The sequence below is a fragment of the Leiobunum rupestre genome, chromosome 9 (genome assembly GCF_980474605.1).
Source record: "Leiobunum rupestre chromosome 9, qqLeiRupe1.1.hap1, whole genome shotgun sequence".
Lineage (NCBI taxonomy): Eukaryota > Metazoa > Arthropoda > Arachnida > Opiliones > Sclerosomatidae > Leiobunum > Leiobunum rupestre.
Window position 1 is genome coordinate 26120096 of NC_143392.1, and position 72089 is coordinate 26192184.

Below are 72089 nucleotides of genomic sequence, written 5' to 3' on the forward strand. Positions count from 1 at the left end.
TACTAAAGGCTCAAGCTCGAGCTCTATCGTAATCGTGAGTTGAGCTCGGGCTCAAGTATTATGTTGGGCTCAAGGTTGAGCTCTAAGAATGTTAAGTTTTAATACGGGCTCGAGTAACTTTATTTTAACAGGGGCTCAAGCTCGGGCTCACTAGTTCCACAATACCTCAGTTCGGGCTCGTTTTTAACGTGAAAACTTATCGGTCTCGTCTCAAGCTCACAATATTTATTTAAAAATACCTGAGCTTGGTCTCAAATTGAGTCCTTTGACCTATGAGATGTTCGTAAATTTAACTAATATTGCTTTTTGCCTATTTCATCCACATTTGGGATTTTCAAACACAAGAATTATCAAAAATCGGGTTCCTTCTAAGTCTGGCCCTAAGAACAACATAATTCTACGATAGTTAAAGAGCTTACGAAATGTATTACAAAATTTTAGAAAACCTTAATTTCGCTATGCTATACCTGCAAGGTTAGTTAATTTCCTCAAAGCTAAAAAATATGTAATAAATTAATATATCGTAATATATTTGTACGAAATATCGACAGCTACACTAAAATTTCGTCAGCTAGGCGCGAAATGTATTCGACAGGTGTTTTATTTAACGTGTATACTGCTTCGCGTCACTTTTATATTCAACATTGAAGTTCCTGTCCTAATAATTCCAGTTTGTTGCACGCGTTTGATTAAGAATATTTCCTCTTTGACGGTTTTCGAAGGGAATTCATATTTTACACAATTTGGTAGTTTGGTAAGGAAAGTTATCGAAATGATTCTCACCGGATAAAGAATACATCATAATTTCGGTAGTGACCATGAAACGAACGGCGTAAATTCACTTCAAAAGCGACCATGAAGACGAACGCCAGCAGAATAATCCGCTTCCCAAACTCTCCGACGTACGATTTCATATTTCCGTTTGAGGAGAATTTCGACGCCTTGAAAAACAAAGAATGGTTGAGCCAAAATAGGAACCTCTGCTGGTACATCGGCGCCTTTTACCTGAGCGCCGTTTTTGCCGGCAAGGCGTACATGAGGAACCGTCCACCACTGAGAGTTCGCAAATTCCTAATCATTTGGAACGTCGTCCTGTCCGTGTTCAGTTTGATCGGCGCCTACAGAGTGGTCCCGGAACTGGTCCACGTCCTGAAGGAATACGGTCTTCATCATTCGGTTTGTACGAGATTTGACTACGCCAACAAGATCAGTGGTTTCTGGGCAGTAGCCTTTGTCACGTCCAAAATTCCCGAATTGGCGGACACTGCCTTCATTGTCGTCCGCAAGCAGAAACTCGTGGTTCTTCATTGGTTCCACCACGTCGTCACGCTGTGCATCTGCTGGCATGTTTCACCCGACTATCCCTCCATGGCCAGATGGATGATGAGCGTCAACTATTCCATACACGCGGTGATGTACGCCTATTACGCCCTCCGCGCCCTGGGCATCCAAATTCCGCGCAGCATCGCCTTTGTCATCACGACGGCCCAAATATCGCAAATGGTGCTTGGACTCGTTGCTAGTGCTTACGCGGCCGTCGTTCTGATAAATGGCGGGCAGTGTCAAATGAACCCGGAAAGTGTCGTGGCCATTTTGTTCGGGTACGGCACGTTCTTCGTGTTCTTCGTTAATTTCTTTGTCCATAGTTATGTTTTTGACAAAAGATCTACGACCTTGAAAATTGAACGAAAGAAACATTCTTAACCTGTTGTTCCGTAAATAAGTCTCTTGGCTAAATATTTTACTGGGAAGGCAATCTCCCCCTAGCGAGGAGCAGTCAAACTCTCAGTAAGATGCGAAAGCGAGCGAACGCAAAACTCGATGAATTCCACCGTAGAGTTTGTGTTGCGAGTAGCTCTCAGTAAAATTTAAGCGTGTGAAGAATAAGTGTATTTATTATGGGAAAATATTATAGACTGAACGAAAATATTATCGACTTGGGGTATGATTGTATGTAGATTACTTTTGTTGATGTTTAAAGTCGGTTAAAATTTAGTATATACTGCCTAAACTTGTATTATTGGCGTACAAGTACCATAAATAACCTAATAGAAATAATTATGACATATTCTAGTGTTCTTATGATAATTTTCTAACCAACTTGGACCCTGTGTTGAAATTAACCATGATTTTGCAATAGCTATGAATATCAATTCGCTGAATATATTTGCTAGATGTCATACTTGGTGTTATTATGTTACTTATGAAGTACTAACAGGCCTTGAAATAAAAAAATAATGAACGTTACTATCTTTTTAAGCTATGGTAAACATTTTTCTCTAATAAATTTGTTTATTTTAATGTGCAATTTCTGTTAATAAATACTAAAAGTATCATTATAGTTCCCTTAAAGATGTTAGCTAAAGCCTTGTGAACTATTTATTTTATCCGATAGTAGATGGCTCCTCTGTAGAAGGTATTCGTCATCCCAAAGGGAACATTAAAAAAATCGTGTCGTGATACCGGAGCGCCATCTTTTGCTACAATTGGGAAGCTTGAACTTTCGGTTCTCTCATTTAAATTCAAACTTATTTTCGGAACGCATTATGCCTTACCACAATAATTAATTAATGCACGTCGTTCCCCTTAAGGAGCCTTTTCTGAAGGGTTTGGCTCTCTACCTACCTAGGTAGGGTGGCGGCTAGAGGTGTTATAAGCCTCCACTTTCTATCCCACAGCTGTGGGCGAAGTGAAAGCTGGTCGCCCCATTGCTAAGCCTTTTGGCGAGGTGAGTGGCTTGCGTCGAGGGTGCGACCGTCAGTAGTAGGGTTCTGCTATCCACTGCGGTTTTGCCAAATGTCCGGCTTGTTGATGCTGGTGTAGAGCAGAATGATGAGATCACCGGTGCAGCAGGCTGCCATGATTGCGCTTGGAACACCGGTATACAAATATCTGACAACATCCCTCTAAGCTAAAAATTCTTATATCATTGTGCGCATGTGCGTAGGTAACACGTGGTGCGATTCTGTTAGCAAGCCCCTCGGCCCTCCTGTTGGCAGTAATAAGCAACAGCCTACTTCTTTGCGTCTAGTCTGTTTTTTGAAATAGAAAATTGTAATATCGTTAAAAACTAAGATGGCGTAGCTTACGTTACTTTTAAACATGGCCGCTCCTTGTTATAACTTCGTACACTCGCAGGCGCTTTTATGCCTATTTTACCGATAAAGGGATGGAAATTAACCTCTGCACGCTTGCTAAAGAAATTTTTCCCAAGCGCATTTAATTTGGATGCTGGTGTTTTCCCTAAACGAAATTTCTATTTGGTGATTTGAACCATAAGTAACATACTTATAATAAGTTTGACAAATTTTCTGACCGAACATTTGTACTTGGGCATATTCAGTCACTAGGAGGCTCTGGGTGGAACTAAGCCTTGCCTGAAAATCAGTTCGGTCGTCAATGTCGAAGATGTTAATTTAAAGTCTTCCTATTTGACCTTGACTCTTTTGAGGCAATTTCGGACTTTCACTTAAGCGAGGCGAATTTCTTCAAATAAATTCTGAAGATGTCTTCGAACGGTGCTTGTGTTAAAAACCGGAAGGTTCACTCAGATATCTGTCCAAGCGGAAAGTCCATTCTTTGTTAACTGCAATGTACCAAAACAGATTGACATGCCTAAACATGTAAGGAAACGTTAACTATCATAATCAAATCAAATAACTTTTTCTGGTAATTAGTACGACGCCTAAATGAACAAACAAAATTATACATTTACCACGATATATTATTCAATATTTGGGAAAAAGTTTTTATTCGTAATTAGGGTTAGAAAAATTCATGATTTTCTATTAAAATGTCATACTTATTTCTATTTTGTTAGAAGGAAAGATAATAGCAAAATCAGGCTATTCCTTGGAAAATGACTGGTACCATTAAACCTGATCTCACAAATTCCCAAAATTTCAAAAATAGCCATCATCATTAAAATATATTAAAAATAACCAAGACATTAACGAACGTTACTAATATTACTTGGAAGCACTATTCACTTTTGGTAGTTTGCTTTAGTACCAATTGATAACGAAAGAAGTAATTAAATATGGTTACTTAATTAAAATTAATAGCTCTACGCCTTTAGAAAGGTTTTTAAGTTAAGATATTATTATTTTGGGCAACGTTTAACTACTAATCTATAATGAAAATTACCCGAAGTTGGTTTTTAAAGTAGATAATTCAAAATTATATTTTGACCAATACTAATTCGATTTGCAACAGGTTTGTATTAATCGTTTTCATTTTTAGAAATTGAATAAAAATTCGTTCAATAAGCTATGCAAATTCGCAGTCTAGAGGCAGTTTCTACCCCTCAAATGGCTACGATTTTAGGGTCGAAATGTTTGAGGGGAAATAGGGTCTGCCGACCTTTAAAGGTTGACTCTCTTCCGACTAAAAATGTACCCTAAAACGACGTTGGACCACAGTCGGCCCGATTTCAAATTGTGACTCTATACCGACTATAAAAGTGATGGTTAACTGACTCCGAAACTTCGTTGGGCCAACTGCAAAAAATTACGTATTTTCGACTCGAAACTGACTATAATTATAATTAAATATCATATAATACACGAATTACAAATAAAAAAGATCAATGAGTTTTCAACAGAGGGCTGTTTTATTTCTAGTACACGTATCATATACATACAAATATATATTTCCTACGATTACATGAAAAAATAAATTGATAGAAACAATAATATCTTTAAATATTTTAGATAAATTAAAACTTGATACCTTTTCGTTTGGTGCTTATTCCGAGGGGCTGATCACTCTGCGTAATCGGTAAACAGAGCCGTATCTGTACTAATGGGATTACGCGTAATCTTTGAAGTCCCTGCCTTTGGCAGTGCTAATCTAAGCGTAATCCGGCGTACAGACTTTCTAAGAGTGGTTAGCCCCTAGGCTTATTCACTATTTGAATTTCGTTAATCTTTTTAAATTAATAATAAACATTGTAAGGTCTTTTTCAAGTCAGCAAGTGGTCCAAAATGTTAGGTCACCATATCTAGAGCTCGGCGTTTGGATAAAAATTAACCACTTATTTTATTTTTATCCATAACCTACAATTATCCGAAAATATAAATTATTTTTTGCATGTTAAATCGTTGTTTATCCATGGATAATATCCATATCTAACCATACCGACTTTAAAAGGGATCAAAAAAGTAACTATCTCCAAAACTTTCAAGATTTTTATAGTCAGCATTTGAACCACGACACAAAAGCGACTTACTTACAAAGGAGACTACCCGAGGTGGCTATCACCGATTTTGTTGAAACTCGGGGGTTAGGTAGACCTTATGGTACTATGAAAATTGCCAAAGGGAAAAGATGCAATGGGCTTTAGTTTTCCCATGGCAACCGAAAATCGGTGATAACCACCTCGGTTAGACTTCTGTTAGTGCACCACCAAACCGCGGATGTGTACACCACATTACGGCTTAATATTTACCGTCATTATTACTCCTACTAGTTATGTAAACTGAAGAATTTAAGGTGCTCAGGGATTTTTACATATTTACATTTCCCTGATGTAATAGTTAAAGAAAAATCACTTTATGTTGTATGTCACTCGCACTATTTTTCTTTGCGCAAGATGCCATCAATTTTAGGGATAACCTCAGCAACAAACCACCAAGCAACGCCCAAAATGTCTCGGGACGTAGGCATTTCCGTGCAGAGACATTTCGGACCGCGGGGCAAATTATTTAATCGTGACGCTTCTACCTGAAATATAAATATATTATTTTCTCAAAAATAAAACATTTTACCCTCGCAATTTTTCGTTTCCTTCTATATTTTGTATGGAGAATTTGAAAAAAAATAAAAAAAATAAAAAAAATAATAAAAATAGCTATTTTCAGGGTCAAGGGTCAAATAATTAAACTCGTTTTTTCTCTTGGTAACAATATTTACTGTTTTAATCTGTATTTTTCATCGTAATTGTCTCTCCGTTGTCTTTAAAAAAAGATATCATACACATTTTTACGATAAGTAGAAACTGAGAAAATTATACGAACGTATTAGAGGTCAAGGTCATTTTCATAAAATCGCCTATCCCGTATCTCCGTAACTACTCGTCGCGAAAATTTCAGATCGTGGTTCCACGACAAAATTAACCCTAAATACAAGTTTTCATCGAAATCGGATTAAATATGGTGCTCCAGGTGGGAAAATCTTTCGTGGAATTACCCTGATGACATGTATAATACATTAATGTTAGATACCTATGTACATACATCACCCCAATTTCCACATAGGCAAAAGCTCGTGCGTGGTGGGGGAAAAACATTAGAACAATAATCATTGTGACCTTTGTGTGCTACAATTTGATTTCAAAGCCATTAAGTAAGCAATAAGTTAAGTATAATTAGGAAGAATTAAAAAGAAACAAATTAAGAGAACAGTTAATTAAAACCTAGAAAATCGTACAAGTTTTTGTATCCATAATCAGCTAGCCATATAGACATTCTTTTTTTTATACAAATGAATATTGTTACAAGATTTAATATTTTTATTTAATATATTATAAAGTTTGGATCCAAGATAAAGTGGATTTTTTTAGCCAAATGGTTTTGTTTTTTTATCTAGTATGAAATGACCATCTGAAGCCGAACGGGTGTTGTAAACATTATGGTTCAAAAGGTTATCGCGTTTTACAAAAGTGGACATTAAGATGGTTTTTGTATACAATTGTTTTATTCTGTGTTCGAAGGCACTCCTACGTAAACATATTCTTATGATTTTTCGTTGGGCAATTTCCAAAGGCTCTATAATTGACTTAAAAGTACCACCCCTAGCAATTATGCCACAGCTTAATATAGATTGTGCCACAGCGTAATATACAGTTTTTGTCCATGTTAAAGAAAGGAAGCCTCGAATTTCATAAAATTTGAAGATACACGATCGTAATTTTTTTATAATGTTATTAATGTGGTAATCCCACTTTAAGTTTTGGTCAATAGTTAACCCTAAGTATTCAATTTTTGTGACTTCTTCTAATTCGAGGTATTTATCGGTACAGATATGAGTATCAGGGTGGTTATGTATTTTTAAATTGAGGTTATTCCGATTTATTTAAAAAACGTTGGTAAAAAGAATATCATTTTAACTTATTTAATTATGTTTTTTACGCAACCAAGCATTTATTTGAATAAAAGTGGTATTTATTTAAATAATTGTTTGTTTTATTTAAATAATAGGCTTATTCACTTTCGATTATTTAAACATTTTACAATTTTTATTCAACTATTGGTTATTTAAATAAATATTATTTAAATATCGCCGAGCTTATTTTATTCATGGATAAAAATTAATCGAATGCCGAACACTAGTCTTTCTACAGCTAAACAAATATACTTCGTTTTATCTCCATTCAAAGTAAGCAGACAAATGTTTACAGCCATAAATACTCTATTTAGCGAGTTTTGAGCACTTTCATAGGCTTCAGCCCAAGTATCAGCATTACATAGGATAAGAGTATCAACCGCAAATGATATTAAACGACCATCTATTTGAATGTTTCATATTCCATTCACGTAGACTAAAAATAGAATGGGACCTAAGCAGGGTTGGCAAAAGACCGGCAAAAACCTGTTTTTGCCGGGACATGTGGGAAAAACTGGTAATAACCGGAAAAAATGAAAAAAACCGGAAAAAAGTCGAAACAACTCTTTTCGTGCTAAATTAATCATTGATATATCTATTAAGTGACTAATTTGGTCATTGCAAATAGGATAGATGAAAAAAAGGCCAGAAGAAGAGTAAATAGAATAGAAGAATATATTGCTTTTATTATTTATTTTTTATTGAATTTTGGCACTAGAGGTGGAAAAACCATGGAAATACGATTTTCCCCACGGTTTTTAACAGGAAAACAATAGGTGGAAAAATCTAGTCCTTAAGTGGAATACCATAACTTAAAAGGCGAGGGTAAGTATTATTTACTTTAACTACCATAAACGATCACGCAGATAACTTTTAAACCAATCTAATGCCAAGCCTCGAATACCATATTTTTCAAGTTTTTTTAATAATATAGGGTGAGAAACGTGTCGAAAGTTTTTTTTAAATCTATAAAAATACTAATTGCTTTTTTATTTTTATCTAGGTAATTATATAGGTAATTTGTAACTTCAAGTAACGAGTCGTTGGTATTTAATTTTTGATGAAAGCCATATTGATTTTTCGATAATAAGTTATTATCTTCAAGGAATGTAGTTAACCGAGTTTTTATAAATTTTTCAAATATCTTCGAGATATTACTTATTAGTGAAATTGGTCTGTAGTTTCCTACAATATCTTTTTTCCCTGCTTTAAAAACAAGAATTATAATAGAGTGTTTCAATATATCCGGGAAAATACCGTTAACAATAGATATATTCAAAATGTGGGATAAAGGAATTGATGTATGGTTTTTGAGTAGTTTTATAGATTTTATACTGATGTTGTCCAGGCCATTGGAATTAGTATTTTTTAAGTTTGAGATTATTATTTCAATGTCTTTGGGAGTACTTGGTGAAATGAATAGACTACCGGAGTTTTTATTAGAATTAATTGCGTACCCATTCTCACTATAATTACGATTATTACCTTGGTTTATCATGTGCAAGTGTTGGGCCTACTGAAGAACAATATTCATTAAAGAGGTTAGCTACAGTTTTAGGATTATCTACTAAGTGACGGCCATTTTTAATATTACCAATTGATTGTCTTTTTCTTTTTTTCAGGTTCTGGGTAGCTTGGTTTATAGTTCTCCAAATTAGTTTTGGGTCTTTATCTTTATATTGGATTTTATTTTTAAAATAATTAAATTTGACTGTTTTAATCAAAGAATTAATTTTATTTCGATGATTTCTATAATTTTTTTTTAAGAGAAGGTTATAAGGTTCAATTTTTATTTTTGTTGGCCATTTTATCTCTTTTTTTTACCCCAATGTAATCCAAGGTTTTAATTTCTCTTTGTTATGTGATATTTTTATTTTTATTTCTGTGTGGATAAATCGCTATAGTTTGTAAGCTTATCTTTAAAAAGGTCAACAGAAGTACCAGAGGTTATATATTCCCTTTAAACCGATCAATGTGAGCCTGTGCAGTGACGGATATCACGGTGTGCTACTTACTAGTCTAAACGTGTAAAAAAGGTTTTACGAATTTCTCTATTTTTTTTTACGTTCGGGTTTCACCCCCAAAACGGCCCCAAGTGCGCCCCCACCCCTAGCTACGCAACTGAGCCTGTGATAGTTCATGTTTCGAGTGAGGTGAGCAGTATAGGGAGAAGGTTTAATAATAACCGTAATATAACTAAACAATGTAAGCCTCTGTTTTGGCCAATCAAGTAAATGAGGTGGCTTTTTCAATCCGTTGAATGAAAAGCGATAAGGCGTGTTTGGTAATGGGCGTAGATGAATTGGCGCTCAACCAGTGAACAAATCTGTGGCGCCGAGCCAGAGAAAATGAGATAGCGCCTATTATAGAGAACTTACCGCTATTAACTACGACCGGAGCGATTGGACTTATCAGGCAATGGGAAATTCTCTCTCCGTTCCGTGGCCTGATAAATTCGCGTCCGCCAGAGAGGGGATGGTGTCCCCGGGGATCTGGTCCGCAGGCCGCGGCACGTCTCGAGGTTTAGCCTCGAAACACGGTCAATCGATAATCTTTTTCGCGGTAAAACCTCTAGCTACCACCGAAGCGACTTCTAACGTTGGGAATTTGTTAGGTAATGCGCCGAAAACTCGATACCGTCGAACGAGAACGCCATATAAAAGGCTCATTTGTCAACGCGCCGACACTGGCACGTGCCTAAATTAGGGCTTCGAAATTCCGATAGGGAATGCTTTCGGGACGAGATCGAAAACGTCTACGTGTACCTTTCGAAAGCGATCGACTGATGCTACTGTACAGCGATAAATAACTCGTACAATTCAACGCGTCACTATGTCTAATTTACGGACGTTTTGATCTCAATTGGAAATTTGTCACTATCTCAATTAGGTCCAGAACGGATTCCCGCGAGGTTGTATCTGGCACTGCGGCTTATGGTTCCCGTATTAAGTTATTATACCTACGCTTTTTAGTACAGGCAATCTAGGGTTTGACCCGGAACAAAATGCCATAGTTTTGAAACTCGGGTATTTTATAGAATTCGGAGCGCTATTTCACGTGGTGCAATCCCCCCCAATTATCCACTTCAGGAAAATCCGCCAAAAATGGATAAAAACGTCATAATTAATGAAGATATCATCCGATTTTTATGTGTCACACCTTTAACGATTCGTTATTACGTTACCGAAAACGTGTTATCTAAGACTTTTGCCTAATTAATTACGATTAGAAATATAATTTATTAAAACAAATAAGTATACAAGTTCGTGAAAAAAAACTATTTATACAATTTTCTGTTGAACGTGAACGTACCTTTTTGCATATTTCGTCATAATAAGTGGCGGCGCCAGCAATAGGCACAGGTAGGCACGTGACTACCAGCCCTACCCTACCTGTGAATTTGAAAGGGCCTCCAAAACGCTATGAATAGGGGCCTCCGAAAACTATGTTTAGGGACCTCGAAAAACCAAGATGCATAGGGACTTCCAAAACTATTATTGGCGCCTTCGAAATTTAAAATAAAGTTATCGTAATAAATACAAAATTTGTTGTTTAAACTCCAACTATTTCGCCTAATCTCGTAAAGGGGCCTCAACATTCGGTCCCACCCAGGAATAATTAATGGTGCCGGCACTGGTAATAGTTCATTTACTATTAAATCATTAAATTTTAACTACACTGATATTAAGATAAGTTGAGAACTGAACAATTTAAGGGGCAAAGTAGAAAAAAACCCAGGGAGCAACCTATTTAGTTCGAAGTTGAACCTTTTAAATTGGGGTTCAAATATGCCACTAAAAACGAATACAATTAAATACAATAATACACAAGGCACCACCTTTGGCCTAAGTCATCAAGCGACCTTTGAAGCCTTTAATTCAGGTGGCCGGGTTACAATGCGTAGGAGGGTGGTGGCAAGCCATGCATGCCACGGGAGCCAACAGCTCCCTACACTCACTATTACCGTTAACCTCAACCATTTAAAGTTCACGTAACCACCCAAAGTATGAACACCTCTAAACCTCTTTCTGTGCGATCAACCACCTTCAAAAATACCAATACCGAGCTTCTATAGGTTCCTTTATCCACCTTTATTAAGTTCGATACTGATCTTCCGTTTATGTTCAGCCCTGCTTGGTTGGTATTATCTAAGCCGTCACTCAGAAAGTTGATTGTTTTTATATAGCTAAGGTAGACTACGTGAAGCGAGTATATTTCAAAATGTATCAAATGAAAAACTGAACTATTTACGTAATCAATGATAGTTTATTAATCATCTATAACGATAAGTCTTAAAGTTTGTCCTTTTATTTATTTGTATGTCATGTTCCTAAAAACTCGAGAACAGTTAGCTCTAGAGCTTTGAAATTTTAACTCAATATTCAGGGCCTGATTTCCAACTAAACGCGCCTAATTCCAAATACCTGACATGGTTATTAATCAAATTCAATTTTATTTTGCGCCCGTCCCGACCTTTAAACTTATGGAACGGGTTAGTGTGCAATTCGTAGAAGGGGAGTTAGTGTGAAAGAAAGGGACTTCGAAGAAAGGGAGGTTTGGTTGAGATTTTTAGGTAGTTCAGGACGTGTAGCGTTTTTGCTACAGCGTTTACCTTTCTTACGTACAAATCAGATCTAATTCGTAAAACTAAGACCCCGGGCGAAGCCGGGTACTAAAGCTAGTTTACTATAGTATTACCAAGAACCCATAGACGTACTAATCTATATTTTTTAGGAGGCGGGGCTATAGTCTTCTACCACTATTGTTACTCGGCGTTTCTCGATAGCCCGTTTTCTCGTGAGGCTTTTACTGAGTTCGCGCCGGAAGTCGGAAAAATCGGGCTCCATAGCAGGGTGAGAAATAAGGAATTTCAATAGATAACCCAAAATTATATTACTCACCTTTAGTTTTCTTTCGTTTAGAATTTTTTTTTAGAGCTACAGGCATGATCCATTATTGTTTTAAAACAATATAACGCAAAAATATCTGGCATCTTGAAAACCGCAAGTCAAAAACCACGGCGCAATTTTCACCAAAGCTTTTTAACTAGATGTCGGTAGCCCTGCCAGCAGCGGCTCTATGGAGGCAGGTTTTTCCGACTTCCGCCGGGAACTCAGTAAGAGCCTGCATTACGTGCAAGGAGCTTGATTTCCAAGCTAGGGTACGTAGTTATATTATCTTCGGTAACATATACCGATGGTTCTGTGGTGGAACGCTCACCTGTCATGCAGGAGGGCTGGGGTTCGAATCCCGCCCTATACTATCGCAAATAGATAATAAGACGTATACCGTAAACATTTGGTGGAAGCCCTGCAATTTGGACGTTCACTCTAAAAAAAAAGCATTCAATTTCCTTTCAAAATGGAATAACACTATTCAATTTTGAATGCCGCTTCAAATAGGCATTCAAATTTAACCGCTACCATTCAATTTTAAAAAAGCTTTCAAATTGACGTTCTAATTTTACTAATTCCTTTCAATTTTGAATAAACATTCACCTTGGCGTTCAAATTTAATAAAAACCTTTCAAGTTCAATTCAACAGTCATCCTGGCGTTAAATTTTGACTACAAGTTCTACATCCATTCAATTTAACAGCAGTTTACACAAAAGCATTGGCGTCGCTAGGGTGTTTTAGGCGGCGCTTGAGCCACCTGTCAAATTTCTGAAGCGCCACCTAAAATTTCCTAGTAGCGCCACCTAAAACTCCCAATTTTTCCAATTCACTTGTCGAAAAGTTTCTTCGAACTTAAAAATGGGCATCAAAAATTTTTTTTTTCATAGTCGGCCTCAATATTTCAACTTTAAAAACCTTTTTGGGAGCGCCCCCCTCCCCCATATCACTCACTATAGGACGCCCCTGACCAGTGCTAATGGCTTAAGCGCCACCAGTTTTGAAATCCTGGTGACGCCACAAAAGATCGTTGGTCGAGTGAGCTCTCGGCTGCTGTGTCGTCTGCTATATATAAAAAGTGACGACGCTTACGCGAGCTAAATAGTGTATCCAAGCGACTTTGTGAGCAGCCGAAGTTTAGCAGACGACGGTTTGCTCAACCTTAACGAACACGCATAAGCCTCTGCGTTCAAAAATCTTTCACGATGCTTTTGACGTCTAAGCATCCAAATGGCAAGGTTTCCAACAAATGTTCACGGTATACGTCTTACTTGTGATCGCATCGGGTGGGTTTCGAATCCGAGTCCTCCTGCATGACAGGCGGGCGTTCTACCAGTACCAAAGAACCTCCGATACTTAAAGGGGCTCCAAAGTTCGGTGGCAAAATGTGTGTAAAGTCAGTAAAGTGCGAAATATACGGTTGACTCTGCCCGCCTCTGCCAAGGCCGAGTGAGGGGTTGGGGGAATGAAAAGCATGCTCAATTTTATTTTTTTTTGCCACCGAACTTTAGAGCCCCTTTAAATCACTTTGTTGAAAATTAGAAATTCAGTTTCGTCAAAAGCGTATATCAATAGTGTTTTATTTTTCGCTTCTTATGTAAATACATGGAAGAAGAAAGCTTTATTCTTCCATTATAAATTTTGGGTTCGATTTAAATTATTGCACAGAAGAAATTGAAATGTTGTGACTCGCGTATTAGTAATTATACAAATGAATTAACAAATCCGGCTACCGGGAATAGAACTCCCGGCGCTCTGCACTCCGAGCCAGTGCTTAACCGTTGAGCCACCGACACTTACTGCACCGGACACTTTTTTTAAACATAAAGCTTAACGTTTCTCTGCCATTCTTTATGCTTTTTAATTTTGGAAGAGACAATTGTTTCTTTAATAGTTTTGTTATACATTATTTATATAATTAATAATAAAATTTGAGCTGAGCTTTTTTTAAAGACAATTCAGTGCAATTTTTTTATTTTAATTAACAATATTTAAACGGTATGGAATCGAACCCGGATCACTAGATTTAGGCGGGTAATGCCTAAAGAATTAAAAAACTAGGACTCTTGGCTAAGATCAATTTTATTTTATTTAATTATTCACTCGAAGATCTATTTGGTCCGAGTTTCGCGTTTTCATCCGCTCGAAGACCTATCGGTACGAGCTATTAGTAAGTTTTTATTTTTTTTTAAATTTCTTCAAATTTGTTTAGGGTTTAGCTTTATTATCCCTTTTCATTATGGACTTATCTACTTATTCACCAATTTTTCATCCTGTACAATGCAGTCCATAGGTGGTTCCTTTTAACTTAACATTACGTATATAATAATCTCCACCACTCTCCCCCTATTCGGCTTTCCGTTGCTATGCAACTCGTTTTGAAATTTTTAATATTTAGGCTTAGTTTCTCTATTCGGTGTTATAGTCGCAAGCCAGATTTCCCGCACGGTACTGACGAGTCCCAAATAGGACGAAACCGGTCTACCGTTGGATTTTCTGGCTATTTTATTTTATTTTATTTTATTTTATTTAATTATTCACTCGAAGATCTATTTGGTCCGAGTTTCGCGTTTTCATCCGCTCGAAGACCTATCGGTACGAGCTATTAGTAAGTTTTTAAATTTTTTTAAATTTCTTCAAATTTGTTTAGGGTTTAGCTTTATTATCCCTTTTCATTATGGACTTATCTACTTATTCACCAATTTTTCATCCTGTACAATGCAGTCCATAGGTGGTTCCTTTTAACTTAACATTACGTATATAATAATCTCCACCACTCTCCCCCTATTCGGCTTTCCGTTGCTATGCAACTCGTTTTGAATTTTTTAATATTTAGGCTTAGTTTCTCTATTCGGTGTTATAGTCGCAAGCCAGATTTCCCGCACGGTACTGACGAGTCCCAAATAGGACGAAACCGGTCTACCGTTGGATTTTCTGGCTATTTTATTTTATTTTATTTTATTTTATTTAATTATTCACTCGAAGATCTATTTGGTCCGAGTTTCGCGTTTTCATCCGCTCGAAGACCTATCGGTACGAGCTATTAGTAAGTTTTTAAATTTTTTTAAATTTCTTCAAATTTGTTTAGGGTTTAGCTTTATTATCCCTTTTCATTATGGACTTATCTACTTATTCACCAATTTTTCATCCTGTACAATGCAGTCCATAGGTGGTTCCTTTTAACTTAACATTACGTATATAATAATCTCCACCACTCTCCCCCTATTCGGCTTTCCGTTGCTATGCAACTCGTTTTGAAATTTTTAATATTTAGGCTTAGTTTCTCTATTCGGTGTTATAGTCGCAAGCCAGATTTCCCGCACGGTACTGACGAGTCCCAAATAGGACGAAACCGGTCTACCGTTGGATTTTCTGGCTATTTTATTTTATTTTATTTTATTTTATTTTATTTTATTTTATTTTATTTTATTTTATTTTATTTTATTTTATTTTATTTTATTTTATTTTATTTTATTTTATTTTATTTTATTTTATTTTATTTTATTTTATTTTATTTTATTTTATTTTATTTTATTTTATTTTATTTTATTATTCACTCGAAGATCTATTTGGTCCGAGTTTCGCGTTTTCATCCGCTCGAAGACCTATCGGTACGAGCTATTAGTAAGTTTTTAAATTTTTTTAAATTTCTTCAAATTTGTTTAGGGTTTAGCTTTATTATCCCTTTTCATTATGGACTTATCTACTTATTCACCAATTTTTCATCCTGTACAATGCAGTCCATAGGTGGTTCCTTTTAACTTAAGATCATTGTGTACTATCTTGTATATAGCGGATACACCTTATTATTAAATTAATTGAATTAAACAAAGTTGTTTTGCCGACCGACCGTAACCATCGAAAACCACATTCAGGGTACCATAAATTTGTATACCAAACGTGATCGGGCTGAGCTATTTAAAATACGAACCAATTAATTAATCTAAAATGAATATTACTTTAACCCTCTAGTAGCACAAATTTACACGATTAAAAAAATTTACAAAATTTTGAAATTCATTTTACAATAATTTTCGACGTTCAGCCCCGCTTTCTCGTAACGGCTGCGGAAGCGCTCCGGCCTGGAATCATTTGCGTTTTAAAACGTGGCAGCGATGCGTCGCTACCCACTCCAAAAAGACCCTGCTATTACTTAAGAGCATCGTGGGAACTAGGCCATTTTTTCCCGGTTGTGTTAAGCCTTAGCCTACTTTGTTGCTCAACTACCACGACTTCAGGAGGGTACTTTTTAACAAGCAGGTAAATATCAATTGGTTTTGCTATTCTAATTTTATATTATTCTTGGCTTAGAATTAAGCAATGAAATTATTTGTTCTTAAAGAAAATATAGGGTTCCCCGCTTCCGGTAAACAATGGCTACGTTAAGCTTATGGAATGACATTTTTTAAACACTAGTAAACGTTTAGTGTTGAAATGAAAACTATTGACTCTACAGATTTTAAACAGAAATATACTTGATATAAATTTAAATTGGGAATTTAGATTTCATTTTATTTCGCTACCTGATCTCCAAAACCTGGTAACTCGAAATTAATGGTTGGCGTTTTTAGAAAGAGCTTTTCAGCCTTCACTAAATAAAAATCAAGATAATTCACCACTTCAGTAACACGATCTGCGCAAACGCAGTGACTGACGCGTCATCTACTATTAAAGAAGAGAACTGCTTAGTATGCAATTTCCTTCATCCGTTTCTACAAAATTTATAAAGTATGTGCTCTCGGAAAACTTCCGTAAATGGCACAATAAATACTGAAGTGGTGAATTACCACATAGTTTCATAGTTCACGTTTAAAGTGAGAATAATTTTTTTAAAGCATGCGGTTTTATATTTTACAAAATTTATATTTTTATATTTTTATATTTCATACAGGATCCAATTGTGAATACACCGAAAATAGTATTCCCAAATGAAAACATTAGAGAAATATTCAATTCTCCCTTGGAGGTTAAAATTGACGGGGTGTCATTTGACGTCAACTCTATAAGAATACCATACGTTTCAACTTAAGTATCCGACTTCCTTGAGAAAAACAATGGATGAAGAATTTCCAGAAAGTGTTTTTTAAAATTGTAACAACGGATGTTTCGTCGCCGGTAGTAGGCATATTAATAGACTTACAGAATAACTATAAGTTTATGGATCATGCTTTAGAATACACTTTAATTTTGTTTAAAGAATAAAGTTTAAATTTCAATAAAAACGTATTTTCTAAACTATGAACTTATTAATGCTGTAAGCTTACTTGTTCCCTTTCTAGCACATAAACAACTAAACATATTTGTCGCCTCAAATTCACCATATAATAAAAATGATTCATGCACGCCTGTACGCGTTAACGTGAAGCTCAATTGTCGTTATATTGAACGACATATCGCTTAAATTTGAACAGCAATTCAGGTACATTTGATCGCCAAAAGACTTAAATTTGAATGCCGGAACGCTTAAATTTGAGCGCCAAAAGACTTATGCCTACATTTGAGTGATAAATCCCGCACATTTGAAAGCCATTTCAGGAAAATATGATCGACCCAAGACTTAAATTTGAATGCCAAAAGACTTATATTTGAACGCCAAAAGACTTAAATTTGAACGCCGGAACATTTAAATCTGAGCGCCTAAAGACTTACATTTGAATGATATATCACGCATATTTGAACGCCATTTCGGGTAAATATGATAGACCCATGACGCTTAAATTTGAACGCCTAAAGACTTACATTTGAGTGATAAATCACGCACATTTAAACGCCATTTCAGGTAAATATGATCGACCCAATACTTAAATATGAACTCTAAAACCTACATTTGAACGTCAGAAGACTTAAATTTGAATATTAAATCACGCACATTTGAACGCCATTTCAGGTAAATATGAGCGCCAAAAGAGTTAAATTTGAACGCCGGATCGCTTAAATTGGAACTTCAGCAATCAAAGATGAATTGTGCGACTATTGGCTTTGAATGCTTTACCCATTCAGGATTGAATCTTCGCTTTCGATATTGAATGTTAACCTAGTAGTCAAAGTTGAACGCCCCCGTGAGCACTTACATTTGAATGGTAAAGCATTTCACCACAGTGGCAAGGCATTGAATGCTGATGCATTCAATTTCTAGTGTTGTGTTTTTAGAGTGTTGAGACCGTAACCCTCAGTACTCGGTCCATGTCAAAAGTTAATAACTATTTGGAGAGTAGTTACCCTATAAGTACCAAACACATAATCATTCAAGAACACGATACGAACCAACACACGACACAATACACAAATCATACACGAACAGGATAAGAGGAACCATACCATACAATACAATACACACGAATGGATATTGTTCGCAATGCAAAAAGCGCTTTCGAAATACAAAATCGCGCATTCGCATAACTATGTACACAGACCGCAAAAAAAATACGCGGTTATGGAAATTAAGGCGATTTAGAAAATGTTTTAGCAACAAGTTGGCAAGCCAAAATATACTTCTCCTCGGAAGAATTGTCCCTAGTGGTATTAATTTCTCGAGACGACCCTTAAAGATATCTCCGCAATTCCGAGTTATTTACTAAAAACGTAATCCCGGTTCAATCCCGCCCGGTATAAAATTTTAATTTTAATTAAAATAATTGAGACGAAACAACCGAGTTTAATTTATTCAGAATAAAATAAATTAAGTAGTTACAACAGCGAGTTATACGTACTAAAACAATGCACAATTGATTTTAACCCAATTTACATTACAAGTTTATCAGTTAAATATAATACGCAGCAAATTTTAATGAAAGAAATATCTACAGAGGGTATTTGTATTTTTCTCGCTTACGAAATACTTGCCGCATCTTTAACGGTATCTTTATGAAGATACCGTAGAGTAGCTATATTCGACATCTGGTAATGGACGATTCGTAGACTTCCAGTTGACGTTGTGACACATACCGCATGAACAGGACCAATACCATTCAATTTCCAATATCATATAATGACTCGCACACCCAGGAAATCAATGACTGCATTAGGAATCGTAGATGTCCAAATATCCACACCAATAAAAATGAATTAACAAGAAGCGAAAAACTTTCCATTCACAAAGCACAGAAAGCCACTTGACTAAACGACAGCTCGTTTATCAATAAATGACCGTAGACGGAATAGTTAGGGCTCTTCATAAATAAAAACAAAGAACTTAATTGATGAACTGCATTAAACATCTTAATCAGTCGAGAAAACGTTTAAAACAAATTACGAAGTAATGACGACTCAGTTAAAAACCAGACCAACATAAGTGTAAGAGCACGATGTATACAAGTCGATATTTTCTTCATAAATGAACGATTACGCTAAACACGCAATAGATAAAAATATACGATTGAAAAACGAAATAAATTACAAAAAATATAACGCAATCAAGCAACAAATTCCTTCAAAAATTTAGGAACCAAACAATAGAAAATGTAATTATAGCAAGAAGTATGGCACCTTACAATTATGAAACCGGAACTTTCAACGTTATTATAATGAAACCAGATAAGCTAAAGAACACGACGTACACACTATAAAGTTTCCTCCAAAACTGGACTCTTTCGTGGAAAAAAATAAGGTAAAAAAATTAGATAAAAATATAAGATCAAAGAATAGACAAAAACAACATTATCTCGATCAGTAAAAATAACATACGACCCTTCCTTTGCCTAAAACCCAGATACATATTATATTAAAAAAAACGTATCCGAAAAAATAAACCTACTGACAATTAAAGAGTTTATTAACGTCATTGAATAATGTATTACAGATTTATAACACAACGTAAAAGGAATCAATAACACAGCGGCAATGAATCAAAGTCCTAAAACCGCGCTCCCGGTTCAATTCCCGACGAAATAAAAACAAGTTCACAAAAATTAAAAAACAAAGTTCAATAAAAAATATCCACAGATATTGTATTCATCCGTTTATTAAAAAAACCCGCCTTATCGTAATGGTTCGTTTACTTTAATATTATCCTTTAGGAAGTCAATGGCTCGGCGGTGAACTATCCACATGGAAACAATGCGACCCGAGTTCAATTCCTGATCACGATCACATTTTACATTAAAATACTTTAATATTTAATTAAATATAAGATTAATTATAATTTATAAATATTTAATTAAATATAAGATTAATTATAATTTATAAATATTTAATTAAATATAAGATTAATATAATTTATAAATATTTAATTAATTATAAGATTAATATAATTTATAAATATTTAATTAAAAATAAGATTAATATAATTTATAAATATTTAATTAAAAATAAGATTAATATAATTTATAAATATTTAATTAAAAATAAGATTAATATAATTTATAAATATTTAATTAAATATAAGATTAATATAATTTATAAATATTTAATTAAATATAAGATTAATATAATTTATAAATATTTAATTAAATATAAGATTAATATAATTTATAAATATTTAATTAAATATAAGTTTAATATAATTTATAAATATTTAATTAAATATAAGATTAATATAATTTATAAATATTTAATTAAATATAAGATTAATATAATTTATAAATATTTAATTAAATATAAGATTAATATAATTTATAAATATTTAATTAAATATAAGATTAATATAATTTATAAATATTTAATTAAATATAAGATTAATATAATTTATAAATATTTAATTAAATATAAGATTAATATAATTTATAAATATTTAATTAAATATAAGATTAATATAATTTATAAATATTTAATTAAATATAAGATTAATATAATTTATAAATATTTAATTAAATATAAGATTAATATAATTTATAAATATTTAATTAAATATAAGATTAATATAATTTATAAATATTTAAAATGATGTAGAATAAATTATAGTACCTAAAGCAGCGTTCAGACTATGTGAAAATGTTACGTTAGCGTCGGTCGTGTTGTTTCGGTTATGTTGGTCGCGTCGGTTCGTTCATTTCACTGTTCAGAAAGGAACCAACCTCGCACGGAGATTAAAATAAAAGGTGATTGTTCACATTGAGTTGGGAATATTACGAATGTGCCGTCTACTTTAAAATGACCAGAAAACGTTATCATATGACCCATGGCGCCATCCATTATTTAAAAAAAACTCTTTTACAGTTAGAGAGAAAGATGGAGATTTCCACAATCTTATTCCGACGCGAATGGGTGTTAGAGGTCTGTGCTACTCCTAAGCCGATGTCTTCCCTGAGTTCCCGCGTTAAAATCCTGAATTGTCTGCTCTGAACTTTTTGAGCTTGAAACCGAGACGCCATCTAGGCAGTCCGCAACAAATGAAAAAATGTAAAAGACACGCGTGAAAAATTAAAGTCTCGGTTGAGAAGTCTGAACGGTGTAAGAAAGAACCGACACGATCGACGCAAACGTCATATTTTCACCTAGTCTGAACGCTGCTTTACGTTATAACTTCGTTAAGGACATTCGCCAAAGCTGTTTTTTAGAAAAAAAAACCATTGCTTAACCAGCGTTGGTGGTTGAGTGGTTAGAGTAAATCTCTTGTACGCAGCAGATCCGAGTTCGATTCCCGGCCGGCGGCAATAAATCAAGCAGCGTTCAGACTATGATTAAATTGTTAATAAAAAAAACTCTGTAGTCACCAAAAGAAAATATTTCCTACCAAAAACCAAATGGCAGCGAAACGGATCCCAAATTGGTATAAATCAGCATATTCACAAGTCTATAAACATATCCGTAAGTATGTATCTTTGGTAATTTACCCAAAGTGTATAATTATGTTTTACATAAACGTTTCGAGTTCCCTCTCTTGTTCAAGGGAAATTTTAACTGGGTGGTCATTAATAGAAAATTGTGGTTGAGCGCTAGGAGCGCTGTTGTTTAGTCTTTAGGGTGAAACGTTACTCAGGAACTATGTGATATTCAAATTCAACCAAATTCCCAATATAAAACTGCATTCGAAATAACATTTACCTATTAGCACTATTAAAGGCAGGGACTACACGTCTGGAATAAAAATGGAATACAAACTTTTAGGGACTTGTAATAGTGAGTGTAGAAAGCTGTTGGTTCGCGTGACATGAAGGGCTTGCCACCCCCATCCTACGTATTGTAACCCAGCCACCGGAATTCATGGCATTAAAAGTCGCTCAATGACTTGTTTCTACGGCGGTGCCTTATTGGGTATTAGCCTAAATGATGATTATTATAATTAAAAGTTGTTTTTGAACTGAAAATATAAATTTTGTGACGTAAGTATCTCGCCAAACGTCATTTCTGAGCTGTAACGCAAGAAATTTCCATTTTCCCGAAATTTTTCCTCAAATAAATTTTCCGGAAAATCAACAACTGTATACGAATGTAATCATCTACACTCAAAAGGACTACAACGTAGCGAGAGAACTTACAGACAAAGTAGCAGAGTAATTGGAAAGACTTTTTATTTGTGTATGCTTTTTATAACATTTTTTGTTAGGTTTCTAGGGGTGAATATTGGTTGTAAATAGGCTCGTGAACCATATATTAAGGGTTTGCCAATTGTTTGAACTTTGAAGGGTCTGCTTGGAGATTTTTTACGCGGCCTAATACCAAATAATAATCGTATCTTCAAAGTTTGATAAATTCATAGAAACCACAAGAGGAATAGAAGGAGTCGATGAAAAGTGTTACGGGCTCGGTACGGGCAAAAGGTTCTCCGTTCATTTCCGCTTGAATCTAATTGGCCGTCATTCCCAAAGCTTTTTTTTTATTGGACCAGAGATAACCGGAAATGAAGGGAGAACCTTTTGCCCGTGTGGACTTGGTTCTAGAGCGGGGTAAGGGTCGGAAGGGGCTTCTCGTAGGGGCGGACTTTCGTTACTATCTTATTATTCGCAACCAAAAGATATGGTATCGCCACCTAGTGGCGAAAAAGCAGAACTACGATCTAAAGGAAACAGTACTGCTGTCAGCTGGAGGCATGTCTAGGCATGCATACACTTGGTGTAAGTATTCTACATGTATTTCGAAAATTAATGAATTATTAATTAGTACTTTTTCTCAGAAAACACCAGCACCACGGAAATGGATCGAAATACCCCTACTGTCGATGGTGAAGAAGGTAAATATTATTTAAAAAGTCTAAACTAGGCCTATGCCTAAGCTTGTTCTTTAGGTTGCATTTTAAACATAAATTTGTTTTTAAAATAGAAGTTGATGTCAGACTGCCTCTAATTAAAATAATACAATATGTTGGAACCAAAGTCAATTGTTTACAACAAGGAGAGGAAAAACTAAGAAGTAATCATATCATTTCCTGCAGTATTACTGGAACGTCCGAGAAGCTTAAAGGGTACAAAGTGCCGTTCTTTTACTCGTTAATAAGAGTAACACATTATGTAAAGAAACGAAGTCTTGTACTGACGTTACTCGGAAATGGGGAAAACTCAAGAAGCAATCGATTGAAATGCACAAAGGGGAACCCATTAGTGATATGTGTTGTGTTGGGCCACCCAAGTATGCGGTTCCATCATTTGATAAAAATAAGCAACGGAGTATCTTATTAAGGCTTCTTCGTTCATCCAAGTACGAAACGGCGCTTCATAAACATATTTTACCTGGCCCAAAAATTAGGAAAGAATTTGTTAAATCTCCATTAAAAGATAAAAATCCAGCCACCGCAAGTTCTGCCATCTCTGACACTTTTGATGATATCAAAATACGTTTCAACATAATGCTTGACTGTGAAAATATGAAGGTGTTGGATGAAAATCTTGGAACCTTAGTTGATGGACTATCTGAAACTGAAAAAAATTCTATGAAACTAAAATCACAGTCACAAGTGAGGAGGCTCTACAAATTGCAATTACAACAATTACCCAGACTAGTGATTTTTGGTTGTCTAACAGAGGAAAGAGAATGACCGCAAGCAGGTGCTATGAGTTTTACACTTATCAGAAAGACCCCTCGGAGAAGATTGCCAAAATGATTGAATCAAAATTTCGTGGAAATGAAAATACTCAGTATGGAATTATTAACGAACCTATTGCCATTGCCAAGTATGAGGAAAAATTTGGAGTAAATGTTACACGAATTGGTCTAGTCATACACCCAGATCATCCGTACCTGGCTTGTTCGCCGGATGGATTAAATAAGTCAATTTTGATTGAAGTGAAATGTCCTACAGCGGGAAATGATAAGCCCCTTGATGAAATAGTTAAAGATTTGAATTTTTTGAACCACAAAGAGGAGACGTTGAAATTAAAAACCAAACATAAATTCTATGGACAAATTCAACTAAACCTTGCAATTTTAGGGCTCTCGCTAGCACACCTAGTCATTTATTCAAAGAAAAGCAATGACATATTAGTAGTTGAAGTTAAAATAGCTGAAGTATTTGTTACTAAGCTTTTAATTAAATTGCAATTTGTTTATTTTAAATATTTTTTGAAGAAATATATAGAACTAAAATCCTAAGCAATATTGGTTGAGGATAAATGTTATTATGCAATTAAAAATTGCAATTCGTTCCTAAACCATTGTTCCTCAGACTTGAATTACAGTATTATTTTACTTTTTGTTTATTTTTGAGTAAATAAAATATTTAGCAATTTATGATTGTACTAAAATTTATTATCTGCCAATATAGATGTTGACAAATTTACAACAGCACTCGCAACGATAAACATTTTGTTAATGTAAGGAAGTAAATCCCACGGTTTGCTTTTGTTAAAAATATTGAAAGTTTTCAATCTTTGAATTGTTCGCTCAACGTGAACTCTAGCACTAGCGATTTTTGAAGTTAGCAAGGCATCTTCTCGGGAAAATTGGCCCCTCTTTCTAGTGTTTTGTCCTTTAGCCTTTCTTTTAAGAAAAGGCGGCCTAATTAACTTCAGCGCTCTTACACTACACAAGTCTTCAATTGCAAACCCTTTATCCACCATAATGGCATCTACATACGGTATGCACTTCTCAAGAACTCCACACTTTTCGGTAATTTGTTTATCAGATGATTTACCCCCAAACGCCTGACTCACCATAGTAATCACACCAGATGGAGATACACAAATGCACACTTTAACGGTATTGGTACCTTTGTAATGAGAGTAAGTTTTTATCTTGCATTTTAGACACCTAGGCTTTTCAACGGAGACCTCTGTACAATCTAACACCGTCCTCGTATGTTCATAATCTTTAAAGCAAAGTGGCATAGATTCCATGATTTCCTCTTTCTCTAGCCATGGAACTGATGATTCTAAAACCGTGGCTAATTGGCATATTGTTTGTTTGAAATAATTAGCCGTTATCTGCTGGCTAAGACCGAAAAGAGCTCCGAGAGCAGTGTACGTAATAACTAATTTAAGTTTCATAAATGTAAGTAAAATTCTGTCCGCGACTGGCAATGCACTTTTACTTGGAAATTCTTCTTTTACTATTTGAACAATCTCATCAAAAAGTTCCATCGATTGAACTCCTGTCAAACACACAACAGTTTTTTGTTCGAATACTCCGCAATTAGCAGCTACTTTACATTTATGTTCTGCTAGCTGGTTTACCATGATTCCTTTTTCTAAAGTATTAATGGCATTATCATCAGTTTGAGCTATTTCAACTGGTAGAGGCGGTTGAGGTACCAAGTGTTCTTGCTCCGGATCTTCGTCTTCGTTACTCTCGGGTTCGCTGATCTTGTTGAGAGAAGTCTGCCTATTTTTCCTTACAATATATCTATTTGCTCTCCTTTGAGATGAAGGTGTTGTCTTTCTATCATGCTTACGAAGAGGTAGTTTCTCAGAAGGAATTGCTAAGGGCCGTAGGCGAGGTGGATATTTGAAATGATCTGTAAAATAATATCAAGATCAAGATTAAAAACAACGTTTAGTATTACACCCATTTTTAACGCAACTTCCCAAGCCTTGGTACCGTTGTTTTTACAATCAAACACGCAGCAATACGTAACCATTTTATTGCAAAATATTACAAACACACCTTCAAAATAATTCTATCAGTCTAATTTAAACGTCCCAATTATCTAGCTTACTACGTTAAGTCGCCTATTTGTTTCCTTGAGATCGCGCCATCTTGGACAAACCGAAGCGCCCCCTTTTATTTCTTTTGGTTGCGAATAAGGAGCGCTTGGTACGTCGGTCGTCGTACGTCCAAGCTTTCTGGAATGAAGCCAAAGGCGGGGCGGCGAAGAGAAGCTGCAGCCTTTCGCTTCGTTAGTGGCGCAACTATAGCCTTTTTTGTGTTTTTGCTTAGTCAGTAAGGGTACCAAAGGCGGGGCGGCGATCCGGGCGAAAACACAGGTGGCACGGGACAGAGAGAAACCGTGACTGCCTTTTGCTTCGTTACTGAGGTGATTCGACTATAAACAGCGCGGGCCAGAGGCCAATCGGGTCTCAGGGACGAGCGTATTTGTTTCTGTTCGTCATGAGGCGGGGGCAAATCTGCCATTCTTTACAGGGGGGAACAGGGGGACAGGGGGTTTGGAAGAGAGCGAAAGGCGAGTTTTCGAGTTATTTTTGCGAGGGAAAGAGGGTACCCCGGTAATTCTGGCATGGGGAAAAGCGGGAGGGGTGCCTTACTTGGGGGGGGGGGGTTTGGGACGAGAAAGAAAGTTATATTTGTGAGGAAAAAAGGGGGTGGTTTGACTATGGGGAAAAGGGTGCCACGGCAATTATCCCATGGGAAAAAGGGGGAAGGGGTGCCTCACTGGGGGGGGGGGGGTTGGACGAGAGAGAAAAACGAGTTTTTAAGTTATTTTTGCGGGGGGAAAAGGGTACCCCGGTAATTCTGGCATGGGGAAAAGGGGCAGGGGGGCCTAACAGGAGGGGGGGGTGCCTCCAAACACACAACTAGCTGAAGGCCCAAACGTAGGGTGGACTTCTCGGCTAGTCATATTATAATCGGCAACGTTTTGCGTGTTTCTCTGCCGAAGACGAACGAGATCCTTCACGTCTGTCTTCCGTTACTAAAGGGAATATCACCTCAGGTATTTGGTGTGGAACACCAAGGTTTGCAGCTCTGGCCGCTCTTGCCTTTGGCTTTAGAAATGTTTGGCGCCACTGTACATGGTAAATTGATGGGGATGTTAAGCGGAGAGGGTGGTTGAGCTCATTTGGCGTGTTTGTTTTCCGGCTTTCATTCGCGTGGGACGGCGAAAGGAAAAGGGAGAACGTGACTTTTAATCTACTTCTCTGCGGGGAATCATAAGAGAGGCTGGTTGAGTTCGTTTTGCATGTCTGTCTTCGACCTCTCATTTTCCCTTTGCCCAAATAATATCATTTCCTGGTATTTCGCACTTTGGAGTGGGTTTCTCTTGTTAAAATTCAAATTATGTGTATATAAATTTAATCAGTTGTATATTAATTAATTTCTGTTTAGGGTATTTTTGTTTTCTATTTTAGTGTATTTTAATTCAATGTGTTATTTTTTGTATTCTTGTATGTTCGCGTTTATTTGCTGTTTCATTACTTATTTTATGTACTTATGGCGTTAGATTTAATAATAAAGAGAGTGACGCTAAGGAAGGCGAGGAGCGCACCGGGGCTCCTTCGATAGTTGTTGGGCGAACGGGTTTCCCCGAAATCTTCCGACGGGGTGGAAATTTTCCGTCGTCCCAGCGGTGGGACAGGCTGGCGTCGAAAGTGGGGAGGACCCCGAAAAAGAAGGGGTCCAGCGTGTTTTCCTCGGCCATTCCTGTTCAGATTTCTTGAAAAAGCCCAACTGTGCGGGTTAAGGCAATGTGCGCCTCAATATTTTGTAACAATGTGCGTTACCATTAAATCAGTTTTTTTGTTATGTTTTAAATAAGTGTTCCGTCCATTTATTTATTTATCAGCGAGATATTTACGTGCTAGGTGCCTGAAATTTAAGTGCTAAAGTTTAAGTCGCTGTTTCAGTCCGCCGGTTTAAACGCAATTTAAATTAAGCTCTCCCAAAGCTATTCGCGCCAATAATCCGTAATATTATTGGTGCCGAATCCCGGGAAAACTCGCGATAATTTTGTAGACTGGACAATTTGTGAAAATGGCTGCCGTTCAAAAAAACAGCGCAAATCCGTTCGAGGCGGTGTGACGCGAATCTGCAACCTGATACAAGAAGAGCTCGGAAAGGCTACGGTTATTTCGGAGCAAAATATAAGTGATTACATAGTGCAGTTGAACGCCAAAGAGCCGAAATTAGACGAACTGGACCAGAAAATACTGCCCTTATTGACGACCGACGAGGAGCAGGACAATGAGGTGGAAGAAATTGAAGTATACATGGATAAATTAGTTCTTGGCGAGGCAGAGCGATGAAGTGGATGAACCACAAAAGTATTCCGACGGTGTTACCAGCGCCAACCGGAAACCGACCATCGGGATCTCAACATTCTGGAGGCAGTGACCAATCTACCATCGTTTCTCCACCAGCGGCAACCGTTCGACTGCCGAAATTGGAAATAAAGAAATACGACGGAAGTCACGAAAAACGGCAGACATTCTAGACTCAGTTCAAAGGAGCGATCCACGAAAATCCACAATTGTCTAAAATCGATAAGTTCAATTATTGAAAATAATATCTGAAAGGCCGAGCCGAAATAGCTATTGAAGGGTTAACCTTAACAGAAACCAATTATGATTCAGCTATTGAAATTTTGGGGGATACTTGCGGTAGGCCAGATTTGCAAGTCAGTGCTAGACTAAATAATTTTATGATAATGGGTTCGGTATCATCGTCTACGGACGTAGCGGTCCTAAGAAATTTGTATGATACGTGCCAAATTGAGGTTAGAGGTTTAAAATCATTGGGTCGTTTGACCGATAGCCATAGCGAGTTCCTAGCTCATCTTGTGGGAGGCTTGTTGCCATTGGATCTGTTACAACAATATACTAGAGGAAGGGAAATACGTAAACTGTGGGACATAAATGAATTGCTAACCTTCTTAAGTGGGGAGATCCAATGTCGCGAATGGGCCTTAGCTGTCCACAGAGCAAGTAGCTCGCTAGCCAAGACTACCAGTTCCCAATCAGAAAAACCAAGTTTTAAGGGTAGTCAGAATAATAAAGTTCCATCTAGTAAGCCGTTTTCGGCAGCTACTCTTAGTACTGGAGTCAATAATAATCAAAATTATCAGAGAGTTTGTGTTTTTTGCAATAGTACCGAACACCCATTTTACCATTGTACAGGTAGTTAATGGGAAATAACTTAATTGTTCGCTTCTTCGCGACTTCTAACTTGTTACGAAACTTAGAATCGAAACCCCTAGAATTGATCAAGTATGACGAGATTATACGAGAACAAATTATATCGGGAATTGTGGAAATGGTTTATGATCGAGAGATTCCGAAGCCCACCGGCCACTATTATTTTCCCCACAGAGGCGTTACACGTGAAAATAGCGAAACTACAACCCTAATTATTTACGACGGCTCCTCTCTCGCGAGGGGCTTCCTTTCCCTTAATGCTTGTCTAGAGGTGGGGCCCAACTTCCTCCATTTAGTTTTCAAAATGTTGGCACGCTTTCGTAAACACCGAGTCGCTTACACCGGCGACGTGGAAAAGGCTTTTCATCAAATTGTATTGGAGTTTTAAATCCAATGTTAATCAGCAGAGCTACCCTACACTAACTAACTAATGAAACTAGTAAGAAATCATAACGTAGTGATTTAAAAAGACAAACGTTTATTAAGAATGAGTACTTTACAAGATGAACGACATATTAGGAGTGACGGCAATAATAAACGCTGTAAGCGAATATATATACACTTAAGGTTAAAAAATAGTAAGATAAGATTAGTGATTAAAAATATATCTTATTTACAATAAACATTTTTTAACCTATTAAAAAAACTAAACGAGAAAAGCCGATAACGCTTTTGATCTTCAACACTCGCCCTCGTTGACGACTTTCTCGTACTGCCGTAAACTGAGATTCTGACGGTGGCGGGTGAAGATTTCTTTAGGTAGTGGCTTAGTTAAAATGTCGGCCAGCTGTTCTTCACTCGGGACATACATAACGTCGATGACGCCCTCTTCGACCAGTTCACGAATGTAGTACTGACGAATACTGATATGTTTCGTGGAACTCAGGATTTCTGATGAGTTTAATGGCCCCTGCATTGTCGACTCGGAGTACGGGTACATCATCGTCTACGTTGAGACCCAGGAAAGACTTGATTCGTTCAATCCAGACGACATCTTTCGCCGCTTCAGTGGCAGCTACCAGTTCAGCCTCCATGGTTGACAAAGCAACAGATTATTGCTTTCTGCTCGCCCAAGTAACTGGAGTTGAGCCAATTAGGCATACGATCCCAGACGTTGAACGTCTTGTTTTCTCACAACCACCGTAATCAGCGTCGCTGTAGGGGATGGTTGTCATGGAATTCTCGGACTTGAATAGGAGACCAAGTGTAGAGGTCCCTCTAAGATATCGAAAGATCCTTTTCACCCAGTTCCAGTCGGCGACTGTGGGGTTGGCCATAGCTTGTGACGCTCGATTAACAGCGTACTCTATATCAGGTCGTGTTCCTGTCGCTGCGTATCTGAGACTTCCAATGGCCGAGGCATATATGGTCGTTGACTCGAAACTCTCCTGACTTTGGTTGGTCGTGTCTGGACTGCCGATAGGAGTGCTCACTGGTTTACAGTCTTGCATGTTGAACCTTTCAAGAACCTTCTCGATGTAGGCGCTTTGGTGTAAGAATATGGAGCCGTCGCTTAACTGATCGATTTTAAGTCCAAGATACGTTGACGCTTTTCCGGTTATGATTTCGAATTCATCGCTGAAGTCGTGAAGAAAGTCATCAACTGCTTTGGTGGTACTGCCGGCAACCAATCCATCATCGACGTAGAGGATCAAGACCAAGAAAACGTCATTGGTTGAGTAAATATATAGACAGTGATCTCCATCAGCACTCTTGAAGCCATGGTTCTGAAGTGATTTGTCAATTCGTTCATTCCAACATCGTGGAGACTGTTTAAGACCGTAGAGACTTTTCTTTAACTTCCAGACTTGTCCACTACTATTGTCGAAACCTTCAGGTTGACGCAGATAAATTTCTTCGGATAGCTTCCCATGAAGGAATGCGGTCTTTACGTCGAATTGCCTCAGGTTGAGATTTTTCTGGGCAACTAGGTTGAGAAAGATTCGTAGTGTCTCGAATCGGGCAACTGGAGCGAAAGTCTCATTGAAATCGATTCCCTCTCGTTGCGTAAAACCTTTTGCGACAAGCCGGGCTTTGTGCTTGACGATCGTCCCATCTTCATCATTCTTTGTACGAAAGACCCAACGATTTCCGATTATCTTGCGACCAGGTGGAGGATCAACCATTTCGTAGACGTCGTGTCTTTTCATTGCCGAAAGTTCATCTACCATCGCTTTCTCCCACTCGGCGGATTCGTTGCTTGAACGTGCTTCTCGTGCCGTTTGTGGTAATATGTCGCAGATGAGGAATGCTTTATTTGCTAGCTGGCAGCTCTGACATGGTTGGACTTTCCTTAGTGTTGAACGATCTCTAAGGACTGGACCGCTCTTCTCAGGTTGATTGTCCTGGACATTGTCAGGAAGAGACACTGTTGCCTCATTATGTCCGGTATCCACGTCTTCCGACGCTTCGACGGATTTGGTTGTCTCGTCGTTTGAGTAGTCGGCAGCTCTGGTTGGCATGCCCGATGGTGCATTAGTGGCTCTGGTTGGTCCGTCTTTTGATGAGTTGGTGGCTCTGGTTGGCCGGTTTTCGCAAACGAAATCGTCGGTCAGTTGCTCGCCCTGGCTGGAGGACTCCCCAGAGACAGGAATCCAGGAATCAGGAACGCACGTCTCGGCATTGAATTTGACATCTCGTGATCTTAGTACGTCGTCCAGCTCTGGAACATAAACTTGATATCCGTCTGCATTGTCTTCATAGCCAACCAGGAAACCTTTATACGCCTTCCGAGACAGCTTCTTTCGCTTCTCTTTTGGTATGTGGACAAAGCACTCAGTGCCAAAGACACGCAGATGCTGGATCGATGGGTTTGTCTTCCCTGTCCACAATTCAAACGGCGTCTTCCCAGCAATGCATGTAGGTGCTGTTCGGTTCAGGACATAGACGGCTGTGTTCACCGCTTCAGCCCAGAGTTTCGGTGGTAAGTCCGATCTGGAATGCAACATGGCCCTTACAGACTCCATAATCGTACGATTTTCTCGTTCAGCGACCCCGTTCTGTTCAGGCGTGTATGGCATGGACTTGCGGTGATGTAGCCCTTCTTGAGACGTCCATTGACGGAACTCTTCATTGACATATTCAGTCCCATTATCCGTGACCAGCTCTTGTACTATGTGATTGCGGGTTCGGCAAAAGGCAAGGAAATCTTTGAAACAATTGACGACTTCGGATTTCTTCGTTAGGAAATATACGGCTCGAACACTGGAATACTCGTCTTTGAATAGGAGGTAGTATTTCTTCCCTTTCATGGACGGTGTTGGTGATGGTCCCCAGAGATCTGAATGGATCCTTTCACCTGGTTTCGTAGCCTTCTCCAAACGAGTGCCGAAACTGTGCCTAGTCATCTTGCCGTAGACGCACCCTTCACAGAGCTTGTCAGACGTCTGGTTTAGAACTTCGTATCCGAGTCTCCGTAACGTCGCTGCTACATGCCGTTTATCCTGATGACCCATGCGTTCATGCCAGACTTAGAGATCTGCTTTCCGGTCATTTCTCGGATCTGCTGCGATGTGAGCGGAGCATGATGGCTGCATGACTTTAATATCCAGACGATACAGACTCTCGACCTTGCCAGGTACACAAAGGTTCCTTTTGCCTGCGACAACTTCATAGAGACCGCAAGAATTTGCTGTGACCTTGAACTCCAGATTCTTGTTTCTCTTCATTGCGCTTTTTAGCGAGAAAACATTGCAGGCAAAGTCACGGATGTGCCAGACATTGTGGACGACCTCTTGATAGAGTTTCTTTCCGATCCGGAACTGAATCCTTATGTCTCCTTCACCATCCGCTGTCATCTGCGTCTTGTTTCCAATCTGAAGAGTCGCTGGAGTAACGAACTTGCGGAAGTTTAGGAATTTTGTGGCGTCGTTCGTGATATGCTGTGTAGCACCCGAGTCAAAGTACCATGCTGCTTCAGACGATGAGCAAGCAACGAGACCGTTTGCTGCGATCAGACCCCCAATGCTGGTGCGATTACTTTCGTCAATGCTTGTCCTTCTAGGAGTTTTCCTTTGTCCTCGGCAGTCTTCTGCTATGTGACCAAACTTTCGGCAATTGGTGCATTTTGGCTTACGTCCCATGCCTTTCATCTCGTTTGATGAGTGACCGCGATGACTTGTGGCATTGCGTTTCGCCATCAGACCAGAGGAATATCTGAAAGAGTCACCTTCTCGAGTTGCACGGCCAATCAATAAACGTTCCAACTCTGCGACCGTCTGTTTTTCGGTTGGCAGCGTGTCCCAGAGCATACCGAATTCTCGATACTCATCCTGAGGTAGGGACTCGAAGATGCAGGCAATCAGGATGCAGTCGTCGAATGTTACGTTCTTCTCTGTCTTTGCCGTTGACAAGATATCTGTCCAGAGAGAACACATCTGGGCAATGTGGGTGGCCATGTCGACGTCTGGTGACTTCGTAGTTCGCATAAGTTGCGCCAGAAGCTTACGCAGACGGTTGGACGACTTCTGCTCGAAAATTTCAAGTAGTTTGTCCCACATCTCCTTTGGTGTCTCACAATTTGTGATCATGTTTTGGACCTTTTTGGATAAGGTTGACCAGATGATGCCACGGACTGTACTGAATGCCACTCTGTATTTCTTCTTGTTTGAAGTGTATTCAGACTTCTCTGCTGCTGTTGCTGATAATAACGGCCCCGCGGGTTCAACCCATTCACCAGTCGATATCTAGTGCAGTGTTGGATAACGACCTTTATGTCGATGATTTAATTTCAGGGGAAAAAGAGGTTAGTGAAGTTGATCAAATGATCAGTTAAACGTCAAATACTTTAGTGGAAGCGGGGATGAAATTGAGAAAGTTTCACAGTAACTCTAGCGAAATAAGGGAAAAGTGGGGGGAGAAACCCAAGGTATAAAATAATGTAGCGAGCCAAATCAGCCCCACCAAAAATACAAAAGTTTTAGGCATATCGTGGAATGAGGCGCGGGATACTTTCAGTTTTGACGTCAGTGAAATTCTGAAATTGTTAGGACAAAAGTAAAATACCAAACGTTGGGTTTTAAAAATCGTGGCCAAAGTTTTCGACCCCCTGGGTCTATTGTCCCCTTTCACGATACGTGCTAAGATAATTTTCCAGGAGATGTGGAGTAGGGGGCTGAAATGGGATTCCCTCATACCGGACGACCTGTCCCAGAAATTTGACGCGTGGTGCGAGGAGCTCCCCCACCTGACGACAATAGAAATTCCTCGCTACTATTTCGCAACTGAGCCAACAAAAATAGAACCCGAAATAGAAGTCCACTGTTTTGTTGATGCGAGTAAAGGCGCCTACGCGGCCGTCGTTTACTTAAAGGGCATCTATCCGAATGGCCAGGTGACCACCTCTATGGTGGCATCGAAAACTAGAGTCGCCCCTTTGTAAACATTAACATTACCTCGATTGGAGCTAATGGGCGGAGTTGTAGGAGCGAGGCTTATTTCTAATGTAGTGGAAACGTTAGTGTACTCTCCGCGAGCGGTTCGAATGTGGACCGACTCGACAATAGTGTTGCACTGGGTTCGAGACAACGCGGCCCGTTGGAAACCCTTCGTCTCGAACAGGGTGAAAGAAATTCAAAAGTTGACAGACCCCTCTTCTTGGGAACATGTGGCTGGAGTTGAAAACCCGGCTGATTTCCCATCGCGCGGCGTAACGATTGAAGAACTTAGGACCTCTAAATTGTGGCTTTTCGGACCTCCTTGGTTATCCGAAAATAATAGAATAATTAAGTTAAATTCAGCATCGATTGACGGGGAAAATCCTACTTTTAAAATTGAAAAAAGAGTGCATTCCGAAGCTAGCCTGGCTATTGTCGCTGAAACGGAAATTAAAAACCCCCTATTCGCCCTATCGAAATATAGTTCCGCCAATATGGTTTATAGGCTTACTGCTTGGGTTAGACGCTTCGTAAAAAATTGTAGAAATTCAGCTAAGAAAATTGATAGAATTATCGGTTCTTTATCAGTGGATGAAATTAATGACGCTGAAAAACAATGGGTCAAACATGCGCAGGAAGAAAATTATTCCGTCGAAATTAATGGCTTGAAATCTGGTATTGGAATTCCTAAAAATTCTAAAATATTGTCGTTGTCACCTTTTATTGACGAAGATGGTCTATTGCGTTTAGGCGGACGTCTAGACGCCGCGGATATTAGTTACCAGGAGAAGCATCCCTGGATCTTGTCGCGTAAAAATAGGTTAACAGAATTAATTGTAGATGACAGTCATATCCGGTTAAAACATGCCGGGGTAGATGATGTTCTAGTTGAAATTAGAGAAACATTTTGGATGAATAAAATAAGGAGATTAATTAAAAGAGAAGTACAAGGCTGCCCTAAGTGTGTAAGATTCAGAGCGAAGGCACCGGTAGCGGTCATGGCACCCCTGCCGGAAGCCCGAATTACTCCATCGCCCCCATTTTCGGTTTGCGGCATCGACTTTGCCGGTCCGTTATACGACTCAAACGGCGAAAAATGTTATATAGCGCTCTACACGTGCGCGGTTACGCGTGCCATACATTTGGAACTAGTGTCAGATCTATCAACTGATAGATTTTTGTTATCTTTTCGGAGATTTTGCGCGAGACGTGGAATTTGTAACATTGTGTACAGTGACAATGCAAAGACATTTAAAAAAGCAGAGTCGGACTTGAATGAACTTTTGAAAAATCTAAGACATCCGGAAGTTACGAATTATTTCGGGTCCCTTCGAATACAGTGGCGTTATATAGCGGACAGAGCGGCTTGGTGGGGAGGGTTTTGGGAGAGGATGGTCCGTTCAGTCAAATCATTCCTCCGCAAAACTCTCGGAAAGGCTCGACTCAGCTACGAAGAGCTCGAGACCTTATTAATTGAAATTGAGGCCACTATAAATTCTCGGCCAATCAGTTACGTATACGAAGGGGCCGGAGAGCCGGCTCCCTTGAGCCCCGCTCATTTTTTAATCGGCCGACGCTTAACGTCGTTGCCATCCCGAGTGTATACAAATAATGAAGTGTTAAACCAACATCAACAAGAATTAACTAGACGGTTAAATACCGACAAACTTTGTTAGACCGCTTTTGGTCAAGATGGAAAAACAATTATTTGTTAGAATTGAGATCGGCACACCATAAGCCTAATTGTACCCCTACCGAAGCTTAAAGGTTGGTGACGTAGTTTTAATCGAAGAAAGTAAACTCTCACGCCTAATGTGGAGAATGGCGGTTGTGGAAGACGTAGTAGAGAGTACGCTAGATAAGGTGGTACGATCATGTATGGTTCGGTTGCCAAATGGAAATCGTCTGAGACGACCTATCCAAATGCTATATCCCCTTGAAATTTAAACATTTTGAACGCTGTTCAAAAGGGGGGAGGGTGTTAAAAATCAAATTATGTGTATATAAATTTAATCAGTTGTATATTGTATATTAATTAATTTTTGTTTTCTATTTTAGTGTATTTTAATTCAGTGTATTATTTTTTGTATTCTTGTATGTTCGCGTTTATTTGCTGTTTCATTACTTATTTTATGTACTTATGGCGTTAGATTTAATAACAAAGAGAGTGACGCTAAGGAAGGCGAGGAGCGCACCGGGGCTCCTTCGATAGTTGTTGGGCGAGCGGGTTTCCCCGAAATTTTCCATCGTCCCAGCGGCGGGACAGGCTGGCGTCGAAAGTGGGGAGGACCCCGAAAAAGAAGGGGTCCAGCGTGTTTTCCTCGGCCATTCCTGTTCAGATTTCTTGAAAAAGCCCAACTGTGCGGGTTAAGGCAATGTGCGCCTCAATATTTTGTAACAATGTGCGTTACCATTAAATCAGTTTTTTTGTTATGTTTTAAATAAGTGTTCCGTCCATTTATTTATTTATCAGCGAGATATTTACGTGCTAGGTCCCTAAAATTTAAGTGCTAAAGTTTAAGTCGGTGGTTCAGTCCGCCGGTTTAAACCCAATTAAAATTAAGCTCTCCCAAAGCTATTCGCGCCAATTCACAATTTCACGAAGCATTTTGGCCGTGAAATAAGTAAATTGTTTTGTTTACGTTAACATACGGAGCCTCACGTTGTTCAGTTTTATTCCTTTGGTTTGGTTATTTAAGTGCATGCTATCTTTTGATATTACGTATTTCATTGTTAATAGTGGTATTTCCTTATTCATAGCGCTCTTACCCAAATAGTGTGTTTTTGTTTAGATACGTTGGGAAATTGTTTTATGACGTCTTTATTGTCGAGTAGCTTTATTCTTTCGGCACGGTTGCCGCAGAAAAACGTTGCGAATAAATTTCTATTTTCCTCAGTATTTATGTAATTTTGAGCTTTATATTGTTCTTTTGGAAAATGTTTTCCGAGTTAAAATAAAACCGGGGGAACAGGATGTAATAATATGGTAGCTTTTCGCGGCTTTCTTTTCAGTGTTGTAATTGTTTAGCTATAACATTTTACACTCTTTTACGCGTACTTGTACGACAAATTCGAGGGGTCCGACATTCATGCAAATCCCGTACACTCTAGAGAAAAATTACTTTGAAAATCTTGAAATCATCTTCATAAGTTGGAAATCTGGGCGAAAGTTAGTTCCAAAATCTCAAAAAACAGCCTTGAACACCAGAAAGCAACACGAAAATCGCGCTCTGAAATCCCAAAATTATTTCATTATTTCGGAAATCACTTTGAAATTCCAAATCCCTTACACAAAATTTTCTAATGTCGGAACCCACGGGCAAATGTTTCTGAAATGTGTTGGGCTGGGAGGCGGATCAGTATAGTTTCCATTTTATTACTTAAAATTCTTTAAACTTGGCTAAGAGCTATTTAATTTTCATTAAAATAGACCTATGATGAGTGCAAACAAAATCTTTAACATTTAAAAGGAATATAACACCGAACGGACTTTGCGAGTAATAGTCCTTTTTTGCCCAGAGATGAGAGGGGAGAAAAAAAGACACCCTAGTGGTCATCATACGTACAATCCCCACGATATGTTAAGTACGCGGAGTATTAAAATCAAATATGAATAATTATCTCAATCATCCGTTCCATTAAGAATCGCAGCGTAAGATTTACAATCACTACAACGAAAAACGTTCATTGGAACGCGTACTAATCCAACTATTAATGATTAAACTTATGATTCTTATGCAGGGGTGTATTAAACATTAGGTAGAGTAGGCACGTTCCTAGGGCGGCATTTTGCTAGGGGCGCCAAAACTCTGATAAAGCCCCATAGTCCAAGTACTTGGCTTGCCCCTTCTTAGCTGACCAACCCGTTAAACAATGCCAAGGGGCGCAAAACTTTTCTGTTACCAACGATAGCATAGTTTTTAAGCCACATAGATTGATACTTTTTAAATAATTGCCCCGGTATGCCGGCATTTGTCACGCCGCTCAGAGTTTCGTGAGCTTGCAGGAGAGAGTGAGCCTTGTGAGACATAATTTACGCGTCAAAACGCTCTAAACACCTCTACAGCCTTCAAAACAATGTATTCTAATATGGCGCCTTCGCGTAAAAAACGCGTCTTTTTTTCTTCATTTAATATTTATAAGGTAATATTTTTTTTAATTATGAATTATACATAAATATATTGCGAAAAGAACTTACTATACCTTGTTTTTTCTAAATAGGAAAGTGGAAAACCGAAGAAAAAAACATTTTTCCACGATTTCGCTTGTATTCCCCGCCTTTGGTGATAGTAGGTTTTTGGTCGTATGTAGCGCCCCTATCGGGATAAATTCATACACGCAAATTATTATTAGATGCGAAGCGATTGACGGGGCCGCTAAAGCGCGGTACACGCGATTGAAGTTGGCCGTGATTTAGGAAGCGGATTATTCGGCTGGCGTTCGTCTTCATGGTGGCAATTTAAATGAATTTATGGCATACGTTTCATGGTCGCTATTGTATCATCTTTATAACAATTATTATAATTCCTAGATTTTCCTTATAAAACTTCCAAATTGAGGAAAATTTCAATAACATCCATAACTCGATAAATTAACAGTTCTTCCTCAAATGAGGGCAAGAATCTATTTAGATTAACAGAGAATATATGAACTTAACTATAGCCTCTGTTTGCGTGATTCCCTGAAAAAGAGCATGTAATGTGGCTTAATATTTTCCCTTACCGGGGAGGAAGGGGAAAGGATTTCAGAAGGAAAGGTGAGGGGCGTGGTTTCGCTTCTGGGAGTCATATTTGACTCGAGTGCGTTACACGTATTCTCTGTTAAACTACATATATTCTTAGTAACAGTATTGAAATAAAAAACCACAAATTTATTACGTTAAATTAAGGGTTATTTAGAAATGGCTATTTTTTGCGTTTGGAAAAATGTACTTTAATGCTTATGTTTTTCCTCATTAATTAAATGGCCTTTCCGAAATGGAAACTGAGGTTTTTAAATAATCTACGTTTTCTTTGTTATTGATTATTAACTGATGAAATGTTCTTTAATTACACGAACATTATTTCGAACTAGCGTCAATTGCTTTAAAAAATATAAACAATGCGTTTCAGTAAATATACGGCGAATATGAAAATTTACTTGACAATATGAACTTCATAGAGCCTTTGAAAAAATAGTACTTGGACAGCGCAGTTACTGACACGCCATCTACTATCAGAAATAAGAAATGTTAAGTACGCCAGTGGATTTTCTACCGTTTTCACGAAATTTAAAATAGATTAATAATAAATTATGAATGTATTTATAAAATAATTTATTTTTAATTAAATAAATTACTAATTTATTAATGTTTAGCTATGAAATTTACCAATTTATTAATTTTGCTATTTACTAGATTATTAATTTTTTACTTTAAAATTTATTAAAATATTAATTTTTAACTTTGCAATTTACTAACTTATTAATTTTTAAATTTGTAATTTACTAATTTATTAATTTTTAACTTTGCCATTTATTAATTTATTAATTTTTAATTTGCCATTTTTTAATTTTTATCTTCGCCATTTATTAATTTATTCATTTTAAATTTTGCCGTTTTTTAATTTTTATCTTCGCCATTTATTAATTTATTCATTTTAAATTTTGCCGTTTACTAATTTTAAACTTTGCAGTTTACTAATTTGTAACTTTTCCGTTTACTAATTTTCAATTTTGCAGTTTACTAATTTATAAATTTGCAATTTATTAATTTTCAATTTATTAATGTATTAATTTGTAATTTACTAATTTATTCATTTGCAATTTATTAATTTGCGACTTACTAATTTTCAATTTATTTATTTGCAATTTATTAATGTTTTAATTTGTATTTTACTAATTTATTAATTTTTTACTTCGCTGCCATTTACTAATTTCTTAATATTTGACTTTGCAGTTTATTAATTTTTAACTGTGCAATTTATTAATTTTCAATTTATTAATTTGTCATTTACTAAGTTATTAATTTGACATTTACTAATTTATTAATTTGTAATTTTTTAATTTGCAATTGATTAATTTGCAATTTATTAATTTGCAATTTATTAATTTGCAATTTATTAATTTGCAATTTGTTAATTTGCAATTTGTTAATTTGCAATTTGTTAATTTGCAATTTGTTAATTTGCAATTTGTTAATTTGCAATTTATTAATTTGCAATTTATTAATGTATTAATTTGTAATTTACTAATTTATTCATTTGCAATTTATTCATTTGCAATTTATTCATTTGCAATTTATTAATTTGCTTCTTACTAATTTGCAATTTATTAATGTATTAATTTGTAATTTACTAATTTATTAATTATTTACTTCGCTGCCATTTACTAATTTCTTAATATTTAACTTTGCAGTTTATTAATTTTAACTTTGCAATTTACTAACTTATTAATTTTAGACTTTGCAATTTATTAATTTTTAACTTTGCAATTTATTAATTTTTAACCTTGCAATTTATTAATTTTTTACTTTGCAATTTATTAATTTTTAACTTTGCAATTTACCAAATTATTAATTTTTAACTTTGCAATTTACAAAATAATTAATTTTTAATTTTGAAATTTACTAAATTACTTTTTTAACTTTGACATTTACTAATTTATCAGTTACTATTCACTAAATTACCAAATTTCTTATTCAGCAAGTGAAATACCTAAATATTAACAATGGAATTTCTTGACAAGAAAACCGCTACCAATTTCCACTCGGATAAAGATATTTTTACACTTGACGTCGTCAAGAAACTCTTTGCCTTTAGAGGCGGCGTTTCGTATGTAAATTTAGGCCACTGAATCATCAGCTAGGCTAGGCTAATACCCAAGGCACCACCTTGAATTCCACTATCAAGCGCGCAACTTCTAATTATCATCCCTCCATCGAAAAATATATTCATAAATACTATTGCTTAACTCCGGCAAGACCACAAATCGGTGTTTATCTTGGTTAAATTTGGTCAAAACATTTGTCGAAAGAAATATGGACTTTCACGCTGACCCATTTAAGCAGCGTGGAACATCTGTGGTAATAATTTAATTAAAGAGTACAACACTACGATTGATGACCCTCATTGTTTTACTATGTTGAAAGGCAAACACTCGAAAACGGGTCTTAGGTGACCTCTTTCATGAGATGAAATAATGTTAACATTAGTCTGGAACCTGACACGAACAAACATGGAACCCTATATAATGTTGCAATCGTTTCATTTTGCATCAGTCGTCAGATGATTGCACTGCGCTTACAATGAATACGATTCTGTCCATCTTTTCGCTTTTGTTATTACTGGGTAAGTAGAACGGCAAAGGAGTCGAAGAGTAATAGTAGTAGTTATGGTAATAGTAAGTTTAGGGAACTGTGGGCTCGCGTGGCATGAAGGGCTTGCCACCACCCTCCTACGCATTGTAACCCGGCCACCTGTTTAAAGGCATTAAAAGTCGCTCGATAACTTGTGTATAAGGTGGTGCCTTGGGTTGAAGCCTAGCTGGTTATTATTATTATTATTAGTTTTGGCCATAAATGGGCTTTATTCCTGTGTCCCTCAAGCGGCGGTTTTCGGAAGCTTTCTTGCGGAACATGCCGAAGCAGACGCTATTTTAACAGGGCTGCCATGCATTTTTCGTTCTAAATTACTTATTTCACATTGAAAATGTATGGCAAACATGTTTTCCATCGACTTATTAACAGGGTTGATAAGATATTTTCAATAAAAAAATTTCATTCAAAAAAAACATTTTTGGTTGCCATGACAAAACGGTTGCCTATGTAGACATTTCCTTTTAGGGTGTTTCAAGTTACATGAAGGTCTACCAAACCACCGAGTTTGAACAAAATCAGTGCGTTACACCTCGGGTCGTCTCCTTGTTAGTTCGATTCCCCCTATCCATTAATACTTGTCGAGGTTAACGGTAATAGTAAGTGTAGCTGTTGGCAAATTATGGAGGCCGATTTTTCGGAGCTCACGTGCCTGAAGTGGGTAATCGCTTCGTTACAAACCGTCCATAGGAAAGCTCTCTGAAGTTGTATCTAGGGTACGGAGTGGAACACAGTTTTTCACCTTTTTCAATTGTTCGTTAATTATTGGTCAAAATCCGGCTTACAATTTCTACTCGTATTTTGGCAGCACACCTGACAAAGACTTCGTTTCTGTTTGGAAAATCGAAATGGGATCCGTATTGCAAACCATTCTCTTGCAAAATTGCTTGCGCAGTGGCTCCCGCGAACGTCAAAGGTGAGAGATTTGCCAGCGGAAATTGTTACGGAACCTCCGAGAAAGATGCGTATTGCATTTGCACCGCGCCAATTACCAGCAAGGACGTCCAAGCACCGAATGTGGGTTCAAGGCCAACCAACAACACAGGACGTTAATTAAACGAAAAATCATCCATCGGAAATGTTTACAAACCACGCACGAAATTTAGTAAAACGGAATTCCATCGTTCAAAAATCTGTAAGAAAATCTGAACACGAAATTAAATAAAAACAAAACTAACCGGCCACAAATCTAGGCCATCATCAGTGTTCCCCTGATGATGGCCTAGATAAGCCGAAACTATAGTCGGTCTTTTAATAAACTGATTTTTAATATTGTTCACAATAAAAACCGTTGTTTTTTAAAATTCCATATTGTAATCTATGCACAAGTAGCTACACTTAATTTTATCGTTATTTGTACCCAATATTAAAACAATCAGGGGTGGATTTAGGCATCGTCTTTATGGCCTGAAGCCTGAGGGCCCGTTCAATCAACGGCCACCTTCGTGGTAAAAAAAACAATTTAAATTAAATTTTTTTTATAAAAATTAAATTTTTCATTTATCCTGAGTTAATCGAATACGCCGCAAACAGTATTAGTTTGGGTCCCCCGAATTCATTGCATAAATCACTATTGTAACGAATTTCCCTAGCATTATTTTTCTTCGGAAACGTAGAAATGAACCGCTGGCTGAAAAGTCGGCGGAAGCCTGCGAAGGTTCATGTTTCAAGCGAAAAACATTGGCAGTATAAGAAGTTGGATTCATGAGCCAATCGATTAAATTCTAAAGAATTTCACCATCCCATTAAAATAATAAGAGTCAGCTACATGTAGGCCAATACCCAAGGCACTACGGTCCATATCAGGTTGCGACTTTTAATGCCTTTAGATCTGGTTACAATGCGTAGGAGGGTGGTGTCAGCCCTTCATGCCTACACTCTCTATTACCGCGTCTATTCGTGAGAATCGTGACTGAAAAAAATATCGACCCCTTTGGGTTGCCATTGAAACCTAGACGCTATTAGTTTTTCCTCATAGTTCTTCGTAAAATAGACTTCATAAATAAATGATACTTGCATTTTAATATAATTTTGGCATCGTTTGCTAATACTTAGGATTATTTAAGAAAAAACGTTCTTATTACTTTATAATTAGTCGGTAGCAGATGCTAGATCATAGGCTCAACTTCGGAGAAGCTAGCGCCGTTACGCCACCTAGACTCGTTTCGGTCGCGAATAGAATAATATAATACAAGTACATTGTTCATTTTTCTTAATATAAGAAATTGGTTTTCGATGACTTTATCCAAGTCCTCTTCTAAAGTCTATTCTGTTCTTAATCAAGTTACGCAGCTACTCCCGGGTCATTGTGATTCTAAGCCTAAATCTTTTGTAGATTTACTTTGAAAAGATCCTTTCGCGGCTACAGACACGTACGGCAGATCGCAGTCACCTGATTATTTCATGGAAAGTACAAACTGGTGAGTTTTACTGGGGTTATTTTGGAAAATTCTTACTGAACTCTCTGAATAGAGATTTTATACCCTTCATTTTAATTTAAAGCTGTTCACTGAATATAAGATCTTTTAAGATTTCTTAGCCATATATCCCAAAGTTCTATAATCCCCGTGTTTCACAAGGGCCCGGTGCAGAGACATTTTTAAGAATCGCCAAATTGCGATTCATCGCCAAATTAACAGAAAACGCGCGTGCTATCGAACTTCGCGCCGAATCGGTGTGCAGAGACATCTCGCTCGCAAAAATAACAGGAAGTCGCTCTGTTTATTTTGCGAGTGGTCTTGGGCAGTCGCTAGCCGCCGAAAAGCTCGCAAAAATAATGGCAGATTGTGTTACATAAAGAGCTCGGGAAATAAATTGAGAAGTAAACGCTTTTTACCTACTTTAATAAGATAAATTTTACAACACGATAGGTCAGAATCTTTTAAATTATTAAAATTTGAGTTTCTAGCTCATTATCGCTTCCCGAAAAATGTTTTTGTCGAATTATTGTCAGAGCCAAGGCCTAACCACAATCACGATTTACGAAACACTAAAATAAGCCAGCCACTCTTACAAATTTTACAGGTAAGAATAAATTATAATAGGGAATCTTATACACTACTACTTTGGGTGTATTCAAAGCCTTGGTTTATTTATAGATCCTTATTTGCTGGTACTGTATGCAGTGGGTTTTAACTAATGAGTCGGTAATGACATGGTGAATTGGTTCAGTGTATCAAGGATCTTAAGCTATCAACCAGCGTTTATACCAATTCATCTACCGAGAAGAAACCTTTCCTCAGGTAGACTAGGGAGTTGCGATAAAAGATGTATTGGAATATTCAAGTTTATTTGGCATGCATCAAGAGCTTACCGAGCCAATAATTTGATGTATTACCTTAAAAGTGTTCGTCAGTTAATTCTACACGCTTATATCATTTGTTACAATTTATACCTGGATTAGGCTATGTAAATGCCAGATAATTAGGTAGAACAACAACTTTTATCAAATACTAGGACCATTGTTTTACGTGTGATCAATATAGGATATTTCGCTAGAAATTGCTTTAGACAATTACCATTTTTTGTAACCTCGTGAAATTGCTGTTTTTTTATTTATTGATTTATGTTATAACTAGTTTTATTTTAATTGCTATCAGCTAAGTTTTTAAATAAATATTTTCCTAAAAACCAAATGATACGGCTCATTTTCTAACAGAGAATCATTTTCGGAATATGTTGGCTTATAATAGTAATGAATCTTTTTTTTAATTCGTTATTTTATTGATGTACCAACCATATTATAAAAATATATCTTTAAAATAACAAAACCATTAAACTGTGTAATAAATGCAACCAATCTAATAAATAATAAGAGTAAGAAAATGATATAATCAGAAGAAACTAATTTTCATGCACTATTTAAGGCTTTAAAAAGATTTTGGATAACCTCTCATTCTTCAGAAACTGTTTTGCTTTCCCTTCGTGGCTATATTATATAAATTTATTTTAATAAAATAACGGATTTAACTATAAAAATTATAAAACCTAATAATATAATTAGAGTTAGGAAATTATTAATTAGAAGAGCCAGGATTTCATCGTCAAAATACAAACCAAACATAACCACGTGATAGCTTTTTGCGTCAGAAATGGAGCTCTCCCATTGGTCCGTTACTTGGTTAAAAAAATTTGGAAAAATAACAGCGTCGCCGATTAACAGGAATCGCTAAAACGTCTCTGCACCGCGATTTCGATTGCGAGGATCGCCAAATAAACAGCTCGCCAAATCTGAATCGCTAAATTGCGATCGTGTTAAAATTAACAGGAATCGCAAAACGTCTCTGCACCAGGCCCTTTAAGCTCGCGACAAAGTTTTTTGGCCACTTTCACTTAATTTCAAATCGGGCAATAGTCAATTTTGTCTTAACCCGTGCGCACCCTTATGTTTAGTAACAATATTTCTTTGTAATTTTCTGAAAAGATATCTCCTTCATCAGTATTCAAAATGAGTTGAGCATATGGGCCGGCTACGCTATGTTGAAACTGGGTATTTCAACTCGTCAGGCAAATTCAAATAGAACATGAATGTCGTCCAAGAGCCATTGGAACAGTATACGCAATGATGATTTTTGATATGCCAATAATTTACCGTATATATTGATTGACGTACTTAATTTCCTTACTTCCGCGTTATAATCTTTAAACTCGAATATATCAGACCACAGACAAAAATTTTAAATTTGGGCTGCGTTGCGACAATGTTTCTCAGTTACATTCATACAAATCGGTTCTCTAAAGCGTTGCCAGACTTGAAAAACGAAATTATTGTATTCTTGCTTAAAAATTATTGATTCTTGGGATAAATTATTGCAATTCTCACACGGGCAATTTTAGCGTTAGCCGCGCGAAATTCAAAAATAAAATAGTGTAAATATTGAAATTTGAACTATCTACGTTATACTTATTTTACACTATAACACTGAAGTATAAGTATTGCAAAATTTATTGCACATATTTAAAAAATTACAAATTTAAATTTTTAAAATAGGAATACGAGTCTTAGAATAAAATATCTCTACAGAATCAGATTCTTCAGACAATAATTCCACTGAAAATATTAATTTGTTTTAAGAAAGAGTTTCAATACCAATTCCAAAATGAAAACTTACCGTTATTAGAAGTCGCCATTCTTTTTAGAAAATAATAATTGGTATAATGCTACCCATGTATCCCAAAACTGCTTTCAACGTGATTCTCAACCACTAACCTAAGATTACTAGAAAGGTTTAAAGGTTTATTTGTGCCATACATCGTACACCCTTTAGGATGAGGGCGGCTCCTTAAAGGAGCGCAGCATTAACAATAAAATTATTACAAAAAGTACTGTATACCGAATGAAAGAAGTTACTTAAGTTAATATCACAGTGGAATGGAGAGGAAAGTAAATACAATAGAAATAAAATTAAAAAAAATTACAATTAAAATAAAAAATGGAAAAAGACTTATGTTATCATGAATCCAACAAAACAAAAATAATTTTATTTAGGTAGGAGAAAGAGGGGGGGGGGCAGAACCCGAGGCCGTGGCGGCATTATGGACTGTTTCATTTGCTTTGCGTATGTCTTGCATTTTGGCTCTCCATACATATAGGATGGACGTGGATGGATGGTGGGCTACAATTCACACCTTCTACTAAGCCTAGAGCCTCTTCTATGGGTCGATACATATTTTTCTCTCGCCAATCAGTGGATATACCTTCCACCACAGTGTTCGGGCAATTGAAGATGACATGTTCTAACGTATCTTCCGGGAAACCGCATAATAAGCAGGCAGCCGATGACCCGTCCAGTTCCTGGCGTCTAGTCCCCACAAGGATTGAGCCCGTACGGGCTTGAAACAGAAGCTCGCTACAAAAACTGCCATTGTAGCATGTAGACTTGTCCAAACATAGAGGAAGCAACTACTATCATGGAGAAGAAAAGCAGGCGCGCGAACAGCGGCCCAATACACCTTTGTGCCTAGTAGAGTGTCGCTACCTTTTAATGAATGGAACAACTATAACTTTATAAAAATTCCGTAATGACTGTCTTAAAATAGGAGTCGCTAAAAGCCTACGAACCAGGCTGAACGCCTGCTGCCTCTAGCGGATTTTCGTGCCTCACTTCGAACAATCGGCTTGTGCTAGAGGTATCGTAGTTTCTTTCTCCATTGTCCAAAGAACTCCAAACCCAATGACAAGGGATAAGCAGATAACGATAGGATTTGGCGCGGTACATAGAATATCCATGGGCAAACTGAACATGGGAACTGAGACCAGGGTGGGAAATAAGGATTCTTTTGAAAGTGAACATGTTACCATAGTCTATGGGCGAGGCCCGGGCTTACGGCCGAAGCCGAAGTTCTCCGAACTGCCATAACCAAATAAAAAACTGACGAGACTGGAAAAAACCATCTTAAACTAAAATTATTGAAATTATGGTACACAACTATAAAATTATTGTAAATAAGCGTACAATATTGTACAAGCCTAAAATTATGGTACGACCAAAATTTTGGGCTAAAATTATTGTTTTGTACAATAATTATGGTACGTCTGGCAACGCACTTCTCTTTTGCTATGCTTACGACGACAAGAACGTTTCGTTTCAATAATATTTAGCTAAAATAGTGTAAGGTATACTCTACATACAGTAAAATCATAAGTTAGTAATGCCTCTAACGTCGTAAGTATAGTTAAATAAGCCCATTTAAGGTAGATTCTCTGTCTAGAAAATGTGATGTCAAAACTTGCGTGTCCGATTCCCGGGAAAATTAAAGCTGTGTGGTTGATAATTAAACTATATTGGGGGGGGGGGGGGCACCATTTTAGTAGGTGGCGCTAAAGCCTAGCGTCGGCGATATTTTCTCTGGTGGCCGAGTCAGTCACTTTTCGGCGCGCCGCCGATAAAATTTGTTGAGTTTTTCTATGTAACTTTATTTATTTTTCTTTCAAAAACATTTTCGATTTTTGTTTTGAAATTTTCAAAGGGGGGGATAAATTTTTCCACCTCTCGCCGCCGAAAAATATCACCGCCGCCGACCGAAATTAAATTGGCGTTATGCGTTAGGTAGCGCCTAGTAAGGCCAGGGTTATAAATAGATAACCCTGGTAAGGTGTAGGGAAAAACAATTTGTTTAACCTCTGCGGGGAAGAACGAAAATTCCAGGGGATACCGAAATATATCTATCATTTGACAGATCAGGCTAACCCTGCATCAAACGGGATCAAGGGCGTATCCAGAATTTTATTTCAGGGGGGTTTCGAGGGAAAATTTCAAGGGCGGGTGCTGACGGAAGTGTCACCGATTTTTATAAGGCATCCCCCCCCCCGTCATCAGCATTTCGGGGGGGGGGATTAAATACGCCCTTGAACGGGATTAGAGAAACGTCGGCTTCGGCAGTTCAAGGTTGTGTGAAGGCTACGTTGTTGAGGGAGCCTAGACTATTTAAAACACAGCGTAGTGACAACTCGCCGCTGCCGGGAGGGGGTCGTGGTAGACTTTTTTACACTCGATCGGTAGATCGCGTCCTCTATTAATAAGAATATACATTTAAAACCGTTGGAAATCACGTGTTTGAATCTTTCATGATAATGGATCACACTTATTGTAAAATAAAAGTTAAGAAAATAACTAAGGCCCAACAGAAAAAGAAAGATAAAGGTACCTTCCCATTTCAGATTTTTGTTATTAACAAGATGTCACGGACATTTGAGTACACACAATCCCACTGATGTATTAACTTAATAAACCCAAGAGGAATGTTATCGGAAAAGAATTATTCGAGTTACCTGGTTTTGGAAATAAGGTGGCGGAACGCGAACACGTTCATTTAAATTAATTTGTATAAAAACCAAGCGTTTCGAGTTAACTGGTTTTGGAAATAAGGTGGCGAAACGCGAACACGTTAATTTAAATTAATTTTTATAAAAACCAAGTTTTCCGAGTTACCTGGTTTTGGAAATAAGGTGGCGAAACGCGAACACGTTCATTTAAATTAATTTGTATAAAAACCAAGCGTTTCGAGTTAACTGATTTTGGAAATAAGGTGGCGAAACGCGAACACGTTCATTTAAATTAATTTGTATAAAAACCAAGCGTTTCGAGTTAACTGGTTTTGGAAATAAGGTCCAAGTTTTTCGAGTTACCTGGTTTTGGAAATAAGGTGGCGAAACGCGAACACGTTCATTTAAATTTATTTTTTATAAAAACCAAGTTTTTTGAGTTACCTGGTTTTGGAAATAAGGTGGCGAAACGCGAACACGTTCATTTAAATTAATTTGTATAAAAACCAAGCGTTTCGAGTTAACTGATTTTGGAAATAAGGTGGCGAAACGCGAACACGTTCATTTAAATTAATTTGTATAAAAACCAAGCGTTTCGAGTTAACTGGTTTTGGAAATAAGGTCCAAGTTTTTCGAGTTACCTGGTTTTGGAAATAAGGTGGCGAAACGCGAACACGTTCATTTAAATTTATTTTTTATAAAAACCAAGTTTTTTGAGTTACCTGGTTTTGGAAATAAGGTGGCGAAACGCGAACACGTTCATTTAAATTAATGTTTATAAAAACCAAGTTTTTCGAGTTACCTGGTTTTGGAAATAAGGTAGCGAAACGCGAACGAGTTAGATCAATTGGCACGAAATTCAAATATGACAATCGACCAAAAACACTAAAGGGGGCAAATGCCGTCGAGGCTATAATAGTGCCTACCGATTGAGATATCAATCGCCTTTGTACCACTAACGTACCGCGAGCAATCGTGTGTACGGCAGCTGGTCAAAAAAATATTTAGTGGCACACTTATGCTTAACTTCTGGGCATAACAAATATTTAGGGTCACACTTATTTTTCACGCGCCTGTTCATACGTTATTGTTATTGCAGGCAGGCTTTCAATGGAATGCGAATATAGCTTCAGCGCGTAAAGAATTCAGGTATGACGCGAAATGGCTAATTAACTCACTTAAAATTAACTTTTTCCAACGCGGCTGCAACCTAAGCTGGAATTGGCCTAGAAGTAACAAAACTGGTGATTTTTGATCAAATCTTACTTACCTACTTCCTGTCGTACGACGTGCGTAAAAAGGGCGTTAAACGTGCGTAAAACTTTGGGGGTCACACTTATTGTTACTTCTGGGAACACGTTGAAAGCTCGGCGCGAACAGCCTTGAGGGAAACTGGCGTTTAGAACTCTATAGACACGCGGATTTACCATGTCGGAATTTGCGGGGGTCCGCATACGCTGTCGAAAAAACCTCACTTAGAATTAAAATTAAGCAACGTAATTGCAAATCTAGGGTTAAGGGAAACCACAGCTATTCAAAAATATAACTCTCATGAAAATCGGACTTAAATTAAAGAACGTTATGTAGACTTTTAGGCGAAAATATAAAACCGCGAAAATTGGGGTCCCGTAAATTAACCAGGAAACTATACTTAAATTTAATATTTACTGATATAACTGAAGTTGTATATCCGCTGAATCCTAACCTTACCAAAAATATTTTTTTTTAACGTTATCGGACTTAATTTTAAATAAAATATCAACCACCCAAAGCGAAACCACAAAAAATAGTAAATTGGGCATTTGCCCAACTTCTCGGGCTCCGATCCCAAAATTACGAAAATCCCGTCGAGGCTATAATAGTGCCTATCGATTGAGAGATCAATCGCCTTTGTACCACTAACGTACCGCGAGCAATCGTGCGTACGGCAGCGGCGGCGGCGGCGGCGGCGGCGGCGGCTACACAGTACGTGATCGTAATACACACAAATCCCTAAGGATTGTGTGTAAAAAACCACTTGGTAAGGCGCCAAAACAATTGACATATTTCTAGAAATAAATTATTTATACTTTGTTAACTTTTCACGTTTTCTTGTATTCAATATTATTATTATATTACATACATAATCCTTGTCTTAATTTTCTCCTGGCTCTCCCGCGTTTTTCTTGTTTTCAGAATCAGAATAAACACCGTCCGATAGATGGCTACAATGAGTTCAGCTTTCCGTGTCACGTGTTAAAAGTCTAATACAAGATCCCCCTTTATTTTAACGGCCCCCACAGGGTCGAGGAATTACACTGCCAGTTCAGACCAATAATTTCCCCTCCTTACTCATGGTATTATTTACTGAGAAATAGTTTAAAGTCGGAAAATTTTCCGAAAAATTACCGAAGCCTTTTTTCCGGAAAAAAGGTTTCCATTCTCGCCTGATTAGCCTAATATTGTTTGCAAATTGAAATTACGAGGCATTTTTGCCTAATTTTTTTATCCAAAAGTAAAACTAAACCTCAAGACTAGTCTAAAATAAAAACCCTACAAAAGTAATATATGTTTCAATTTTATATTTTTTCGATTTGCGGAGTTTTTTTTTGGATTTAATTTTTCCGAAAAATTAACAACTCTAGTTTTAAGGTTAACTAATATAGAACTAATTAAGCTAGAGCTAAGACCCCCAAAACCATCTTGACAATAGTATATACAACACCATAAGTCAGATTTAAATCAGTAGTTGTACGCTTTGTTCGTGTTTAGTGTTGTAAGTCGGAAAATTTTCCGAAAAAAAAAAGTTTTAATTCCATGATTAGTCTAATATATTGTTTGCAAATATAAATAAAGCGGAATTTTCGCCTAATTTTTTCGAATGTGCAGGTAAAACTAAACCTCTAGACTAGTTTAAACTGATTAACAATGTAACCCTATTTATGTTTTGTAGTATTTTTACTGATATTAGACATTTTAAAAGTTAAAAACATTAAAAACCCTTAAATAGAAATTTATGTTTCAATTTTTTATTTTTCCGATTTGGCCGGAAACTTTTCTGGAAATTTTTCCGCATTTTATTTTAACGGAAAATTAACAACACTATTCGTGTAACTGTTGAGTGTTAAAACTGTCGCTCGTATCAATTTCAACTATTTAATGTCGACGGGCCCCGCCATGGGTGGAGCGCTGAGAAACATTCAAAGTGTCATCGTCCCTTAGAAGGGATGCCCTCATGGTAGCAGAGACCACGAACGAATATAGACTGAAAAGTCATCACCCTTGGCGGAAGACGGATGTTTTCAAAATTCTGTGTTTTTTGGGGTGGATTTTCGACCAGATAAGAAAACCAACTTACCAGAGATTGAAGAGAGGTTATCGCTGATATGTAACATGTATCGTATATATATGTTCTAGTTGTATAAAACATCGGACAAGTTTCGTATGAAGCCCACTCTTGAAAATATCAAACATTTTCAATTAGCCGATGCTACCTAAATATCAAACATTTTCAATTAGCCGATGCTACCTAAATATCAAACATTTTCAATTAGCCGATGCTACCTAAATATCAAACATTTTCAATTAGCCGATGCTACCTAAATATCAAACATTTTCAATTAGCCGATGCTACCTAAATATCAAACATTTTCAATTAGCCGATGCTACCTATATATCAAACATTTTCAATTAGCCGATGCTACCTAAATATCAAACATTTTCAATTAGCCGATGCTACCTAAATATCAAACATTTTCAATTAGCCGATGCTACCTAAATATCAAACATTTTCAATTAGCCGATGCTACCTATATATCAAACATTTTCAATTAGCCGATGCTACCTAAATATCAAACATTTTCAATTAGCCGATGCTACCTATATATCAAACATTTTCAATTAGCCGATGCTACCTAAATATTAAACATTTTCAATTAGCCGATGCTACCTAAATATCAAACATTTTCAATTAGCCGATGCTACCTAATATCTTGTATTTGGCTTGCTTACCTCAGAGAAAATTCAGGTGTCTCCCTGGTCCAGAGAAAATATTTGATTTTTGCCGTCGGGTTAATAAATAATAATAATAATCAGCCTTTAAACAATGGGCCGGGTTATATTGAGTAGGAGGGTGGTGGTAAGCCCTTAATGCCACGTGAGCCAACAGCTCCCTACATTTACTATTACTGTTAACCTCTACAAAAATAACTAGGATGCATCGTACAATTTGATGCAGTTTTAAAAAGACGTGCTGGGTATAGGTATCTCAGCTGATGCCAAAAAGGGAACTACACTTTGATCTTAAGCAAGCTTTTTATTTAATTTTCATAAGTTTTGTATACGAATTCATCTATTTTGTACAATAAAATGCAAAATGCACAAAAAACCATTTTGTATTTTGAGTTAGAAAAAGTATTTTGCACTTTACATTTTGCATTTTGAGTTTCTAGGAAACTATTTTTCATTTAACATTTTATGGGTTTGATATGTGGAAAAAACAATTTCAAAATGCTATTTCCAATTTTTATAAACTCTGGTACCATCATCGCAGCTCTTGTAGAGAAGGTTCGTCTGCTATTTACTCCCAATTAATCATAGATGGCGATGCTTAGTTACGCACATACTTAGAAGCAGACGAACATTCATACACCGCTTTAATTCGCACGCTGGCTGCGAGGATGGTTTTGAAATCTCCACGTAATTATTATTAATTACTAATTAATTATTAATTATTACAAACTAATTGTGGGAACTAATTAATAATTAATTACCACAGTTAGTGGAAAAGTAAACAGAGTGCATTTGTAAAAACCTTTCCAAAATACATTTTACATTTTGCATTTAGAAAAACCAATTTTCCAAATGCATATTGTATTTTTCCTTTTGAGTTATGGAGAAAGTATTTTCCTTTTTGCATTTTGAGTTATCATGGAGAAAGTATTTTGCATTTCACATTTTGCAATTTGAGTTATGGAGAAAGTATTTTGCATTTCACATTTTGCAATTTGATTTATGGAGAAAGTACTTTGCTTTTCGCATTTTTAATTTTGAAAAAAAAAAAAGAATTTGAACAACCCTGCCTAGATTTTCCTATTTAGTGTCCTATATTTTCATATAGTTCGCCGGTTTAGTTTCCTATATTTTCCTATAATTCGCCTCTAAAATTCCTATGTTTCCTATAAAACTTTCGAAGCCTTTCCCTGGTCACCCTGGTTATGGAAAAAGTATTTTGCATTTCACATTTTGCAATTTGAGTTATGGAGAAAGTATTTTGCATTTCACATTTTGCAATTTGAGTTATGGAGAAAGTATTTTGCATTTCACATTTTGCAATTTGAGTTATGGAGAAAGTATTTTGCATTTCACATTTTGCAATTTGAGTTATGGAGAAAGTATTTTGCATTTAACATTTTGCAATTTGAGTTATGGAGAAAGTATTTTGCATTTCACATTTTGCAATTTGAGTTATGGAAAAAGTACTTTGCTTTTCGCATTTTTAATTTTGAAAAAAAAAAAGCATTTTGAACAACCCTGCTATAATATAATTGAATTGATTGAATTGAATTGTTCTTTTTCTCAAAATGGTCCATATTTGGCAAGGGGACCTACTGAGCGAAATAAATTGTCATTGGCTGGCAAGCAGCCGATGCCGGGATGATGACGTCAGTGGGAATCCGGAAGCCAGGATTTCCCCATTGAAATCAATGCTGTGGTATTGTCTTACCGTCGTACATTTGACGTATTTTAGTAATTAAATGCAATTAGTATTTATTATGACCATTTTATGATCACTAAATTATGTAAACTAACGTAAGTAACCCAAAAATTTAATTGAAATAAATTCTATATATATTTTTATTTGGTTTAAAGATCTTAGCAGGTAGTAAGCCTAGGCCAAAACAGTGACGATTTCACGATTCGAGGAACTAAGGAAATTAGGAATAGTTCATCATTAAGTGATTGATTCGATTGAATAAAGTAAATTAAGCCAGTAAACGGATTAGAAAATATAATCAAGATTTTTAAAACAAAAGCATGTTAAAATATTACTGTGAATCTCTATTTCAGATTAAATAAAGATAATAATGGTAAAAGTGTACTTGACCTTAACGACCCCATTTATGCCTTAACTCTCGGGCTCTTCGGTCTTCTGGACTCTTGAGAAAAAAAAGTATTTAGTTATTGCTTTGATCTCAATCTTTATATTTAACTACATATAATTAGCAGTTACTACTCTACTGGAATTGTAGTTTGATCAAAAGTGATTTGTAATATTTATATAATTAAGTGATAGCTAATAACTTTGTGAATACATTTTCCTTTTATATTTTTAAAACTGAAATATTTTATTAAAGTTTAATAAACAATTATAATTAAATATTTTGAAAAATGAGATATTGCTCGTTTTACATTGAATTAAATTATTAATACTGAGTTTTTCCCAAAAACAAAACTAAACCTTCATATTTTAGCCACCTTTAAATAATGAAAACTTGAGAACATTTGTACTTTAAATAGTGCAAATCATATAACGATGCTTTAAAATACATTTAAGAAAGCAATGTCGACACACATACAGTAAAGGTTGCATCAGGTCTTTAGGCTTCCCACTGACGTCATAGCTGGCGTAGAAGACCGAAGAACAGACGACGGGAAATTGAAAACGCGGCTAAGTAGGCAACCTTTATTAGCGTATAGTATTATAAACCTTGCATATTTGGAACATTATACTACCGCTGATAAATTGAACATTAGTAGACAGCTGCTACTGTTTCTGCAACATTTTCTACAAAGAATATCTGTTGTTCAGAATTTTAAATAGTCTTTGGGAATTTTTGAACAGATAATATATAGAATGAATAGCACTTGCTGTCATTGGATCACTGCACAATGTGCATCATTTTACCAGACAAATTACTTTAGTTATTAGGTTCTATCATATGTAACATAATCACTCATAAGTATGCCATAAAAGCATTTTCGTTAATGAAACCTTGTTCACGGGATATGACGTAAATTACGTCACTTACAACTCCGTGACGAAATACGCGTCATCAAATTTACTGATGGGAAACGGAAATTAGTGAGAGTTCCTCGCGCGTTTCTGGCTTTGCCCTTGTCAAGTTTAGCTCGTGCCTCGCGATCACATGATTTCATTTCCATGGTAACCTTTTCAATAGCGCAAGGATTATAAGAGTTTTTGCATTTTTGGGTCCGCTTAATGTATGTTCCGCGTGAAACAAAGTCTCATTGAATTTTTTTCAATGTAAATGTTATACAGAAGCATACTTATGAGTAATTATGTTACATATGGTTCTATTATTAAACGAAAGGTAACCTTTAAATCTGTTAAAAGATTTATCTTAATATCGTAAAACCCAAAAGTACGGGGAAAACCAATTTTTGTAATAATTTTGACGAACACTTGTATTACTGTGACACCTACATATATAAACTGCAGGATAACTCCAAATCGACATCTATATTAAGAAGATAACTATTATAATATTTGTTTTTATTTCTCTTTTTCGTACACATATGTCACCAGGCAAAATGACCTCGAGTTGTAGGGCAGGGCTACAACTGCCTGGTAGGCACCTATGAAACCGAAGTTATTCCTTAAGCTTTATTTATCCAAGAATTCACATAAAGAACGTATCGAAGCCACTGAGAACAAACAAACATAGCATTGGGGTGCGGTGTTATGATTTACTACTTATTATTCCGGCCCTTTTAAAAACATTTAGTAGCGCCATCTGTTGGTAAATATCATTTTACAGTTTTGAATATTAATCGATAATTAAATAATTTCAATACCAAATGTTTAACATAAATAATAATTATTGATAATTATATGTTAAATATTAAGATTTACGTATTATATAACATAACTAAATATTAAAAATTGCATCAATTGTATCACTATTAAAACTTTTAATTATAAATAGTATTCATTATTTTCAAATTAAATAATAGTAATTTAAAGTGTAATTCATACGCTGTTTGTAAGTATCGTAAATGCTCAATAACGCTCCGCCTGCAAAATTCAAAAAAGGACGTATCGGGCAACGACGGAATACCTGACTGTTTGTTCTCACTAGCATCGATACGTTGTTGACCACATAAATAGGTTTTTCGCGGCTAGCGCCATCTGTAGGCCGTATAAAGAATGAGAGAACTTTAATCGTAAAAGTAATAGTCGTATTGGAAGGAAGTTAACGATCTTTTACCGGAGAGGATAGTTACGTTTTGACAGGTATTCAGTCAATGAATGACTTTGCGGGGCCCTCCGCTTAACCCCGTCGTAACTTACAGCTCGCCGTAACTAGGCGACGGAGAAATATGAGGCCCGAAAAATGACGGTGGTTGGCTCCTTTCCTTTATGGCAGAAAAAGAGGCCTTATCATTGGGAACACCTTGTCCCAATTGCAGCCCCCCTCGCCCCCTCGTCCTGACCGAAAAGGAATCGATTGAGAATTATGAGGCTTCTCACCCCGGCTGCGTCCGAATGTGGCTTTGTCGGAGAGGTGGGCCCCGCGTCTCTCCAAATTCAGAGTAATGGTGACGATATCTATTCTTGTCCGTGAACGTAATGCGTTGCTTTCGCGTGACGTCGTGGAAGACTATAGCGTCGTTCCTATTTGCGCATCCAGCCTTTGAAGCATGCCCGATATTTTGTCTAAAGAGATAATAATACTTTCTCCATAACTCAAAATTTAAATACTTTCTCCATAACTAAAAATTTAAATACTTTCTCCATAACTAAAAATTTAAATACTTCCTCCATAACTCAAAATTTTAATACTTTCTCCATAACTCAAAATGCAAAATACTTTCTCCATAACTCAAAATGCAAAATACTTTCTCCATAACTCAAAATTTAAATACTTTCTCCATAACTAAAAATTTAAATACTTTCTCCATAACTAAAAATTTAAATACTTCCTCCATAACTCAAAATTTTAATACTTTCTCCATAACTCAAAATGCAAAATACTTTCTCCATAACTCAAAATGCAAAATACTTTCTCCATAACTCAAAATTTTAATACTTTCTCCAGAACTCAAAATTTAAATACTTTCTCCATAACTCAAAATTAAAATACTTTCTCCATAACTCAAAATTGTAATACTTTCTCCATAACTAAAAATTTTAATACTTCCTCCATAACTCAAAATTTTAATACTTTCTCCATAACTCAAAATGCAAAATTATTTCTCCATAACTCAAAATTTAAATACTTTCTCCATAACTCAAAATTTAAATACTTTCTCCATAACTAAAAATTTTAATACTTCCTCCATAACTCAAAATTTTAATACTTTCTCCATAACTCAAAATGCAAAATTATTTCTCCATAACTCAAAATTTAAATACTTTCTCCATAACTCAAAATTTAAATACTTTCTCCATAACTAAAAATTTTAATACTTCCTCCATAACTCAAAATTTAAATACGTCGTGGAAGACTATAGCGTCGTTCCTATTTGCGCATCCAGCCTTTGAAGCATGCCCGATATTTTGTCTAAAGAGATAATAATACTTTCTCCATAACTCAAAATTTAAATACTTTCTCCATAACTCAAAATGCAAAATTATTTCTCCATAACTCAAAATTTAAATACTTTCTCCATAACTCAAAATTTAAATACTTTCTCCATAACTAAAAATTTTAATACTTCCTCCATAACTCAAAATTTAAATACGTCGTGGAAGACTATAGCGTCGTTCCTATTTGCGCATCCAGCCTTTGAAGCATGCCCGATATTTTGTCTAAAGAGATAATAATACTTTCTCCATAACTCAAAATTTAAATACTTTCTCCATAACTAAAAATTTAAATACTTCCTCCATAACTCAAAATTTTAATACTTTCTCCATAACTCAAAATGCAAAATACTTTCTCCATAACTCAAAATGCAAAATACTTTCTCCATAACTCAAAATTTTAATACTTTCTCCAGAACTCAAAATTTAAATACTTTCTCCATAACTCAAAATTTAAATACTTTCTCCATAACTCAAAATTGTAATACTTTCTCCATAACTAAAAATTTAAATACTTCCTCCATAACTCAAAATTTTAATACTTTCTCCATAACTCAAAATGCAAAATACTTTCTCCATAACTCAAAATGCAAAATACTTTCTCCATAACTCAAAATTTTAATACTTTCTCCAGAACTCAAAATTTAAATACTTTCTCCATAACTCAAAATTAAAATACTTTCTCCATAACTCAAAATTTTAATACTTTCTCCATAACTCAAAATGCAAAATACTTCCTCCATAACTCAAAATGCAAAATACTTTCTCCATAACTCAAAATTTTAATACTTTCTCCAGAACTCAAAATTTAAATACTTTCTCCATAACTCAAAATTAAAATACTTTCTCCATAACTCAAAATTGTAATACTTTCTCCATAACTCAAAATTTAAATGCTTTCTCCATACCTCAAAATTTAAATACTTTCTCCATAACTAAAAATTTTAATACTTCCTCCATAACTCAAAATTTTAATACTTTCTCCATAACTCAAAATGCAAAATTATTTCTCCATAACTCAAAATTTAAATACTTTCTCCATAACTCAAAATTTAAATACTTTCTCCATAACTAAAAATTTTAATACTTCCTCCATAACTCAAAATTTAAATACGTCGTGGAAGACTATAGCGTCGTTCCTATTTGCGCATCCAGCCTTTGAAGCATGCCCGATATTTTGTCTAAAGAGATAATAATACTTTCTCCATAACTCAAAATTTAAATACTTTCTCCGTAACTAAAAATTTAAATACTTCCTCCATAACTCAAAATTTTAATACTTTCTCCATAACTCAAAATGCAAAATACTTTCTCCATAACTCAAAATGCAAAATACTTTCTCCATAACTCAAAATTTTAATACTTTCTCCAGAACTCAAAATTTAAATACTTTCTCCATAACTCAAAATTAAAATACTTTCTCCATAATTCAAAATTGTAATACTTTCTCCATAACTCAAAATTTAAATACTTTCTCCATACCTCAAAATTTAAATACTTTCTCCATAACTAAAAATTTTAATACTTCCTCCATAACTCAAAATTTTAATACTTTCTCCATAACTCAAAATGCAAAATTATTTCTCCATAACTCAAAATTTAAATACTTTCTCCATAACTAAAAATTTAAATACTTCCTCCATAACTCAAAATTTTAATACTTTCTCCATAACTCAAAATGCAAAATACTTTCTCCATAACTCAAAATGCAAAATACTTTCTCCATAACTCAAAATTTTAATACTTTCTCCAGAACTCAAAATTTAAATACTTTCTCCATAACTCAAAATTAAAATACTTTCTCCATAACTCAAAATTTTAATACTTTCTCCATAACTCAAAATGCAAAATACTTCCTCCATAACTCAAAATGCAAAATACTTTCTCCATAACTCAAAATTTTAATACTTTCTCCAGAACTCAAAATTTAAATACTTTCTCCATAACTCAAAATTAAAATACTTTCTCCATAACTCAAAATTGTAATACTTTCTCCATAACTCAAAATTTAAATGCTTTCTCCATACCTCAAAATTTAAATACTTTCTCCATAACTAAAAATTTTAATACTTCCTCCATAACTCAAAATTTTAATACTTTCTCCATAACTCAAAATGCAAAATTATTTCTCCATAACTCAAAATTTAAATACTTTCTCCATAACTCAAAATTTAAATACTTTCTCCATAACTAAAAATTTTAATACTTCCTCCATAACTCAAAATTTAAATACGTCGTGGAAGACTATAGCGTCGTTCCTATTTGCGCATCCAGCCTTTGAAGCATGCCCGATATTTTGTCTAAAGAGATAATAATACTTTCTCCATAACTCAAAATTTAAATACTTTCTCCATAACTAAAAATTTAAATACTTCCTCCATAACTCAAAATTTTAATACTTTCTCCATAACTCAAAATGCAAAATACTTTCTCCATAACTCAAAATGCAAAATACTTTCTCCATAACTCAAAATTTTAATACTTTCTCCAGAACTCAAAATTTAAATACTTTCTCCATAACTCAAAATTAAAATACTTTCTCCATAACTCAAAATTGTAATACTTTCTCCATAACTCAAAATTTAAATACTTTCTCCATACCTCAAAATTTAAATACTTTCTCCATAACTAAAAATTTTAATACTTCCTCCATAACTCAAAATTTTAATACTTTCTCCATAACTCAAAATGCAAAATTATTTCTCCATAACTCAAAATTTAAATACTTTCTCCATAACTAAAAATTTAAATACTTCCTCCATAACTCAAAATTTTAATACTTTCTCCATAACTCAAAATGCAAAATACTTTCTCCATAACTCAAAATTTTAATACTTTCTCCAGAACTCAAAATTTAAATACTTTCTCCATAACTCAAAATTAAAATACTTTCTCCATAACTCAAAATTGTAATACTTTCTCCATAACTCAAAATTTAAATACTTTCTCCATACCTCAAAATTTAAATACTTTCTCCATAACTAAAAATTTTAATACTTCCTCCATAACTCAAAATTTTAATACTTTCTCCATAACTCAAAATGCAAAATTATTTCTCCATAACTCAAAATTTAAATACTTTCTCCATAACTCAAAATTTAAATACTTTCTCCATAACTAAAAATTTTAATACTTCCTCCATAACTCAAAATTTTAATACTTTCTCCATAACTCAAAATGCAAAATTATTTCTCCATAACTCAAAATGCAAAATACATTCTCCATAACTCAAAATGCAAAATACTTTCTCCATAACTCAAAATTTTAATACTTTCTCCATAACTCAAAATTTAAATACTTTCTCCATAACTCAAAATTTTAATACTTTCTCCATAACTCAAAATTTAAATACTTTCTCCATAACTCAAAATTTTAATACTTTCTCCATAACTCAAAATTTTAATACTTTCTCGATAACTCAAAATGCAAAATACTTTCTCCATAACTCAAAATTTTAATACTTTCTCCATAACTCAAAATTTAAATACTTTCTCCATTACTCAAAATGCAAAATACTTTCTCCATAACTCAAAATGCCAAATACTTTCTCCATAACTCAAAATTAAAATACTTTCTCCATAACTCAAAATTAAAATACTTTCTCCATAACTCAAAATTTTAATACTTTCTCCATAACTAAAAATTTAAATACTTTCTCCAGAACTCAAAATTTAAATACTTTCTCCATAACTCAAAATTAAAATACTTTCTCCATAACTCAAAATTGTAATACTTTCTCCATAACTCAAAATTTAAATACTTTCTCCATACCTCAAAATTTAAATACTTTCTCCATAACTAAAAATTTTAATACTTCCTCCATAACTCAAAATTTTAATACTTTCTCCATAACTCAAAATGCAAAATTATTTCTCCATAACTCAAAATTTAAATACTTTCTCCATAACTCAAAATTTAAATACTTTCTCCATAACTAAAAATTTTAATACTTCCTCCATAACTCAAAATTTTAATACTTTCTCCATAACTCAAAATGCAAAATTATTTCTCCATAACTAAAAATGCAAAATACATTCTCCATAACTCAAAATTTAAATACTTTCTCCATAACTAAAAATTTTAATACTTCCTCCATAACTCAAAATTTTAATACTTTCTCCATAACTCAAAATGCAAAATTATTTCTCCATAACTCAAAATTTAAATACTTTCTCCATAACTCAAAATTTAAATACTTTCTCCATAACTAAAAATTTTAATACTTCCTCCATAACTCAAAATTTTAATACTTTCTCCATAACTCAAAATGCAAAATTATTTCTCCATAACTCAAAATGCAAAATACATTCTCCATAACTCAAAATGCAAAATACTTTCTCCATAACTCAAAATTTTAATACTTTCTCCATAACTCAAAATTTAAATACTTTCTCCATAACTCAAAATTTTAATACTTTCTCCATAACTCAAAATTTAAATACTTTCTCCATAACTCAAAATTTTAATACTTTCTCCATAACTCAAAATTGTAATACTTTCTCCATAACTCAAAATTTAAATACTTTCTCCATAACTCAAAATTTTAATACTTTCTCCATAACTCAAAATTTTAATACTTTCTCCATAACTCAAAATTTTAATACTTTCTCGATAACTCAAAATGCAAAATACTTTCTCCATAACTCAAAATTTTAATACTTTCTCCATAACTCAAAATTTAAATACTTTCTCCATTACTCAAAATGCAAAATACTTTCTCCATAACTCAAAATGCCAAATACTTTCTCCATAACTCAAAATTAAAATACTTTCTCCATAACTCAAAATTAAAATACTTTCTCCATAACTCAAAATTTTAATACTTTCTCCATAACTAAAAATTTAAATACTTTCTCCATAACTCAAAATTTTAATACTTTCTCCATAACTCAAAATTTTAATACTTTCTCCATAACTCAAAATTTTAATACTTTCTCGATAACTCAAAATGCAAAATACTTTCTCCATAACTCAAAATTAAAATACTTTCTCCATAACTCAAAATTTTAATACTTCCTCCATAACTCAAAATTTAAATACTTTCTCTAGAACTCAAAATGCAAAATACTTTCTCCATAAATCAAAATGCAAAATACTTTCTCCATAAATCAAAATGCAAAATACTTTCTCCAGAACTCAAAATTTAAATACTTTCTCCAGAACCCAAAATTAAAATACGTTTTCCATAACTCAAAATTCAAAATACTTTCTCCATAACTCAAATGGATGAAAAGGCGGGTAGGTAATGTGTGAAGCGAAACGTTACCCAGAAACCACTGCGGTTGGGTAAGGTTGTCAAGCTTTCCAGATCTATTGGTTCGCTAGGGAGGCTATCCTTCTTTATTCCAAGCTGGTCTTTTGTCTCTCGTGAAGTGGCGCGATGACGTCAAAGCCACCGATTCTCCAGCTGGAGCCCTCTATCTGTGACGTCACACGCTGCTGCACCCACTAAAACGACTCTGTTCTTACCCCAATTTCCGTCAGCCCCCATTTTTCTAGCTGACGTCACGGTACCCAACGTTTTCTCCTTAGCGGGCAGACCTAACAAATCAGACCACTAGCTAACCCACTTTTTATAAATATTTTAAATATGTGCAAATATATAATTATAAATATATTAAATATGTGCAAATATATAATTGTAAATATATTAAATATGTGCAAATATATAATTATAAATATATTAAATATATGCAAATATATAATTGTAAATATATTATAAATGTGCAAATATATAATTGTAAATATATTAAATATGTGCATTTATGTAATTATAAATATATTAAATATGTGGAAATATGTAAATATAAATATATTAAATATGTGCAAATATGTAATTATAAATATATTAAATATGTGCAAATATACAGGGTGTTTTGAAATGCTCTGATTTTCAGGGTATTATTTCTAGTGTGGGATCGCTTTAAATCCTAAATTTCAGAAAAATCGGAAATAATTTCGGGTTTTTGTAAAAAATATTTCTTCACCAGTAGGTGCTAGAAAAAACGTTTCAATGAGAAAGCTGTAGAGTGCTGTCGAAAATGTTCAAAGAAATTGGTTTCAGTTTGGAAAAGAATATTTTTTCACGTTCGATATCCAGATAGAAGACCAATCCACAATACCGTTATTGGAGCTGTTCGTCAGAGGTGGTCAAAAGATGTGAGTGTTCCTAAATTTATAATCTCGCTTAAAGATTAAGATAAAATATCTTATCCTTATCACGTTTATTTAAAAAGTAAGCAAACAAAAATATATTTTACTTAGCTTGCTAACAGCGAAAACTACAATAATCCTAAAAGTTCGCGTGAACATGAGTAGTCGATTTTTAAGAGAGCGTTTTCAATGCGAGAGAGAGCCATGTCGCTTTGAGGCGGTTCGCTCTCGTTACAAAGAGCGTGTTCTCTCTAATAACCTCAGCTTCGCTTACGGCGCGGCGAGCGAGCTAAGCGCGAGCGGAGGACTTTTATTTTTTCATTTCGCGCTTGCCGCGCCGATAGTGGTCTATTCCGATCATTTCGACGTGGTGTTCACGAGCTAACTCTTTCGAACGGCGAACAGAGGGAAATGTTGTTCTCTCCTATTGTTCTCAGAGCTGGATTATGTCGCTACGGATTAAATCGGCGTCAGGTTCGCGTGCAGCGGCGGACGTCACGGCGAACCAATTTACCTCTCACGGCTACATAGTGTAGACGAGATAAACGTTTAAACAATAGAATAAAGCATAACCAACTATTATAACTAACCAATTAGTGGTTAGCTTTGAATCTGCTATCCTCGCTATTTTATTTCGGTGTCCTGAAATATATATCAAACGGAAAATGGGTCATTCTTCAATCTTGTCATCTTCATACCTTAAATTACCTCTTTAGTGCTCGAATTACGTTAGGAAAGATTGTGAGAGATCTTTAATAGAATTTCAAGCTTTATTTTTTAACGGTTTCATATTGGCAGACCACAATTCATCTACTAACTATACTGGTCAGCTCACTTCGGGAAACGTTAGTCGTAATACCATAAGTCTATAATATTGTTCCATAAATTTGTCACTTTGGGGAATATTTTACTGAGAGTTAGTAACCGAGTGACGTCATCACAAGAAGCAAATCTTCCAATATCGACAGTAGCGTAGCCAGGATTTTGTTTCGGGGGGGGGGGGGGCACACCATTGAAAAAAAAGTAAAAAAATAAAAATATTTGTACGTACGACCATACGTTTCGGGGGGGCATGTGCCCCCCCCCTGGCTACGCCACTGAATATCGAGGCTCTGTCAAAGGCTACGTGTGACGCGTTAGTATTAAGCAGATGCAAAACGGCGACGAAGCCCGTAATGCAGTCTGTCTTGTGAATAGCTCTCAGTAAAACGTTTGCCTGTGAAGAATAGGAAGTGTCACACTTATGTAACAAAAATATTATACACTTATGGTAATAACTATATCCATTTTTAGCCTCACCATTCTTGTTGAGGAGGAATTGTAAGCTTCACCCCTCTTGTTAATGAGGGATTGTTAGCCTCACTTGTTATAGAGGAATTGAAGCTGTTATTTTCACTCTTACAGTGTTATGTGTAATTAACGATGTCGTTAGCGGTGAGCTGGCTCCAAAAGGACTTTAGTGAAAGGTCGATTGCTCCTCAACGGCACTCAATAGAAATGTAATTTATTCGTCCTTCGATTGGTATTATTTCCCTCTGTATAACTACGCCAAAGCAGCACCGTTGTTATTAATCGTAGTAGTTTTCGCCCCCAAAAACGAAAGTTACTTTTAAGTCGGGGATTGCACATCAACGGCACTCGATAAGAACTTTATTGAAACGTCGTTTTCCCACAAAGATCATCCGATTATTCACGAAGATCACGCGTGGTTACGCAATTAGCGAATCACGTGAATGTCTCATATTTGGACTGATTATAAACTCTGTTTGGGACTCTTTGGTATGAAATTTTATGCCGGGTGAATGTTTAAGGTCGGACTCTATTCTATGATGAGTACTTCGAACCGCAAATTTTGGAACTATTGCAATTGAGTAGTCTAATTCTATACGATTTTTTTAACAGAGTGAATGTTCTATATTGAGCTGTGATTATTTATTATGTTTATTATTTTTTTGGTATGTCTTTTTGTACAGGGTGAATGTAATATGTCGGAATGTATTCCTAACAAATCAGCGGGATTGTGTGTAAGGAAATGTCCGTGACATCTTGTTCATGTACTCCATAAGGTATATTTCGAGACATCGGCTCTCGGACTAACTTGCAACTAGGAACGTTCTTTTCTCTCTCTCTTTCTCACGTGTTGCCGAAAAATTTTGTAAAACCAATTATATAATTATATTGATAGGAAAATTTTAAATATTTCTAGAAATGTTATTTAGAATTTTTTTCGGTTTAGCGCCCCATATGTATTTAATAAGTCGTTTTTGGTTTTAATAAAAAGTTTTTTACCCATGAAACCTTTTCGTTACTGTATTCTTTTTTATTTAATAAGTCACGAGACAGCGCGATTTGAAAGAGCAATAAAAACCTCACGAACGGCGATAGTTCTACCGTTCGGGTTTCGCGCTAAAATTATAGGAAATAGTTACTTTTTAGGTTGTTTTTTATAATTAATAGGAAGCCCAATCCCATCGACGACGGGCCCAGTCCCATCGACGACGGGCCCAGTCTCATCGACGACGGGCCCAATTCCATCGACGACGGGCCCAATCCTATCTACGACGGGCCCAATCCCATCGACGACGGGCCCAATCCCATCGACGACGGGCCCAATCCCATCGACGACGGGCCCAATCCCATCGACGACGGCCCAATCCCTATCGACGACGGGCCAATCCCCATCGACGACGGGCCAATCCCCATCGACGACGGACCAAGTCCCATCGACGACGGGCATGTTTAATTTTTTTATTTTTCCGATTTGCGCAAAATTTTCCGGAAAATTAACAACTCTAGAATGAAACATGAGTAGCTTTGCGTTCCTGACATGACATTTCAAGATGTCAAGTTGACACCCAAAATGTATTTATTTATATTTAAAGAGAATGTCTTTGTCAAGACGGTTTTTAAATTCGGCTTTGTTAATTGTGTGTATGCAAAGTTTCAATACATTCGATCGCGTAAAAACGGACTCCACTTAATTCGCGATTTAGGGAGCTTCACTGGCTTCGCTCCAATAAACAATTATAATAATAACACAAGTTCATTAAGGTAAGAGTCTCCAACCGCCGTTTCGTCATAGACGAGTCCAGTCTTACGCCTCCGTAAATTGGAGAGTCGAAAGCTCCATCTACTGAAATTACTGCCAATCCGAAATTTAATTTGAAATTTACCCTTTAGCGCTTCCAATCGATTCGATTCTCAGTTGCGTTATCTGACCTGAAGAAAAAATACGTCATATCAAATTATTTGATATGGGTCAAAAAGCAAGTTAGATACATAAACCCGAAACTAATCTGAATTCACCGACAGAAAGAAAAGTAGCAGATTTCAGATGGCTCTTCCTATTAAATTAATAATAATAATAATAATTATTATAATCAGCTAGGCTAATACCCAAGGCACAACCTAAAGACATTAATTCAGGTGGCCGGGTTACAATGCGTAGAAGGGTGGTGGCAAGACCTTCATGCCACGCGAGCCAACAGCTCCCTACTCTCACTATTACCGTTAACCTCAACAAGTTTTTATTAAGTCAGATAACTGTTCAGATAACGGAATCTGGTCAGATAAATTATGGCAAATGAATTCAGATCAGTTACTTTGGGATAATGAATTAGATACAATTTTAAATCAGATTTCTGTGTGGAATATTAGATATTTATATGATATCTTCAGATATCAAAGAATTACGGCATCAATAACCTGATAGCCGCCGTTGAAGTTGAATAATTATACCTTAATGACATCCTGATAATAATCACAATAGTTTATAATATTAATAAACGTAATTTATTATAAATTCTACAAAATTCAAATGTTATTGTAGAAAAACACAACGTTAGTTAACAAGATTTATTATACCGACCTAAATGTAACAAAAATCCAAAAGCTTCATATTTTTTATGCATTTCAACTTTCATTCATACATCTAGAAACTAAAATAACGTTTACAATAGTAAAGAAACAAGCGAACTGTTTCAGCGTCTATACAAGTTACCATACTCGTTTTCATTAAATAATTATTTCTGGCCAATAAATCGCTACACATTTATATTACAAAATAATAATACAAGTTCATGAATATAGCCAAAAGTGTATAATATAACTTTTACTAAAGAAGTACGTGTATCTATTTGGGCTATAAAAATGAAATATGTACCGTCAAAGGCTTAAGGCAGTTTTCGCATCAATCTGAGGAAGCACACTCCGCCTAGCGACGTAAAATGTAAATTTGCGGTAAATAGATATTTACCGAATTTAAAAAAAAAATTCCCCGACGTAATGGTTCTAAAAAGCATGAAATTGTCTTCCAAAAATTAATTTTAAAAATGAGATAATAACATTAGCACCCAAAATGTGTTAATGGATGAAGTAGAGAGCGTGGACTTTATTGATTTTTAAGTACTCCATAGAAACGCTAACTCCATCTATGATTTCAAACTTAAAAGGACGAAAGGAAAAAAAACAGAGTATATAGTCCATCCCAATTTAGCTTTATGCTCTATATGGATAACATCATTCGGTACTTTTTAGTATTTTAAATTATACCAACTAAATTATCAGTTGCAGCCTTAGAAAGAGAAAATAGCTTTTAAACAATATGCAGCTGGCTTTATTAAATATTCCACAAATAATAATTAAAGTCTTTGGCCAATATACTAGAAAGGTTCCCTGTAAGAAAGCAACCAATATTGTAATTGACACGTTTTAGGTAAATTTGCATCCCTTACAAACATTTATTTTAGATTTTCTATAAAATAAATTTCCTGAACAGTGTTCCATTTTTATATATCCATAGTAAAACGTCGAAATTTCTAGGTTTTTATAAATTCCTATAGATTAAAGACGGAAATTCTATAATAAATAAATATATATAGTTTCCAAATACATAAAAACGATTTGTAATAGGCTTTTTTCTAGTAATATATTAAGATGGACACTTCTCATTAAGATATATTATATACTCTTGTTATTATGAAATATCAATTATCGTACATATAGCTTATCTAGTTATAGCAGTAATAGAGAGACATAATTAAGAAAATTAAGTACGACCCTTTAGGTATGATTTGATTTAAAATGAAATTGGGTCATCCAGGATGAAATGTCCTCGGCACGTAAACTCGCTTCCAAAGAAAATAACCGGGAAAGTTTCCTTCTGTGGAGAAGATTTCATAAATTTGGCAACGCGTTTTACTTGTCTTGACTAGGTACAGAATTTAATCTGAGCGATGATTTAAAATTTCCTATACGTTGTTATTCTGGGATCGCGAAGCGCAGCCCGTTTTTCGCGAGTTGATTTCTATAGCCGTCTCAATGACGTGATTGCCGAGGTAGAAATCGGTGGCCACGATGTTGGACAGGTATCCCCAGTCGCCTTTGAACCAAGCGCTGATGTTGCGGTTAATTTTATCAGCCAGAAACCGCAAGCCTTCCTTGGGTCTCAAGAAGATGGAAGCGGAAGTGGGCGTTAACTCGGCCATGGACGCCCACAGCATGCTGGGAATTCTAGACGAGAAGACGCGTTGGAAGTACGCCTTTAACGCTTCCGGTTCCTGTTCGTCGCCCCATTTCTGTTTTATTTCCGGCCAAAATAGTTCGTGTCCGAGTCGGGCTCGGCTGTAGTATCCTACCAGGACCCTTTTACCACTGTCCAGTAGCTCGTCCACCGTCGCGGAGTAGCCCATTCGGTTGGGTATCATCCATTGACCCAGTTCAGTCACTAGGGTGCTCATCAACTCGCTGTGAATGGAATCGTTCTTGAAACCGACGGGGAACCGATGAAAATCCAGAATGATTATTTCGTCTTGGGTCGCCGATAAGAAACGCTTCACAGCGTCGATTACTTTGGACAGCGGGTTGTTGGTGCGGAAGAAAGAATGGTTGATCCAGAACTTCTCTCTGGAGCTTTCGTAGTGAGCGACGCGGAGATCCACGTGGCGAATCCCGAAGCAGAACTGCGTGAAGATGTCGTCGTCTTGGGAGAACATGTATCTATCCACCACGTTCTCGCTCTTTCTGCCCAAGTACGGCGAGTAACTTCCGGAGTCGTGAGTTCCTGGTATGATCAAACTGGTCAAATTGGATTTGCCAATGTATTTTCGGATGTCGGCCATCCAGGTAGGTCGAGCGCGGACGCAAGTGACGGCCAACAAATTCAGCCCCGATTTCAAATAGGCCCCCCAGTAACCCAAACAGTTCGAAGTTAGATTGGTCTCGTCGAAGTTGATGACCGGAAATTGAATGTTGGAACGGAAGTAGCCGTCTTTCAAGCCGTCCACTCGTTGACTGTCGATCGGATCGCTGACTGATTCGGTCGGATCGTGATCGAAGATGGCCACGACATCTCCAGGGCTATTGTTAATGTTGTACCAGTTGAGTTCCAATTGTCTTTGGGTAATCTGTCCACTTATGGAGGTATTGGCCAAAGAACTGACCGTGAAGTATAATTCCGGTCTCAATTTCGAACCGCAGTAGAGTTCTAGTCAGAATGGAAAACTGTTAGATGAATGACAAGAGTGTACGCGCTGATATTATCAGAAGTATATTTTACATATCTTATGAGAAGTATTCATCGGACTATCTTGCTAATGAACCTTCGCAGGCTTCAATTGATTTTTATAAAAACTTTTCGAAATAAAAAAAAATTATGGTTTATAGACTTTATGAAAATTAATTTCTACGTTTTATATCGTTAAGCCTTCAAACTGCTGCGAATTTACAGGCTTCATTTTTATAGGCT

The 72089-nt window shown here is 35.9% G+C and overlaps 3 protein-coding genes and 1 pseudogene across 4 annotated transcripts in view; 2 read left to right on the plus strand and 2 right to left on the minus strand.

The window, feature by feature from the left end:
- The first annotated feature begins 855 nt into the window (after nt 1-855).
- LOC149927016 (very long chain fatty acid elongase 6 pseudogene) lies at nt 856-1704 on the plus strand (annotated as a pseudogene).
- A 30937-nt stretch (nt 1705-32641) lies between these two features.
- LOC149927017 (uncharacterized) lies at nt 32642-33700 on the minus strand. Its single transcript, XM_090157788.1, has one exon. The coding sequence runs from the start codon at nt 33698-33700 to the stop codon at nt 32642-32644; it is 1059 nt and encodes a 352-aa protein (XP_090013914.1).
- Nucleotides 33701-34578: 878 nt separating this feature from the next.
- Nucleotides 34579-36222, plus strand: LOC149927018 (uncharacterized). The gene has a single exon (XM_090157789.1). The coding sequence runs from the start codon at nt 34579-34581 to the stop codon at nt 36220-36222; it is 1644 nt and encodes a 547-aa protein (XP_090013915.1).
- A 32988-nt stretch (nt 36223-69210) lies between these two features.
- LOC149927019 (PI-PLC X domain-containing protein 1-like) overlaps nt 69211-72089 on the minus strand; it is a 10789-nt gene continuing 7910 nt past the window's right edge. For both annotated transcript variants that reach the window (XM_090158390.1, XM_090158391.1), the window contains exon 3: nt 69211-71828. In XM_090158390.1, the coding sequence (XP_090014516.1) occupies nt 70594-71828 (1235 nt within the window). In that variant the 3' untranslated portion in view covers nt 69211-70593. The remainder of the gene's footprint in view (nt 71829-72089) is intronic.

Bases quoted from the DNA above. Each gene is read 5' to 3' on its own strand.
- LOC149927017 (XM_090157788.1), bottom strand. From the start codon at position 33,700: ATGATCACAAATTGTGAGACACCAAAGGAGATGTGGGACAAACTACTT.
- LOC149927018 (XM_090157789.1), top strand. From the start codon at position 34,579: ATGGGCGGAGTTGTAGGAGCGAGGCTTATTTCTAATGTAGTGGAAACG.